Source organism: Desmodus rotundus, chromosome 10, assembly GCF_022682495.2.
Source record: "Desmodus rotundus isolate HL8 chromosome 10, HLdesRot8A.1, whole genome shotgun sequence".
Taxonomy (NCBI): Eukaryota; Metazoa; Chordata; class Mammalia; order Chiroptera; family Phyllostomidae; genus Desmodus; species Desmodus rotundus.
Window position 1 is genome coordinate 107186681 of NC_071396.1, and position 72089 is coordinate 107258769.

Below are 72089 nucleotides of genomic sequence, written 5' to 3' on the forward strand. Positions count from 1 at the left end.
GGCACTCTACCCTGGTCCACTCGCATGGGGTATTGGGAGATAGTTTAAGCCTTTGAGGTCCCTATTGTCTCTCAGCCTGTGTGACAACTTCTTTAGATGATTGATTTAAGCTCCCTCTCAGCTCCTATCTTCTGTGCAAAGTCTCTGCAGTGGCCGTCACTTAACCTATGGGAAACTCATGCAGCTTTGCCTGTCAAAGGCTAAGGAATTGCACCCTGCCCGTCCGCAGCCCCTTCTCTCCTCCCGACAACTCCGGCCGATCGGTCAACCGGCCATCCTCAGAGATCTAAGAACAGAAGGAAGCAACAAATTCCAACAGGTCCCGGAATCTGCTTTGTGGTTGAGATGCTAGTCTTCCCTCTTCCAGAAAACCTCTCACAATTTCTCACAACAGATAAATGATGGATGGATGGATGGATGGATGAATATGTGATGATAGGTAGACAGACTTAAGTGGAAAAGTAAAATGTCACATATTCCTTTCTTCCACTTATCTCTCGAATTTGTCTCCCAGCCTTTAGTATATTTGATAGTTAATGCTTTTTATATCACATAGAAGAACATGAAGCTTACCTAGTAGGTTTTGTGTGACCCTTTTAGCTTAACGGTGCATGTGTTGCCAAGTCACACACTGAAATGAGAAGCAGACTGTCGTGCATCACTCTGCGTGGGGACTTACTCCTATGAGATTATCAAAGGACCTGTCTGACTGAACAGTGTAGCATTATCACCTTTCAAAGTTCCGAGTACAACATAAATAACTCCGAACAAGTTAAAATGCCAAATGCATAATTTCCAGGAAGATTTAAAAAAATCTTTACCCAAGCACCACCCAGTGCTAATATATATTTTTTAAATACATTAATTTCATATTAATATTCAACAAAAGTTGGTACATAACTGTTACTTGGGATTCATTACTGCATTCACTTACTATGTGCTAGAAACAATTTAAGACAAAAACAAACAAGTCAGACAATCCCTTGCCCACGTAAGGTTTACATTGTAATAATGGATAAAGACAATAAAAGGTGAAATATTTATAGTGTAATAATGCTAGGCAGCTAAGTGCCTGGACGGAAAGCAAGGCAGAGCAAGAGCCACGGGGGGACAGTGGTCACCCTCCTGAAGGAGGTGAGGGACAGAAAAAGAGGAATGTTCGCAGAAGGACGTGGCAGGCCTCGAAGACCAGAGTGGAAGAGTTAAGAGACTGCAGACATAAGCAGAGACAGGATAATGCACGACCGTGTGTGTCGGGTCAGGACACTGATCTGTATTTTACACGTGCTGTGAAGCTGCTGGGATCAATGAGTGGGAGGGGAGAAGGGACCCGCGCGCTCAGACAAAACAAGGTCAGCGAGGTCACGATGCTGGTGTGCACGGAGCCCGCTCATTTGGCGAGGGGTGCCAGGTGCACTGTTTGACCGACTCTTCACAACACTCACGTGAAAGGCGGACACTGGACCTCATTTCTCAGATTACAGACTCCGATCCAGAAAGGTTAGGCAGGTTCACAAAGTGTGTCCAGTTATCCAGATAAAAGTGAACTAATTCAAACTCGCTCTGTGAGGCTCAAGCTCCTGCACTGAGTGGATATCTATTATTGAGAACTTTTTGATCCGTATAAAGGACTGAATATTTTCCCGTTTCAACCATTAGTAATTTAAGATTTATGTCTAATGCTGTGAATTAATGAAGGGAAGTATTGAAGCCCTTTGGGTATTAATCTGAAACTGTGCTATTTTCATAAATATCTGCATTGATGGAGCCTCTATTAAAATGGAAAAGAATGAGATCCTAATGCCATGTCTTTTTTAAAAAATATTTTAATTTATTTTTATTTTTAGGGAGAGGCGAAGGGAGGAAGAAAGAGATGGAGAGAAAAATAAATGTGTGATTGCTTGTTGTGCACCCCCTACTGGGGACCTGGTCTGCACCCCAGGCATGTGCCCTGACTGGGAATCAAACCTGCAACCCTTTGGGTTGCAGGCTGGTGCTCAATCCACTGAGCCACACCAGCAATGCTATGTCTTTAGCTTAGGATACAGCTGTCTGGCAACATCCATGGCGAGGAAAAGGCTAACATAGGTATTCAAATACTGCTAAGTACAATTAATAGGATATTACAGCTTCTTTAATAGAATCAGCATTTTTGATGCAACTGAAAAAAACACTTTTTAGACTAGAAAATAGCTATGCAAACAGGTGTGCTCTTCTATGTATCCTGTGATTGACAATCCTATCGTTAACTAAACCAGAAGTGAACACATCTACTTAAGGCCAATGGACACAAACATAAGACCCAGTCGATGTACACGTGAGATCAGTGTGCCTTTTTAGAAGGTGTTCATCCACATGGAAGAGTGGTTTGTAAGGCTTTCATCTATGACAGAACCTTCTGCATCCCCAGAACTCTGTCTTCTCTTTTTCTATTTTTCCTTAGATTGCTTCATATGTTGTTTATCAGAATTTCCAGTTTTTCAATCATAATTATATTGCATTATTTTTTAAATACAGGGGAAAATGCTTTCAGAACTAATTTATAAAAATTTCCCTAACTAAAATTTTCCTTTCCTCTTTCAATTTTTATGTTAATGTAGTAGCAATATAAATGTCATCTGAACTCAAAAATTTCTATTTTATTTGCAAGTTTTTACTCTTTTAAAATTATTTTAAATACTCTTAATCTTCCCTAAGTACATAATGATATCTACTTTACTTTCGCCTACTTTTAATGTCATCCTAAATTGTTGTATTTCAAGTCTAATTTCCTCAGGCTTTTGTAAAGCGACGATACCCGTGTCACCAACATAACGGCACTTGATTGATATTGATGAAAAAACTTGTATTACATGGTGCGGATGTCGACATTTCAAAGTGCAGAGAAAAAATATTGTAGCCATTCAATTACTCTATCTTTAGCTCAAAATTGTTCGAAAATATTTGATTTAAACATATACACCCAACTTGGTGCAGCTCAAGTTTCACATACTACTCATATAAAATGAGCATATAAATCAATTTTTAGGTCACTGTGCTGCTTGTGAGGCTGGAGTCAGGGGGCTTCCCCTCCTTGGGTCTTGCCTTGCTCACAAGAGGAACTCAGGTGAGAAACAGCTCGCATAGTAGAAATGAGTTAACAAGTTTATTTATAAAATATACTTGAGCATGAAACTACAAGCAGGCACCCAATTATTCTGAATGCCCCATGTATACAGCAATAAAGTCGTTAGTAAGTTTGTTCTATACACTTGAGCCCAAAGGTGCAAGTGGGCACTCAGCTCATCTAAGTGCCCTGGCTATTGGGGTTCAGGAGTTACACACCTTAGTCAGTTTCTAGGTTCCCCTTCCTCCTCCCCGCTCCAGATCTTGGGACTAATACACAGACTCAAAGGCTTTCTTTCCCAGCTGGTGGAGACGATACCAGCAGAAGTTCAAGGGCTCCCCTCGTGCTGAGCATTCAGAACACCTGGCAGTTTTATTTAGCCCAGCTCAGGACTGCTGAGTCAGCAGGTGAGACGTGTCTCCCTTTGCTTCCAGCCTCCTGTGTTAAGTCATTCGTTAGGTTGCACTGGGCAGGGTCCTGCTTTATTTCCCCTCTGGCTGCTCATTCCTAGCTTCTACCTAACAATTATATTCATTACTTTCTTTCTGTATAAAACTACGAGTTTTAAATCCCACCTTGATTTGAATAGACTAATAAGGATCATTCTTAAAAAGATGATTAAAATTAAAATGTTTTATCTTCTTATCTAATATTACCATAAAGCTTTATGTCCAGCCGTTTAGCATTAATCCTTCACAGTGTTACAATAAAAGTTACTACTCTACCTAACTCATTATTCCATAATAAAAAGACAGTGAAGAATAAGTTATAGTGTAAGCTTTTAAGAAAAAAGGGAAGGCTGAGAATTTTACCATGTTTTTTTTTTCTGTGAGTGGTGGCTTCAGTGCAGTTGATCGTAATACTTAGGATGAATGTTAATTCAAGTCTGAGTACATTCCTCCTTCATTTACCTCTATCATTCTAGTAGATAAAATTTCACTTAAAATTTTTCATATTTCCCACCCTTTTTATAATGTTTAAACTTAATGATGAACACATTTTGTCATTGTATTATGGCATGATGAAGATGTTTTGGTCACACATGAACCAGTTTATGAAAAACTCCTAAACATATGTATCCCCCCTTTTTATACAAAGCTGTAATATCAAAAATAATACAAACTCATACTATATCTTTGTGTAATTCACATATACTAATTAGCTGTCTAAATTTGAAATCAGTTTTAAAACGTGGTCTTGACAATGATTTAAAAATGTAAAACTAGAACAAATTATAGAATCCTGGTAATAACTTATTGTTTATGTAAATAAAAGTTTTTTTTCAAGTTTTCTGCGATTATCCAGACCCTCCTAGGTGATTTTTATCTCTGTATGGCACCAGGAATTTAACACACCTATACACTTTCCTCGTATTTGGTAAGATTTAATAAATGCATAAATGAAATCCTGTTAACATACTCTAGGTTCAGTGCCTTTCCCACCTTCAACGTTCGAAAGCGTTGAGAACTCGTACTGGGTGGTACTGAAAACAAGGTAGGAGCGGAAGTTAGCGGCGGGCTAGATGTACCCCGACAGCACATCGCCGGCTTGAAATAACCATGGGTATTTACTCCAGGGAAATCAGAAAACACTATAAATCATGTCTTTTCCCCCCCAAAGAACTGGAGCATACAACTCTTTACCAAGAGACTACCAGTTTGCCCAAAAACATGTCAGCATTTTTAACCTTTTTATTTTAATTGAATGTATTGGGGTGACATTGATTAATGAAACTATACAGGTGTCAAATGTACAACTCTGTAATATATCATCTGCATGCTGCAACGTGCGCTCACCACCCAGAGTCAGTCTCTTCCTGCCAGTATTTATCCCCCCTTTGTCCTCTTCCACCTCCTCCCCCTCACCCCCCTTTCCTTCTGGCAATCACCATAGTGCTGTCTGTGTCTGATTTCTTTTTCTGCCTAATCCCTTCACCTTTTTCACCCAGCCTTCCAACATCCCCACCCCAACCCTAGTTATTTGACTGCGTAGTAGAACCAAACATGCAAGCTAATCTTTTAAAGCGAGGTCCCAATTCATGAAGGTAATCATAATTGTCATCCTGCTCAGAGGCTGCTGACCCTAAAGAGCTCAGTGATTCTGCTAATGACCCCGTCCCCTCAAAGGCGTAGGTCTGGAGGGAGTCAAAAGGAGGGGCGCAGGGGTCGGTGTTAGCTTCTCTGAGCTTTTCCAGAATGAATTCCCTCATGATGGCGTTGTCGGGGCCGACCTGCAGAGACTGCCGGTACAGGCTCCTGAGCTCCCCGGCGGTGGTCTTGCGCGTCTTCTCTTCCCTCAGGATCGTGCCGCTCTTCAGCTCTGCAATGTCAAAGGCCTCTGTATCGTCTTCTCCCCCGCCTTCGTCATCATACCTGAAGATATTCTCTCTGAAATCTTCACCTTTCTCAGGAAATAGAGTCTGTTTTCTTCGTTGTTTTAGACTGAGAATCAAAAGAATAAGCCCTAACAAAGTATACCAAAATATTAATATAATATAATGTAGTATGATATGATATAAGTAATATAATATGAAACAAGATGATATGTTATTTATAATAAACTTTATAATATTTGTCATTGTTACAAGGTCAAGATATAAGCTTAGTTTTTATGATTTTAAGACTAAAATATATTTGCTGTTGAAAACTTCCAAAAGGGGCTTGCAGAATGACATAGGAAATATAACAAACTTCTAGTTGGTGATTTGGAGTAGAAAAATATAAAATTACAATGAGATGTTTTTGATGATGATCAATTTAAAACCTAAAATTTTATTTTTTTTCTTATATATTGGAAATAGAACAAAGCAGAATATGGGAGCATTTTTCAGTTCATAGGCACTTGTCCGTTTAGAATCAAAGATGCAGGTTAATGGAAGTTACGCACAGTGGAACAGTTTGACAGTCCTCAGCGAGGGGAATTCTGTAGCAGCGTTATATTCCAAGTTGATATTCACGGACTACAAAGTAGGCAACAGGCATTTTTCTAAGAGCTTTAAAATGATTCCTTGATCTGTTATTGTTGATTTTCAGCTTGAAGTGCATAGCACTACTTGTTAAATTTACTCCACTTAATTTAAGAATGGAATGTTGTACATTCAGAAGAGGACTTAAAACACACACACACACACAGAGACACACAGACACACAAAGCCACACTATACTGCTATAATGAAATTGTCTATTTTCCATAAGTATCATACTATTTCCAATAAAAGAAGACATGTTCGGTTCAACACTACTTACCAAATATTATCACAACGCATATCAGAATAGCAACTACAATCTCCATCCTGAATCTCGTGGAGAATGTGAAGTCTTTGTCACTGCAGGTCTGTACACTGCCATCGTCACCACAGTCACAGACGTAGATGGTAAGGGTGTTAGTACTTGTAAGTGATGGGAGTCCATTGTCGGCAATTAAGATGGATATGTACAAGACAGGCTCTTCTTGGAGGCTAAAACCAGTTCTATTAGTCAAAATTACAGCTGTGTTATCTAAAACAAAAATCCATGTGCATAATTTTTTCAACAACATATGAGAAATTCATACGGGCATATGTAGTAGAGGCAATATTAGTACGGAGATAACCTAAATAACATTTTCCAGTTTAATTTCTTATGCCTAAGTACTGTTTTCCTTTTTTGTTCTTGTTTTTGGTAGCTCCAACCCCCCAAATATTTCCTGTAGCAAACAGACTAACTGTACAAGGCAAACTATGAAATGCAAACAAATACAAGTGTTTTGAAATGTATGCCTAATTATGGCTTTGCTCACATCGTCTTTTTAAAACCAATTCTCCATCTTGCTCTTGAGTCTATAGAACCCTTTTGATTCTAGTTACTAGACAGATATAACAGGTGAGAGAATTTATATTTTTCCAATGTATAGGTATTTGTAACCATAAATATTTAACACAATCAATTATTTTCTTTGTTTCAATATCTTTATTTTGCCTTAGGACTTTATTTTGTATTAATACAAACAAATCTAAGCTACATCTTATTTCTTATCTTGATATTCAAGGTTTTTATCCTAGGTCTATTTGAGGCCCTTTCATTTTGGGGAATAGGACAAGGAAAAAAGGGAGATAGCATGTCTGTATTTATTCTCCCAACAAAAGACATCCCCCACATTACAGATGAAATTCTGTTGTCCAGAAGGACCGGTGAAGGTATTTGGTTACAGATGCTTGAGTAATAAATCCAATGGTGATTCATATTTTTGGGATATAAAGCAAAATTAAAACAGAAATCCATATGATGATAAAAATATTTCACTGAATTTAAAAAAAAAACAGAATGGCTCTCTGTATAGTTCATCACTTCCATATGGAAGGAAAAGAAATGCTGTATCTCCATATGAAATTTTTAGAACGTTTGTCCTTAGAGTGATACAATCATCTCATTTTGAAGGAAAAAGAATAATATTAAACCAACTCCATAGAGCTATAGACATAATTGTTGACACCAATTATCCTTGAATTAATCAAGCTAACATGACTACAAGTTAAGGATGCTTCACTTTCCTCTCCAGGCATCTGTTGAAGTTTGATTTTCGTGATGATATGAAAGGAACCATTGTGTCAGAACTGCAATTATATTTCAGAGTCATTCAGACTTTACAAGGACTTATAACCACTGATGACTTGAAAAATTGCTTCTAATTTCAAGAAGTCCAGCAGAAAACCTGGGTAGTGTTTTCAGAAGTTCACGCTGGGTTTTGTTTCCCATTTTCATTTCTACTTCTTGCTCTATCTCTCAACATTATCATGTTGCAGTAACAGTAGAAAAAGCAACGCTGGAAGTTCATTTAAAATCAACCACAACGCTAGGAGAGTAGATCAAAAGCCATGATGAGTGAATGGAATTACCTCGGTTATCCAGGAGTATAAAACTAGAGTTCTGTGCATCCTCCACAGATAAATTAAAGGAAAAATAGTGGTCTTCTATGGATTTATCTCTATCCACCGCACTGATGGTCTGAATTATCTAGAAAAAGGTGTGGGTTTTTTTCATTCAGGAAAAAAGATCATTGTTACTGTTGTTATTCGTTTTTTAAAATTGTTTTATAAAAAGTTTTGGACATCACAGAGGATAATTATTAAATCGATAGCAATAGTAACATATTTTCTCAGGTTAAAAATATCTTTACTTGCCCTGTTCAAAAGAGTGTGTTGATATTATATAATAAGTACATTTTTGTTGATGGTCCAGATGGTTTCCATGAGCTAAGTCTGTGAGATGTTCTCAGAGACTCCCTCCCCTCCTTCCTGCCTCACCCCTTCTCTCCTTCTCTGTTCCCTACCCGAATGCCAGCCATCACAACATGTTGAAAACATAGAGCCCCTCCTTATACTGAGCGCATGACTGTGATGAACTTATTGTCTTACTAAAGTATTTGCTAAAGTAATGAGATTTAAAATTGATTTCAGAAAATAGTGTATTTAAAGCAAAGGAGCAATGTACATGATTTCCTCTGACCCATAAAGAATATAATAAATGTGTTCCACATCCAATGATCTCCCATATCTCAGATCATAAAAAAGTGAAGTGATGAGCTATGAACAAACCAATTCTCAATTAATTATTTTCTTTCAAGACACGGATGTGTCAGTCAAGTCGTTCATTATTGTCAAAAAGGAAGAGATATGCTGTCAAGATCATGTAGTGAGACTGTGATTAATTCTGGGAATTAAAATAAGTTGACTATACAAGTCAATAGCATGTTTATATTCCTAAACACATTGTTTTTGAGTTATTACCTTTGGATACTTTCAGAAATTGTTTGAATTATAATGTACATATGATATTGACAGCCTATGTGTAATAATACACATTTGAGTTTATGTGTATATGTAGGTGCTTAATTTTATCTTCTTTTTTTTGCTACGAGTATTCAAAAAGAATGGTACAACTTTTAGTCTACAGTTCCTATCTTATGAGGAATTAGTAAATATAAAACTCTATTAATTAAGTAAATGGGCAGAACTGGCCCTTGTTAGAAGTTATTTTGTTAATATTAACAGTAATAGTTAAGAGTAGGGTCATACATTACAAGTTCATAACACGGGCCTTTGTCCCTTCTTAAGAGATTCTGAATGAGCTGTAAGATGTCTGTGTCTCCTAACAGTGTGGTGATTGTTGTGTGGGGGGGAGGGGAAGCTTGTTGGGGGATGGTTGGGGGTAGAGGGACTGAGCAAATGGGAAAAGGACTCATGGACGTGGACAACAGCTGTGGTATTTGCAGGAGGCTGGTAGGGCATAAGGGGACTGAATGGTAATGGAAAAATATAATAAAGATTATATAAAAACATTGAATAGAAACACGGCTAAAATGTGACGTTATTATTTTTCAAAAGAAATTTAACTTCTACAGCACACGCAGCATAAAAGCATGTGATTAATGTGTCAGGAATTGATTAGTGTCTTACCTGGCCAGAGCCTGCGTTTTCACAAATATACGTCTTGTAGTTGTCAGAGAACTCAGGAGCATTGTCATTGATATCAAGAACTTGCACATATACCGGAACAGAAGAAATCTGTTCAACATTGTCTGCAATACACAGAATAAAAATAAATAATATTAATTCTTTCATTGCGGGAGACATTTATAAAAAAGCACGTTAGAGGTTATGTGGTATAATTCCATTTGAATAAAAGCTATCTGAGGACAGCCTCTCTCTATAATTCGCATATTCATCAACTATACAGGCTGGAAAAGAATGTCCTTAACACATTCAACTCAACCATTTTTTATGAGGTGCCTTGTACCTGCCACATACCTAGGAGCTGATGAGAAACTGTAGTAAAGAAGATAGTTATATGAACATCTTCCTAAAATCCAGGAAATTTTTAACATATATGTGTTCATTAATCTAATGCTGATGAATATATGTGTTCTTATCCTCCCAAGCTTGACTGTTAGGAACATTGAGAAACCGTTTAGTTTCATAAATCACAGTTAAATGACTTGCCTAAGGCCATAGCTGAAGTGTAAAAGGCACTTAAGAAGCCACCAGTAAGTACTCTTAATGACAACATCATCCAGTGTAGTTTTAAAAAACAAAAAAGGGCATGAAATAATTATCTAAATATATGGTAATATAAGATAAAGTGATATCTAAGTAGAGTTTTATATATACATTGAGTCGGGAGGGTGTTCTTAATGAGTCAAGAAATAGAAGTACAGGAAGTATGAAAGAATGGGAAGATGAAGGTAAAAACATTTTTTAAATGGCAAAAAGCAATGTAAAAACACAAACCAAAACCAAACAACAGTGGCCTGGATAAGTGTTTGCATCACAAGATGAAATATTAATAGCTCTCATTTTCAAATCCTGACAAATGATATGAAAAAGACAAAACAGTGGAAATATTCACAAACCACAAATTCCCAGAAGAGAAAAATTCAAGTGATTTCAAACCAGGCTTTCTCGACTTTGTCGCTATTGATACTTTAGACTGGATGAGCCTCAGTTTTGAGGGGTTATCTGTGCATTGTAGGATGCTTAGCTTCATTTTTTGGTCTCTACATTAACCCAGTGCTGGTAGCAATCCCCACATTCATTGTGATATACAAAATTAGCCTCAGACATTGTCAGATGTGCTAGGGGGTCCTAGGGGACAAAATAGCACACAGTCGAGAAATGCTGTTCTATCATAATATTCACAAAGGCTCTTGCTCACCACAAGTGTGGAGAATGATGATTTGGTCCATAGAATTGGTGGTAAATATGAAAAAAAATGGATGGTGGAATGCTGAAAAATGATGAGGAAGAACACCTATTCTAGACTCTTATCTGGCAACAGACAGTGAAAGCTGAACTACACATGTCTTTGACCCAGTAATTCGTGTGGGAAACCTGGGGTTTGCCCCTGCCAGGTCTGAAATGTATGAGTTCTTGACTGAATGCAGGAAAGATTTCACAGTCCAGTCCAGGCGATTTCGAGAGTACCTTTATTAAAGCTGGGGACAATGAAACAAAGGAAGGGCATAAGATAGAAGAAGCAAGACCATAGCAACATGAAGGAGCCTAGGCAGAGCTGCCTTGGCCTTTTGGAAACACGAGGAAGAATCAAACCTAGGTGCCCCTGTGTTGGCCCTTTAGACAGAAAGTCACAGAGGCAGAAGACGTGAGCCGGCTGGGTTGCACGGACTCAGGAAACAAGTTACAGAGGCGAAAGGAGGTCCCTTGGAGACAGGTTCAGGGGTTTGCCCAGGATAAGCTGCCACTGCCCACTGTTCCCCTGGTTAAAAGTCTCCTGGGAACCTTTAGAGCTTAGAAGAAAGAAAGCAAAGGTACATCCCTGAGGAAAGAAGGGGGGTAAGGCACAGGCCTTACCTGTTGAAGAGAGACAAAGAGAACATGCACTGGGTCCTTTGTCTTAAGAATTTTTATCTGTTAAAGGCAGGAATTTTATGGGAGGTCTCAGGGAAGGATCTTAATAGAATATTCATCAGCTTTCCAGGTTATGTCCTTCAATGTGCTGATTTATCAAAATGAGCATATAGAGAGGTCAGGGTCATTCTCCGGTTAGTTTCACCTTCAAAGAATGTCATCGAAGAAGAATCGGGACCCAGGCAGGTGTGCCCCAGCACCATCTAGAATGTATAAACCGTTTGCTCCTGAGTGTCCTTGGTTAGGGGAGTTAAGGTGTGGTTTATTATTTGGCTGTAAGTTGCTTGGCTATTTAACTATCTATCTCCATTTCCCCATTCCACTTGTCAAGGAACTTCCCTAGCTTCTTGCTATCCTGCCTCAGCACCAGCAGTATATAGGAGTATAAGATTCCTTATATTTATTCCAGAATTTTTTGCATCACAAATAACTGGAAGTTACCCAACTGTATATCAAAAGGGAATTGGCAAAATAAATTACAACCATCCTATGAAATTCTGTGTGCTTATTAAAAATGAATGAGTCAATGTAATAAATGTATTAATATCATGAGTTTTAAAAATGAATTTTAATCTGAGTCCTCATTTTGAGAAAATTAATTAGCTACTGTTTATTTCAGTTGATTCTCTGCAAAATGGAAATGATACTAGTATCTACTTCCAGAACTGTTATAAAGATTAAATAAATTAATACTCATAAAGCATTTAGAATATTTCTTAACATATAAAGGAGCAATAAATGTCAAATACTATTTTATCTACTAACCAGAAGTAATATACATATTTTGTGAGCTGATAAAAAACAAGGTGTGGTGTAATGTATTCTATATATGTATAACATTATTTTTAATACTTCTCTTTCATTTAAACGCGCTATGGGAAAGGTGCGTACAATTAAAGAGTAGGAAGAGGGAGGTTACTTCATTTCTCTTAATGTTTTTATCAATAGGCTCTTTTGCTCCTGTAAAAGCATTACATAGGCAACTGTAATTTTTAATGTAAAGGCTTTTTTAAAGAGACAGTTCTCTCTGTTAAAGGGAAAAGACTGTCTTTCCTTCCTCTTAGAACATTTGATACGTATGTAAGCCTTTTCATAACTAAAAGTCCTCTTGCCAACTTTCCAATCCAGCTCTGTCTTTCTCAAGTATTGGGAGCTGACCCTTTGAAATGTATCACCAAGTAGGAAGCAGCCTTCCTTCCGGTTTTTGTGAGAGGCTGGTAGCCAATTTTTAGCAAAGGCCTTGACCCAATTTGCAAAATTACCTCTTGTCATAAAGGAATGAAAAGTTTAGTTTTCATTTGGAGAAAGTCAATTAGCAAACTCAGATGGGCACTTCAACTACCTAGTGAATTTAAAAGGAACTGTGTGGGACAAGTGATGTGAAATCCTCCTACTCGAAGGCTGGTAATTGCTTCTCTCAAGAACAGCTCGAGATGGGCCATGCCTGGCTGGGTGTATAAGGAGAGATTTCTCTCTGTCTTGGCAGTCTCTTAGCAGATTTCCTTGAAAGCACATCATGTTCTAGTTTAATGCTTTTCAGTGATAAAACTGTTTCTTTTCCATTGTCATAGAGAAGGTTTCTGGGCTGGGATGAAATTTTGTTTGTAACTATCTTTCCCAATTAATAAGTTACAATTATGATAGAAATTGCAATTTTCATTTATTTAAAAATTAAAAATTGCAAGTTTAATATATACCACAAATCCATGGCTTTTAGGAAATGCATAAGCCATTAAGAATTATTTTGAGACTCTTCTCTATCATGTTATATTTAGGAAAATAGATAAATATAACATTAAAATATAAAAAGTGTTCCTAGAGATTTTGAGATGGAATGATTCCAAATTTAAGGTGCATCTTTGAATGGTTTAAACATATAAAATATCACCATAGAAAATTTTTGTGTTTAAGTAAGTAAACTGGAAAAAGAGTTCCAGGTACAAATAAATTTAAGAAAAATTAGTAAGAAATTCATTTAAGCTTTCTATTCTTTGTGTCTGAAAATTCTGTTTAAAATTTTGTTCAAATTAAACTTTTGACATGAGTATTTAAAACATACATATATTGATATCTTCACAGCTTTATTTTAAGATAGTGGTTTTACTCACTTAGCTGACCTGCTGATAAATAGCTGGTTGCTCATTTTGGGAAGTTTTCCAGGGAAGAGACTAAGCACCGTGAACTTCATTTGCTGATAAGACAAATGTCACAAGACAACATCTCTTTCCCTCAATCCACTAACTGTTGTGCCACATGCTTCCAGGTAGTTACCACATGCAGCGGGTGTTTTATTACGACACTTTTTTTTGCGACCCTCTGTTTTCTACGATTCAGGTGGTTTGTTTATTACTACTACTGAAATGTAAATGGTGAAGCAATTTATAAGCACAACAGCAATAAGTAGACACTGTTAATTTAAAAGAACGAGATAAATACAGATGTATGAATTGACATATCAAATATCATTTAACTCTAATCCCAATAACATTGTAAGCGAGCATTTGCCCCTGCGCCTGGGCATCACTGATTTGCGGTGCCCAAAGGAGGACTTACACTTTTCCACGGCTTTAATGCTCAGGTTGTGCCAAGCACTCATCTCTCGGTCGAGAGGGCTGACTGTGGAGATGGTACCATTGTCATCAATGCAGAACACGCTGCTTCCAGTGATGTGTATAGAATACCTGCACCAAAAAAGAGTGTCCCTTCGTTTTACTTTTTCCTGTATAACAGTGATACAAACACACTTTCAAAGCAATAAGATGAATTGTTAAATGCATGCTCCACATAGCTAATTAAATTCTGAACAGTTTTCAGAAAGAGATATATACACATACATTCTATGTATACATACATATATATGTATTTCAATTCAGTAAAGATAGGGAAAGAAGAAACTAAAGTGGCTTCAGGTTTAAACTCATGTTTGCTCAATCTAAACTCATATTCATTCCCAAGAGAGAATGTTAATAAGTGAGTAACTTGTTTAAAAATGAAATGGCAAAATGCCATTTACAAAATAAAGAGAAATGCAAATAAATGAGGATAAAAATGAATGTGTGTGAACCTTTTCTTTTTAACATGAAGCAACATAAAACAAATGATTAGCCTAGATTGCTCTGAATCTCATTCCAATACCACATAGCTGCTTTCTAAATCTACATATCATACTATAATTACTTGATAGCCGAGCTATGAGAAATTGGTTTTGTTTGCTGAAGGAAAACAATGTGATAATAGTTAATAAATTATGTATATAAAGGCAAAGGCAGGTTGACAGTTGTTTGTATGGAAATAATACAATAATTTACATAAGATATAATGTATATAATATATAATTTATAAATAATAATACAAGAATAAAATGTGTTTTGCATACTGAAAAGTCTGGGAAATGATTTCAACTCCACAAGGAAAGGAGCCTTTGAAGTACTCAGCATGTCTTATCTGGCTGCAAATGATTAGTAATAAAAATTAAAGAAGAGTAATAACTAGGGTTCGGGGAGGATTTCTCATTGCAAGAATATTCCGGAAGACTTTGATGAGACATCAGTGAGGTTTGCCATAATTGGATGGTAAAAGATGGGACAATTTTAATCTTCAATTGACAGGTTTCTAAAAATATCACTATTTTGTAGCTTGGTATTCCAGGGAGAGTTAAAATAGAAATTACAGAGAATAAAGCTTTAGAGGAATTCAGTTTGAACTTTACTCACTTTTAAACCTTTATAAGTGATTTACTGACATGCCCACAAGTGGTCAAATTTTCCACTTAAGATATTTGTTGACAAATGCAACAGCATTTTACCAGTTAATATTTTATACTGAATATCTAGAATATCCAGTTTCTGTAATACACCAGTCAAAATAAAACCAGTCAAAAGTTACAGATTATTTCCAGGTAAAAGTTTTAAAAATGATGATCCTGAATGAGCAGTAACATTTTAAGTAATAGTCAATAAACACATTTAGGATAGGAAACATGTCTGAAATACATTTTAAAGAGTCTGAGCTAAAAAGCTTAAAATGTAAACTTTTGATGCTTAAAAGATAAATCTTTGGTTCACTCTGAATTTCCTTTTATGGACTCTTCATTTCTTTAAAAATATATTCAATGGAACACTACTCGGCCATAAGAAAGATGAAATACTGCCATTGCAACAACATAAGTGGATCTTGAGACTATGATGCTAAGCAAAATAAGTCAGGAAAAGTTAAGAACAATGTGATTTTACTCATATGTTATAAAACAACTTAAATGTTGAATTTTGAAACTGAAAGGAACAAATGAACAGAATAAATCTCAGACACAGGCACCATTATGGTGGTTTCCAGAGGGAAGGCGGGTGGGGGAGTAGCAAAGGGTGACAGGGGTGAGAGGTGAATAGTGATGGAAGGAGAGCTGACTCTGGGTGGTGGGTGCCCAGTACAATATGCAGATCATGTGTCATAGAATTGCACACTTGAAACCAAGATAATCTTATCAACCAATGTCGCCCCCAACAAATCAAGTTTTAGAAAAGCTGAATGAGTGAAAGGAGACTGTGCAATGTTTTCTCACTGCTCACGGCCCTTGCAAGAATTATGTAAACAAAAGATCCTTCCGCGATTCCATCTCCAGATGCCTTTACATTTTGTTCTTAATGCTTGTACAGCCACAAAAGTTCTATTCCCATTTCTCAGAAGAAACGGAGGTGCATGCAAGCCAAGTGTGTATAAATTTAATTTTGTTTTCAGAATATGTTTTGAACATTTGCTATATCACATGGAAAAAGAACCTGAAAAGCAATTTTATTTAAAAGACACTTCTAAATGAAAAAATGTCCAGAAAAGGCATTGAAATATACTTTTGTTGACAGATGCTCACAAACTATTTTTAAAAGTAATTAATTTCAGTATAAAAATGAAAACTTAGTAAAAAGTAGTTTTAGGCAGGAACTAAGGTAAGTAACCACCAGAAGTGGTACTATAAAATGCAAGACCTCTGTTAAAATTCATCTCACTTGCCTTGTATATACCTAACATCTTTACTTGTACTAAACATACAACTCTAGTAACTTTGTATTATCTTTTAAAATCATGCCATGTGTTTTAATCAATGTTCATAAACATTGTCGTAAATCATTATTCACTGCCGTATTTACGTCAATAAAATTCAACATTTAAATTTTATTCAACACTTTATTATATCATAAATGATAATATAATGAACAGTGTAATCATTAAAGCATTTTTAAAATATTAGGTAGCCCTGACTGGTGCAGCTTAGTTGGTTGGGCATCACTCCACAATGCGAGGAGTTACAGGTTCGATTCCCGGTCAGAGCACATTCCTTGGCTGTGGGTCCAGTCCCAGGTTGGGGCACATATGAGAAACAACTAATCCCTGTTTCTCTCTCGCCTCAGTGTTTCTCTCCCTCTGTTTCTCCCTCCCTTCCCCTTTCTCTAAAAATAAGTAAATAAAATCTTTAAAATACATGAAAGAAAAATATGTGGCATTCTAAGAAGAACAACAAGTTAATATATATACTACAAAAATCTAAACAATTGATTTACTGGGTTATAATGATACATATATATCATATACACACTTAAAGTTTTTCCTGAAATTACTATAACTAAGTATATCAGGAAGCAGTTTTTATGATTAGTAATTAGAGTGGAAAAGTGGGAGCATCCCTCTGTCTCAAAGATTTAAAGAAGCTCCTTCTTTGTATCTGTAGCCTCTGGAAAGCTCACAGCAGAGTCGGCATCTACATGGGAGGTTGTGGTAAACACCAGATTAAAGGAACATATAACAGGCTTTGTTCTTATGTCCAACCAGACCTGTAATTCACACACTAAAAAAGAAGAAGAAGAAAATAGAGTACACGAATATAGCAGACTACTGTATGGCAAATGCTGTCGAACAGTAACAGAAATTTATTTCTGATTAGACTTACTCCATTTTTATTCTTTTAAGTGGTATCCTACAAGAAGCTTTCTCAATTTTATTTTAACCCTCACCTGCAAGTATGTTTACTAATTTTTAGAGAGAGAGTAAGGGAGTCAGCAAGAGAGGCAGAGAGAGAGACAGAAAGAAACAGTGATGTGAGAGAGAAACATTGATCGGATTGCCTTCCCTAAGTGCCCCGATGGGGGGAGAAACTCACAACCCAGGCACGTGCCCTGAGTGGGAATCAAACCCACACTCTGTAGGTGTATGGGACGATGCTCCAACCAGCTAAGCCAACTGGCCAAAGCTGAAAAAAGCTTTCTCAATTTTTGAATATCATTTTAATTACATACTATTAAAATTGAACCACATTTGGATCAGCTCTGTCTTCTTTGATTGGGCATAATCAAGGACGCTTTTACCCTCACCTTCTTACCCCTACTCATAGAGTTGGTTGCATCCGATTTTAGATGATGGTTGCTTATTTCTTGCACATTTGCAGTTGCTTATTTCATGGCTTTTTAACCAATAATGAGGCTGTAAGTACTATATAGATAAATATGGGCATACCCTTGTTTCATAGGCATAACATCGCATATTTAAGCCAGTCTGTGTCCGTGCACTCGTTACTGCAAAGTGGCCCTGTGGACATACCAGATAGGAGATTTCCTCTGATCTGGATCTGTGGCAGAGACCGTGCCCACTGACGATCCCCGTGGGCTTCCTTCAGAGACTGCAAATACGTAATGTGGGAGGTGGAAGACCGGGGGCTCATCTTCGTCTCCCACCTGGACTTTAATGATGGTGGTGGAAGTTTCAGCGTGGTATTTCAGGAGCTGCTCATCAACACGTGGGTTTTTAACTTTTGCTTTAATACGATGGTGGTTCTGCTGCTCAAAATCCACTTTCTATAAAGAAATACAGTATACACAGAAGAAGTGGCTTCAGTAACAACAAGGCATTACTTGGAAAAAGAAAGATTTTGTTGTTGTATTACTTCAGTTTCAGTTAGGTTTTACTTTTTTTTCCCTTAAGTCGTTCTGTTTTATTTTTCCCTTTTAATTTAACTTATAGGAGTGACATTGGTTAATAAGATTATATAGGTTTCAGGTGTACATTTCTATAACCCATGATCTGCATATTGGTTTTACTTTTTATCTACCTGGATCCCTCTGATGGAATCACCAAGCAGTTGCACAGAAAATCCCTATGGTATTTTGTTATTTATATCTATTACAAAATGCTTTGGGATAATAACCATATTTTTTAATTTAGTTTTAAAATTATACTTTTCTGGGCATAAATATCTTATGGAATTAAGAATTGTGTTTTTACCATTTAAGATCTTTTCATAAACTTTGTCCTCTACTTAAAATATTTTTTAAATGTCTACATATAATTCAAGAAGTTCTGTAATAACAAAATCACATCTGTAAATTCCTTGTCTCCCTAAACCATAAATCAATCACAGTTTCGCATTTCAAAACTAACTGGCTACACAAAAATAATTGTTTGTACTTCTGATCTGATTTTGCATTATTCTGCAAAGCAAATAATTTTAATATATCTACCTTTTTTAATATAACTATTCCTTCTTGGGTCTCATGATTAGTAATGATATCGAATGTTTGTGAATCATCTTCAATGATGTACTCCATTTCTGCATTATCTCCTATGTCATTATCATAGGCCATGATTTTTCCTATAGAAGTACCAGTGGGTGCAGATTCAGAGACATTCATGCGGTATAAACCTTCAAAAACAAAATTCAAGATATTTCACATAAACAATAAACATAAAATCGCCCAATTATAGCACCCTTTATTTTGGACCATAGGGAAACCCATGCCCACCTTTTCTCTTTCTTTTTAAGTTTTTATTTATTTGTAGAGAGAGAGAAAGGGAGGGAGAAAGAAGGAGAGAAACACTGACTGATCGGGACTGATCCCACAACCCAGTCATGTGCCTTTACTGGGAATTGAACCAGTGACCTCTTGCTGTGCAGTATGATGTCCAACCAACTGATACATATGTATGTACACATATATACACCTCCTTTATTTTTGCCATCTGAACATTTCTTTAAAAATTTATTTGAGCATCTATTATTGTCTCTTAAATGTATCTTAGTAAGTCCTATTACTAGTACATATAATTTCTAAATTTCTATTTATAAAAAAACCTTCTCAATATTCACGGATATATTTTTATTGCACCCTTCAACAATCCAACATTAAATTTGATAAAGTTTTTCAATTTCACTTAAGCATTCTTATACCTAAAATGACCAAAAACATGTAAGTATGAGCTAAAGATGGGAGAGATTACAAGCAATAGTTGAGTTCTAAGTATAATGGTTTGACTGAGATTTTGAGATTGGATTCCATTAGAGATAGTGGAAGTAAAAAAGGAAGTTGGATCCATAAAATTTGGTAAGTGGACATAGTAGAAAAACTATGTTTAAATTAGATGACTATTGTTTAGCCACAATAATATAATGGTAACTGTATTTGAAACACATAGATAATAAATAGAAACAAATCAGTTCTTTTCCTTATTTTTCAGAAGTATCTTGCTTAAAACTGATAAAGACTAGACAGTCTTATATTATTATTTTTTAAATTATGCTAAACTATAGGAAATAATATATTTTATTATTCTAAAGAATACAACTTCTTAGAATTAAAAAAAGAGCCCACATAATATAATTTTCCTTAAAGAGATTCTTGATTTCCTCAGAAGCATTTTTACTTCTTTTACTTCACAGGTTGCCTTGTCAGACTTTCCTTTATTTTTTTAAGTGAAAATGTTACTTAGAAGTTGCTAATCTTTTACTCTTTAAGGAAATAACAGTTTAACTGTGCTGCCGTGTTTATTTCATTGTGGGAAAATAAAAATAATTGTTTATTTGATCACAAAATATAAAATGGCCAACAAAATCATCTGGTGAAATAGACTAGATTTATTCAATGAATTCAGCCACTGTTTTTCTATGTTTTCTATATGCCAATTATTTTATAAAAGTCTGGGCATTTTGGATTTCATTAGACATTGTCTTCTTGCCTATAGGGGTATCTTCATGTTGTGGAGAGAGTCACAAACACTATACCGCTCATAGCATGAAGGTGAAGGTCATACACTGCTACCCCACGGCCCAAATTCCACCCAAAGGGGAGCTCACAAAGGAATGAGGAGATGTCATTCAACAGGTACGAAGCTGCAATTACATAGGGTGACTACATTCTAGAAATCTCGAAACAAGTTCTAGAAATGTAGAGCACGGTGACTAGAGTCAACAGAGCTATAATAAATAATTGAAACTTGCAAGAGCGTGGATCTCAGGTGTACTCACCATGCACACACACACGCACATGCAAGCTGTGCAGAGACGGGCATGTGAGTTAGTTTGACTGCAGTGATGGTCTCACTACATATACGACATCAAAACAGCATGTCGTACACCCCAAATATTCACAATTTCTATTTGAAAGTAACAACAGTGGCTACATTTTCAAACTAATACAATTTAAAATTGGATGGTAGCACAGAAATAAGTATTTGGAATTCTAGTATTTCTCAAAAGTTCAGAAAAATCTGACAACTCTGGGCCCGGCACAAAGTGGCTACGCTGAGTAGAGTCTGCGTCATTTAGGAGTGTGTGTAGTTGTCTGTTTGATCTCTTTCTTTGTTCCATGCTTATCAAATTTCCCTTCCATCATGATAATTGCTTATGATTTCTGGAAATGCTTGCAAATTTATTTCTGTAGCTAAGACAGAATCCCCTGAAAAAGAAACTCCATAGAAAATAAATTCCTCCTAGTAATGTCAACAGAAATTCTTTCTGAACCACACGGCGTAATGTAACTTGTACTTACTACTTAAATTCTCACAGCAGGGGTGACCTATTCTTGCTACAAAAATAAAAAAATAAGATATATTCATCTTAGATCATTACTGGTGGAGGTCAAAGAATGACTCCCAAAGGTATTTGTGTCCTAATAACCTTGAAAACATGCAACAGGGAATTGAAGTTTTAGGTGGAATTAAAGTTGCTAATCAGCTGACCTTGACTGTGGAGATAGGTTTATCCAAGTGGGCCCAATGTAATCACTCGTGTCCTTAAAGTGGAATAAGAGGTGAAACTGAGGGTTAGCGTGATGGCAGAGAGAGAAGGGCTATGCCATGACAGCCTTTGCTGCCTCAGAGATACATGGGTCTGCGCAAAAAACAGAAAGGGTCCACTAGGAGCTGTGCATGGCCTCCAGTTGACAGCCATCAAGGGGACAGAGACCATGAATCCACAAACACAAAAACCTGAATTCTGCCAACACCCAAATCCAAGAAAACGGGTCCTTCCCTGGAGCCCAGAGGAAGGCAGGCAGCCCCACCGTCACACCGTGGCTGGTCTGACTTGACCTGCTCACGCCCGTACCAGACGTCTTCAAGGGCACCAATTTGTGTTAACACATGAAGTTGGTGGTGACTGGTTACAGAAGCAATTGAAAAAGAACATATTACTCTTTCAATTGTATTTGACTTTTCCCACTAATGAAAAGAATCACAATTAGAACCATTAAATGTATTTTATATAATTTTAGTGCTATAGCAGGGCTCTCCGAATGCAAACGAACAGCTGCACATAGACTCAGCGTACTTATAACGACATTGTCATAAAAATTCAAGATGCTTTCTACTTACTTGTTTTAAACATGGGCTTATTGTCATTAACATCAGAAAGTTTAATTAACACGCTCGTTGTTCCAGACAGTGCTCCAGGCAGACCGATCTTGTCTTTGGCTTGAACAATTACCCAATACTCATCTTGCAGTTCTCTATCCATTTTAGAAGATATTCTTATAATGCCTTTCAAAATGTGATAAACTTCAATTATTATTCTATTATTAACCATGGCATCCTCCTAGTTAGTTCCTTACAATTTCAATCATATAATCACTTTCGACACATTTCGTACATTTCACTCCAACGTGCTAGACACTGCTCCAGAGAAAAAGTAATAATAATAATATATTAAACAATTCTGCCTTGATTTTCATGTGTTATCACAACATTAAGGACACTAGTAGATCCTTAATAAAACCCCATTTTATGATAACCCACAGGTACAAGAGAAGACTGTCTTATTTTCACATCAACTATTTTCTGGTATCTTCTCCAGTATAATATTGGTGCACTACAATGAACTTTTCTTCTTAACTTGGCATAAGATAGTTTATTATGGGTAAATGTGTAAATTACAACACCAAATTTATGTAAAAAATATTGTGCACCTGTGATGTCTATTTTGAGTCCTGATGTATAAAGAAAGGTTGGTTTTTGATACATAATTACGATACGTATCATGAAACGACTTTTCAGAGATGTTAGACTATATTATTGCAATCTCATTATCAGCTCTGCCTGACACAACTTGAAATAGAAGATGATTTAAAAATATATGTCTGATATGGATGCTTTCACTTAGACTATGTAAAATCACATATCTGTACCATTTATTTGGTATTTTTAATTCAGAGTTTAACCTGTTATGGTGTTAATGGTTGAAATATCAAGTAAAGTGTGTTTTGCAATGAGTTTGCAAAATAAATTTTGAGTTAACTGTCAACAAGTAATTATTCATGAGCTACCAACAGAGATGAACATAGGCACGAATGTTCAAACTCAAGAAGAACGATGACAAATATGGTAATGCATGGCCACCTTCTAGAAAATCAGTTAGTGAAACAATTATCACGGAATAAAACCTCGGGAAGATTTCAGCGGTTCCTAGGGGAATGCAGTCCTGAAGATTTGGGGAACACTTAACAAAGACACAGGAAAGATAACCCTCAAATGCATCTGGAAAAAGAGCATTCACCAGGAAAAATGTGATATCGGTTATTTTTTAAATAATAAAACAGACCACACTGTGACAGGACTTTAATTGTGGATACGGTATTTCACAATTATAATCTATAATGTGAATCAGTATGAAAACCATTGAATATATTAAACAGATGCTACTAGTCTCTCCCAATGTGTGACTCAAGAGAGAACTGCTTCATATCAGCAAAGGAGAGTAGTATTAGAGCTTCTGGCATACACGCTATATCCAGAGATGTAGAGGCCAGTTCAGCAGTGAGAGGAACGTGGAGCCCTTTGCTCCCTGGGGGGGGGGGCTTCCAGGAACTTTGTCTACTTTATTTTCACCTTCAGACCAAACAAAGGATATACAGGCTCTGGCACAAGTGACACCCTTTTTTATTACAAAATCCTTTATTACAAAATCATAAGCGCGTAATTGGGTAACATAACAATGTCACACTCAAGCACACCATAGGACATTTTAGGTGAAATATTCAAAGTGCCGTCCATCTCGTGTGAGACATTCACGTCCCCTACCAGCCACACTCTAAGGTGTTCCTTCTGCCAGACGTTGTGCATTCCCAGACCCTCTCATACACCCCAAAACTTACAACTTCATCTTTTTGGAGGCTCTCATTTTTCTTGCTGCCCACTCCACCTTGCCTCTCCATTTATGCAATTCATAACTTTAGCTAACTTGCTCACTACGTTTTTTAAAAACAGTGATGGTTGGAGAAAAAAGACAGTAAAAGACAATACTTCAGAACGGTCAAGAAGCTCCAGTGTGACCCAGGCACATGTCTATTGTTCAGACACCTCGCTTTCTACTCTCCTCCTCTGTGCTTTTCCACAGGGGCCTCTAATCTAAGAGGTTCACCACGCTCCCGTTTCACGAACGTCTCACACATTCTTCCCGTGACCTGGAACGCCCTTGGGCTCTCTACCCCTAGGCCACAGGCTCCGCTCTGCATTCCAGTTTCAATGAGCTCTGTGTTGACCACACAGTATAAATTAGTCCTCACTTCCTTTCTCTCATTGGATTGTGTTTGTTTTGCTTAATAATATTCACAAACTGAGTATATGTATTTGGGAATATTCCCATGTTTACTATACCCATATTTTTTTGGACTATAAAACGCACTTCACCCCCCCCCCCGGGCAAATTTGGGAAGAAAAGGGGGTGCATCTTATAGTCCGAATGTAGCTTACCTGGCTCACTGGGTGGGGGGCAGTGGAGGGTTTTTTTTTTCCTATTTTCCTCCTCTAAAACCTAGATACATTTTATGGTCCGAAAAATACAGTACATTTGTAAATTCCAGGAGAGGCCTCCATGTTGTTGGTTTTTTTGGTCACACTGTAATGTTCTAAATCCAGTATGGTGTACAATGCCTGTTACATATTCAACCCTTCTCAGCTGAGATTGTGTGAGGAAATTAAAACATAATGTCTTAAGGAATCCATTGCATGTCCTAACGCAGCTTTTATCATGTACATCCAGAATGATAGAAGCTAGGTACTATGTTTGGTGGAATTATAAATGTAGTCACTCACGTTCTATTTTGCAGAATCTCTCCCAAGAAACCCTGATTGATAAAGGCTGAGACATTTATTATCTGCTAATTGAATGAATCAATAAGAAATGTTTAAAGGTCCACCAAAATGTGTTAATTCTTTTAAGCTTTTCACATCACCAAGATGGAAAAATAATTTGCCTCTTATTAACCAGCATGTTTCCTTCTTTTGCCGCATTCTTGGCAGTTAGTTACATACTTGTGTGGGTTTTCTCTTTCCAGTGTTAGAAACTATAAGCTCTTAAAGGCATGATTTATATGGGTTTAACCTTTGTTTTGGACATGGCAGTCAGTGCCTGTAAAATGAAATAGTGTCATATAATTCTTATGTATTCAATGGACATATTTAAAAAACAAGAAACATGTCCTATTTATTTCATAAAATATTCAATGAATTAATGAAGATTAGAGAAGCAATTTTAGAAATTCAAGTTTTACATCTAAATAAAAAATAGATGAAATGCAAAACAAACATTTTTTGAAAGTGAATGTCTCCTATCAGATGCTACATCCAGTTGCAAATTCATGCTTAACGTTAGTCATTCTGGTTTGGTTTGCAGGTGTATCTCATGGTGGTTTTAGTTCACATTTCCATGATGATTAACAAGGTGAGCATTTTTAATGTGCTTGTAGGCTTTTTGTCAATTGCTTGTCAAGTTCTTTTCCCCATATTTTTAATTGGGTAACCTGTCATTTTCTAACTGATTAGCAATAATCCTTACATATGTCTTATTCCCCATACACGAACCATTTGGGGTATGGAAGTGTGAAATCCAATCTCTACACCTTAGAAAGATGAGCTAAAAGATTAAAAATGATTGTGCTTAAAATACAACCCATTTATTTATTTGCATAACAGTAGGTCTGCTTTATGACATGTTCGTAAGCTGAATGTTTTTGCTGTTATATTTGCTTACTGAGAATTACATAGATTTGCACTTTGTTTCATCGGAAATACCTGTTTTTGCTTCAATGGAGAAATATGGCTGGCCTTGCAGCAAGCTGTACACAAGATGAGCATTATAGTCAGTGAAAGGATCATCAGCATCACTTGCTGTCACCTGGATGACGGATGTCTCTGAAGAGGAAGTAAACAGTTGCAAGAAATTCACTCTGGTGTGATTGAACAACCCATTCAGCTCTGTAAAGCGTTCTTTCTTAGCAAGTACATTGATGATACACAGTCACATGCTAGTAACCTCTCTGTTCTGAGTTTGAGCACTATGTGATACACTGCTGTGTAGACAAGAGAATACAACCTCACGCAGAATGGCTCCAATTCCCACATACCATGTAGAATCTCATGTAGATCTATGACATAATTAAATGTAACCATTGACCAATCCATGACAATGTGTAATTCAGATTTTTCAAAGGTGTGTTATTAGTATAAAAATTTAAAAATAAAATGGGAAAACCTTTCCTTCAAAAATTATGTTGTGATCAGTAACTCAAAAAATTGGAGAATTTTGACAGAACATTAATAAAGGTTATTGAAATGAACGTGAAATAGTATCAAATCAAAGATGGGCGTAACTGTTTTGCCGACTGAATTCCCTTCTACAAACTACATCATTGTTTAAACACTTTTTTTTAAGTACGAAGCAAAATCTACCAGATATTGATAAGCATTTGCATTAAAATCCAGTATCAGTCAATAAAAATATTAAGAAGTAAGTACTTGTACATTTAAAATTAATGCTCAAATTAAATTTCATTAAGAGTATTAAGCTTTTTCATTATCACTATGGAATCTAGCATGATGGCTTTTCTTCAAAATTTGCATTTATTGATTCGTGATGTGCTATATCAATAAGACTGGTAACGCAATAGCACAAAATCGAGTAGCCTATGTGATTTTTTTGTAACTAACACCAGAATTTTTTTCATTACAATCTAATTTTAGAAACCAAGAAACTCTACTAGAAAATCCTTGTATACTTCGGTAATCAAATTGTTGAAACTTTACCACAGACCTTAGTTGTAGGTAATGTCTATGTAATGTTTCCTGGTTTTTAAAATATTTTATTTAGTTAGTTTTAGAGGGGAAGGGAGGGAAAAAGAGCAGGAGAGAAACACCGCAAGCTCCCAGCTGGGGAACCTGCCTGCAACCCAGGCATGTGCCCTCACTGGGAACCAAAGCAGCACCCCTTTGGTTCACGGGCAGGTGCTCATTCCGCTGAGCCACACCAGCCAGGGCTACTGCTTTGTTCAGTATTTTTATGTTAGTTTTTTAACACTTGTTTTATACTGCACAACCACTTAAAATGTACACAAGTTCATTTCAAGTGTTTTAAAATATAGTCCTGCCATTTCTGACAACGTGGATGGACATTAAGAACATTATGATAAATAAGTCAGACACAGCAACACAAAACTCGGTAACATCACAGGTGGAATCTAGAAAAGCTCAACACTTAAAAACCGAGGGTGGATTGCTGGTTACCAGGGGCTGCAAGTAGGGGAATTGGGGAGTTATTGGTCAAAGGGTAGAAACTTGCATTTAGAAGATAAGTTCTGAAGAGCTAATGCACAATATAGCGATTATCATCCAATACACTGTATTACAAACATCAAAGTTGTTGAGAGATGAGATCTTAAAGATCGCACTACAAAAAGAAGTAATGGTTATGTGATGTGATGGAGATGTTAGCCAATGATTTGGTGGTAAGTATACTGCAATATATAAATATATCAAATCAATGCATTGTACACCTTAAACTTATAGAATGTAATATTAAAGTTATATCCAGGTGGATAGATGATAGATAGATAGATAGATAGACAGACAGACAGATAGGTCCTTGTAGTGATTGTGAAGTTATTTCAACAAAAGTCTTCTTAGGAGCCATCGATTTAATCAGTTCGTATTGGGCAAGATGTTCCTTTAACTACTCTTTGTGGACACATCACGTACTTCTCCTACAAGTTCTCATTGTCCCCATTTAACTTCTTTCCATAGTGGTTTCCCATGCCTAGCGTCTAGAACGAGACTACTTATGTGCAGCTTCAGGAATAACAGTCAAAATCATGGATGGTTAGCTGGTGATCCGAAGAAATTCTTAATATTAAAACTTTATATTTCCTAGCACCTTATTTCTTACGCTCTATGGAAGAAGCTGCATGTAAAAAGTAAATATCGACCAAATTTCCTCTAGCTCATTGTAATGCACTACTAATAATATTAAAATTAAAAAAAAACCAGGATTGTGTGTTTACCAGCTGAGGTTCACACACAATACAATACACATATGATGTATCACAGAATCATACATTTGAAACTTATAGAATGCTATTAACCAGTGTCACCCCAATACATGTATTTAAAATGGTGAAAAAGAATTAAAATAAAAAATCAGGGACAAATGTTTCTAGAAAGATTCCAGAAATAAAATAGGAGTAGAGCTGCCCTGGATAAAACTGGACATGGATGGGATCACCCTACCTTAGAACACCTGTGACAATACACATCACCCCCAGGACTGTGTCTGCAGGGGAGTGACTACCCCAGGACAGGTATGTGGATATCGAACTGCCCCACCCTTAACTCCTACTATTCCATCTTAAGACACCTTCCTGTAACTAGAATTGGCAACCCTTAAAATTTTAGCGTGCCTAGATCCTTGACATTGAGTTACAAAGGAAAGCAAACCAGAAGGTGCCGGCAGCCTTCTGAGAGGAGTCACGTTAGCTTGGTCAGACATTATGTGTACGTGCAAACAATTGCATTTCCTGCCTAAAAGTTTTCTTAAATCAATCTTTACCCCTTCTCTTTAGTGCACAGGAGTCTGACTGCACAAACACTGCTCTCCCAGAATCATGCAAATACAACATTCAGTAGAACAATCCTGGGCTCTGGTACCACAAGGATAGTTGATAGTGTCGGCCAAAATCACCCTTAGGAGACTTTTCCAAAACTGCAAATTTAAAATCAGTTTTATCTTCCTAGCTAGCTTCTGAGTCTTGAGAGCTTATTTCATTTTTGAAAATAACCTTACGAAAGTAAATTTAAGATGATATTTGACTTTGCCTATTTTATTAGACACACTGTATTGTTATGTAGGTCACATAAGAAGTAAAATCATGCCAAGTGCTTGGGAGAAAAATCATAGTTTAGCACTCCCAGAATCTTCATTTGCTGACATAATTTTTCATTTGTTATGACATAGATAGAAAATTATAATGAAGTAATGGTATGTTAATATAAAGTATTTATTGTGTATGAAGAATGGAAAATTATGTTTTCTGTAGTAATGTTGATAAGTGCTAAAACTTACAAAACTCCATAAAATTTTTGAAGGTTGCAAGCACTACTGATAGCATCAATTATGTTCTCGACACTTTAGACCTATTTACCCACTGAAAGTAACATCTGATGTAAGAATAGTGTAACTCTCAGTGTTGATTTATATGGGTTTTAGTACAATCCAGAAGAATTACAGGGGACTGAGTGATTCTCACCCAAATGTTGCTTAATATTAGTAACAAAACTGTATTAGATGGCGGTGTCTCATATTTCACACAGAACGCTTTATCTTCTCATTATTTTGGGGAGGCATCCAAACATAAAAATGCAAAAGAGTGATAAATTCTGATGTGCAGGCTAGGTTAAATATCATGTAAGCAACACAGGAGTCAGCAACCTGTGGTAAGGACATTATGTCTGCAAAGTTTGCATTTATTACAGAATACTATATAAACAGCATGCTAAGTTTAATATCACGCTCGGATGCCAAGATTTCAACTGCACATTTCAAAATGACTCATTTGTTTTTGTATGTAATGTTTTTGTTTTAAATCCAGTGCTAAAAATATTAACATGCTTTTCTTAGGATGAAGATACAAATTGTCTAACAGAAGAGCTATTCTTACTCACAGTTTTACGATGAGTACACTTGGATTAATGAGCAACAGATGTATTGAGGCGATGTGGACCTGTCTAATGGTCAAATTCAAACTCACAGTAAATAATATTCTTTGGACCTACAGCCTGAATCTCTGGTTTTGGTAACAAAAGCAGATATAAGCTATTAGATGATCTAGTAAAAATTCAATTTTCAGAAATTAAATGCCTGATGGGAATAATGGCTTAATCCATGCATCTGTACATTCCTTGACACTGAGAACTTATTTTGTTAGTCTGAGGGTTATTAGTTATTTACAAATATCGATTGGCCCATCCATGCTTATATCTGAGATGCAGTTACTTTACGACCTAGGGCCTCCAAGTGAAACTCAAGAAACAATCGGCATTTCCCTCGTCAACGTAAATGTGCAAAGCATTCTTTAAGTAATTTTGTTTTCTCTCCATAATCACCCGAAAATTAGGTCATTCTTATTATTCTTGGGTTGCAGTTTTGACACCTCTATTTTTAATAATATGAGAGAATTTAAGTCAAATAAAGTGGTCTGTATTTAATAAGTAATAATATATTCATAAAGAACACAAAGAACAATCGATCATAATACCCATCACTTTGAATTCATGTGTCCAAAACTATAAGTTTCATGGGACCTAATTTTCATGTTTGATGTGTTTTAAGAAACAAAGATTTTTATGTTTTTGAGAAATCTCTGCTACACATAATGCTTATTACAATTCATGAAAAAATTGAAATCTGGGTAAATTTTACATAAATTTAATTTAATCTGCTTTTCATAATGGCTCTACATTATGACATATTTGTGCCATGTTAATGATAAATATCCTTAAAGTGAAGTTTTTTTGAGCTTTATTGGGATGCAATTGACATGTAATATTAAATAAGTTTAAGATACGTGATGACTGATACACACATATACTGGGAAATGATAATCACAATGAGTTTAGTTAGTATCTCCAACACCTGACATAATTACAACTTTGTCTTCATAGTAAGAACAGTAGCATCTACTGTCTTAGCAACTTCCAAGTACATAACACAGTCCTGTTAACACTGCCATACTATGTATTACATCCCTAGCATCTAATCACCTCATAATTGGAAGTTTGTACCCTCACTGGCTAATGAATCAAATGTTTGGTTGAAACAGTTTTTGAGCATGGAAACAAGATTTTAAATGACCATAATTGGATCACATTTCAGTTCATCACATGTTAGCGAATTATATCAATTATATTTTATTACATATTGTGTTATCAAAATTTTCTGGCTCACTGAGTGAATGGACCAATTTTGCATCACCACTATAATTTCCCCCTATCGTAAAGATATTTCTGATTCCCAAGGTTGTCAATTCTTATATCTCATGAAAAAGTACTCTATTCTACATGGATTACATTTAAAATATTTATAAAAGCGGCATTGGGTTTAAAAGGGAATTTGAAAGTGTGTACAGCTCCACAGAGGTATTAATCCAACTGTTTGGAGTTTAGTCTTCACGTTTCATGATTTTGATGCACAGAGAATTTTTGTCTTATAAACTTACTCCTATTTTTTTCCTGCATACCTGTAAGGTTGACCATTTTTCCAATTTAGGATATAAAAGTATATTTTTCTAGGAAAATAAAGTTTCATGTTGAAGAAACTAGTAAGTGAACATGCTTATATTTTCTCTCAAATAAACGTTTAAACTTTTCTCTCAAAAAAACATGTTTAAACTTTTCCTTATTGCTTTGAAGACTGAGAATATATTTTAACAAGACAAATAATTGATCAATATTCACAAAATTGTAGTAGTTTCATTTTTCAAATATTTAACTCAACATGCTTATAGAAGGAAAGTGCACGTGTAGAATTTTCAAATAATTCACTTCCAAAGCATATGCTCAAAATCTTAAATGGTTTCATTATTAATGTATGCTTGATGTAAGTTAATATGTAATACCTTCAGGAGACATCTCTGGTACAATGGCCTCGTATGGTCCATCTAGGAATTTCGGTTCATTGTCATTGACATCCGTAACTCTGACGGAAAATTCAGACTCAGGTTCCAGAGCCCTTCCCGTAGTGCCATCTATCACCTGGGCTCTCAGAGTGTAGCGGTCCCGTTCCTCTCGATCAAGCTTCTGTACCGCATATAAAACACCTGTTTTTTCATCAATGACAAAAGTACTTCCAGCGCTGTCTCCAAAAAGCTTGTACTGATAATTGCTGTTTTCATTGTCTATCCCATATTTCAGCTGCAAGTGAAAAGACAGCTTCTTTGGTTTTCAGACATGTCGAAAGGGACAATTCTATTGTAATGATTTTATTTTCTTGCCTGTCTATTCTTCCTGAAGTTAATAATTCCATATGATCCCTCTATTGTGTTAAATAAGGTATACATTAATTCTAAGATTAAATTCTACCACCAGGCATATTCTACTCAACTCTCAAATATACCTATTCTTCTTACTCTCATTACTTAATTTTTTTAAAAGCAAAGTGAATCTGTTTACCACTCATAGCGTTAATGTAATTTTAATTTTATATAGAAAAACAAAGGTTATTATGACATAGGTAACATTGTTTGTTTTATTCACATATCTAAATTATTTTGACATAAAGAGGAAAGCCTGCCATAAGCTCCTAATTATTGTGAATCTCTGGGTTTCGTGTCTCGTCACTTATGAACACACCCTTCTTCAAAATGACAGCTTCTCTGAAATTTTACATTAACCAAGAAATACAATCTTAAATCCCTAACTTTTCTGATAGCTCAAGGTACAATGCACTACTCTGTACTAAGTAATACATTTTTCTATGTATTGGGGAGAATACCTGAAGATATCTCAAACTACTAATTTTAATAATTTTAACAACAGGTTGAATATCACTGCCATGCACTAAAAGAATCAAACTGTTACTACTAATAAAAAGAGAATTAAAAAGTTCTGTCTCTTTTAATTGGATAATCCTTAATTATCATAAAATAAAAAGGAAGGCTCATGACCTAATAAGAAATTAAGGAAAGTGAATGTCCTCTCAAATAAATATACCAAATGAAGGTAAAGCATGGCCCATGACTTTCAAATATCATTCTGAAGTATTTTGAAAATTTGATTCAATATTAGAATGAAAATAAGTCAAACTTAGTAATAAATACATGCATTTCAAGTATATTTGGAAGGCAATTTCCATAGATCAGTGGGCTTGATCTTTTTAAAGACACAGATTTAAATTTTAATAAAAGCAAAAAATTAAATTTTGAACACCTGCCTCTTAATGTCACAAGATGTGTAAGTTAAACACATTTCAATTCCATGGATTCTAGTATTATAAAGTTCTGATATTCTCACTCAAAACAGATCTTCATAATGAAGCAGTTGTCATCAATTCGGCAAATCAACATCACTTGAAATGTTTGCTTAATTATGCTTTCCAAACTTTCTCGCTTTTAACAAATAGATCAAAACGAAAGTTCTCTTGGACAAGTCAGCCAAATTTTATTCTTACCAGCTCCTTAATTACAAGCACCTAACCATGCATTATTATTCTCTTTTCAACTAGTTATCTATGTGTAATTTAAGCCTAATGAGTTTTTTTTAGAGGAAACCTATCTGGTTGACTATTTTTATAACTACATTTACAGAATGAAAAAAATAGGCAAAATCAATTGCTATGGGAAGGGGAAAAAAAAGCCTGGGGGGGGGGAGATTTGTGTAGGGAGCAGAAGAATAAAAACTAGAACCTGCGACAGTTAGCTAGGGAGGCAGCCCCTGCTTCCAGGGCACTGATGCGCGCCCTGCTGAGCTGTGCTCACTGCCAGCCAGTGTTCGTCAGCCCGCCACGGCTGTCAGTGACTGCAGAGCACACGGAGCTCCGTGGAGCCCACTGTAAATGTAGTTAGGGAGCCCCAGTTACATAGCAGACACTTCATTATGGACCTCATTCGTGGCTCTCTGCCTGTGATTTACCTGCAGTCATCTTAGAAAATAAAAAGGGATGAGATATACTACTTGCAGGCACACACAGTTTGAAATCGGTCTATTTGCCTAAAATCCTAAGCTAAGCCTTAGGTTGAATGTGCATTTGGATGATGGGATAGATGAGCTCCTATGGCTTCTGGACATCAGGCTAACTGTGCAGCTCTCCTGAAAGGGCTAGAAAAAAGGAGTTAATGAATTTTGAGTGCTTCACCCTTTGGGCCCAATTAAATTTTAGTGCCAGTTAATTAGCGGTTAAACTTACTTCTGTCCATTCATCTAGAGAAAGAGCTTTACAGAAAAAGACAGGATATTGGAATTACCTCTGTTTAAAGAAAATCAAAGAATAATAAAAACCAAAAACATAAATAGGAAATGTTCTTTCTCATAAAGAAATTCTTTTAAAATATATTCTGAGAAAGTGAAAAGAATTATTCTTTATACTTCAACTTCACTCATCAAAAAAAAAAAAAAAATACCATAGGCTCTTGAAGCTACTTAACTGTAACAGGATTTGGTATTAATCTGCCTCATTAAAAATTAATGAGGGGTTGATCAATCCCTACTTTGCATAATAGAAAATCAGGCTAAATACTGTTGGTAATATTATTGTTCTCAGTGCAGTTGCTCAGATCCACACCAAACAATAACACCACTAAGGTTGCAGATGTCGGTGATGGAGGCTGCACTTGTATATGGGGGTGTACAGTGAAATTGGAAAACCAGCGCTTCCCCTCTCCCTCAGTCATTGGTGGACACTGTAGCTGCTAACAAATCTGAAACAATTCATTATGTGGCTATTCCAAGTTTTCTAATGGTTCTATTTAGTATAATTAACATTCATTAAACACCAAAACTGTCTCGACTCATTTGCTGAGGTTTGCACAATGGTATTTCTTGTACCGCTCTCAGAAAACCAGTACCTGGCCAATGGCATGATTAGTCCTATTCATTTCTTCTTGTACAAAAAACTGGTTCCACACCCAGTCACGCTTCACTCTCCAGTGAGACCCCCCTGGGTGCTTAACTTCCTCGGTGTTAGAGTTTCCGGTGGCAGTAAGGTATGGCCATAGGAGAGGAATTCCCAGCATAAAAGGCAGCAATAACCAACAACTCATTCTGCTCCTTTGGCTGCGGGTGATACTCTTCAGAAGAAACAATATGTTGCAAACAAAAATGTGAGGATTCTGTACAATCTTTGTAAACTCTTAGGTAACTTTGATATCCTAAAGAACAAGATATAAAACAAAATTTGACATTTTAAAAATACCTTTTTGTCACATAATTGTTAAAGAAAGGATACAACTTTTGCATCCGTAAAAATGGAACAAAGGTACACATTTAATGTATGATTCAATTAAGCCAGTTAATTATATCTTGTAGCTCAGCAATAACATGAACGGAATAATTATACACTTCTGTTCAGGCACTGTCAGTTTAAGCTGTAGCCAAATCTGCCTGAAGTTTGGAAAGTTGCTCTGGCACTCGCCTTGGTTGACAGCTGATACATAGGTAGACTTTTAAAAAAAAGAAGTTTAATTCTTCCATTTTATCTCAGTTAAATAAAAACAAACAAATAAACAAACTATCCCACTATAGCAACAGTGAGCCCAGCAGACGGAAATACAGTATGTCTCCTATATTTCAATGGAAATATGTTCCTTCACACAATTTTCCAAACTATCATTTATGTAGTATTACATAAACAAAAGGCCGATTCACCTTAAAACCCAGGGGGCTTGATAATCACTCATCCTGATGTTATAAAACACTGTGAATAGAAAGTCGGTCCATAATAGTTACCATTTTATGCTATGAAAGATAGGAAATGAAATTGTTTTTATCTTAACAAAGAGATGACTCAATTTTCAGAAAGTAAATACAAAATTATAGTGCCTGGATAAACATGGCTGAATACTTTTAATATGTAAGACAAAAGATGAAAGGGATCTTCTAGTATATACTATTAAAATGAAAACCTCAAACTATGAAATATTCCATTTAAAACTCTCCATTTACCTGGGAATGGTCATAACGACTCTCTCTGAAATGACTTATATGCAAATGAAAAGCTTCATATTTTCCACATCTACAGAGCACATCCATATAACCAAATTGGATTTGTTTGTTTGGGATTCATGAAGGAAGAAGAAAAATTTTGTCCCATCTAGAATGGAGTTTAATGTCACAATCAACAGTGACAGCAAAAAGCCATAGAGTTCCTATTTCTGTTAGGAGTGTCCTGCATGATCCTGTTTGGGATGTCCATGTATTTTGGGACAACCCCTGAGAGATGTTTCAGGTCTTTGGCTCCTGTTAGGAAGAGCTGAAAAGCACCTAATTAAGAACGAACACATGGTGGAGATGCTGTGGTCTCCCTGGAGTTCCCTGTGGACAACGTGTTCCTTGGTATCAGTTTATTTCATGAAGGTCATGAAGAAATGCAGCTGAGGTGAAGCTTAAAGATAAATTTCGTCCTTACATGGCTATTTGAGATCCATATAAAGTCTGTTGTTTAGAAATTGTTAAATATGTATGTTTAGTAGATAGTGAATAATGAAAACATTTGGCACGTATTGGAAGATATGTTGCATAAATTTAAGAAATTATCACTAACAGTAGCATTAAGTAAACTTATAATGTGGGGCAAATAACATTTTTGTTAACTTTATATTAAGATATTTTCATGTCTTATAGAAAGCGTATCTTATTTTCATATACATATAGAAATAGAGAAAATAGTATAATAAAAGCCTAGACACCATTACTCAATTTCAAAATTACCAAGGCTAGCACAGTCTTATTTCATCTGTGTACATGTCCATTTCCTGATATTAACCCAAATTTCATATATCTTAGCATATTAACCATTTATTACACAGAGACATGCACACACACTCTGGCAAAAGTGCTGTACGTCTGGGTGTATTTATCCACTTACAAATTAAGAATAAGTCTTTAATGCAATCCAATATTCAACTAGTGTTCAAATTAAAATATTTAAGTATCTTTGATTCAGGATTCAACTATGTCCACCCAATGTGGCTTATTGATATATTCCTTTTGTCTCATGTAGTCCATAGGTTTTGTCACTCTAAAATTTAATTTTTTTTTAAATTTATGAGTTGGACAAACAATGTGACTTGTCCTGTAGAGTTTCCCTCGGTAAGGATTTTGCTAACTATGCCCCAAGGTGTGATTTAATATGTCTGTTCACTTTAAATTAGCAGAGGCTTGAATAGACGCAATTTTAAGTACTTGTCAGAAATACTCGTTGCTGATGCTCTGTACTACCTACTGCATGACGTCTGCAGGCATAAAACACCTGGGTTTTTTTTTTCACATTTTGTTTTTAGTGTTGAAGTTGTTGTTGTTTCAAGATTGGATGGTAGATTCATGTACCATCAATTGGTTCATTTATTATGAGTTTCCTAGTCACCCTTTGTTTTAAAGTTTTACCAGTTATTGATGATCATTGCCTAAACTGACTGCTTCAGTGACCACCTGGTGAAACGCAACAGAGATACAAACTCGAGAAGCACCAAAAGGAACCCCTGCAATTGAAAACATAATATCTGAAATGAAGATAAAATTCACTGGATGGTTTCATCAAAAGCTTGAACACAGCAGAAGCAAATATATTGGTTTTGAAGATTGTGTAATAGAAATTACTCAAACTAAAATACAGAGACACAGTATAATAGCAAAAATCACTTTCATAATACATTTTAGTAACTGTGGAATGATCTGCAGTGATAAAACAAATACATAATTTGAATCCCCAAAAAGAAGAAAGAGAAATTGGTATAAAATAATAAGAATGGTCAATGGATTCTCAGATTTGCAAAACAATATCACACCCAAGAAAGAATCTCAATGCACATGAAGCAAGAGGAAAAAAAAGCAAAAAAAAAAAATATATATATATGGCACACTATTTTTAAATTACTAAAATAAAATGTAAATAGTAAATAATAAAAACTCACCAGAAAAACAAACAGTAATAAAATCTAATAAATATTCATTACAAATAATGCAAGACTGATAGAATGATATACATAAAGTTCTGAGAGAAAACCTTTTAACCTGTAACTATACAGCCTTCAAAACAAGGGCAATATAAGGCACAGTAGAAAAAATAATCAACAGCATAACTGATCTCTGAAAATATTAAGAAAAAATTTTCAGAATTAAGGGCATATGAAGCTACATAATGTAATATAATGAGATAGAAATATAAAATATACAGGTAAATATAAAAAGTTATTTTGTTTTATTAATATTTTAAAAGTAATTTTACTGTTTATGCATTAATAACAATGTACTATAAGATATATAACATAGTAGAAGTAAAATCTACAATGATGATGGCACAAACAGTAAGATGTGGAAGAAAAGACATCACATAACAGCGATTCGGCAACTCTGACACGTGACCGATGCACATCCAAATGAGCTATTGGTGCACACAAAACATCTCAAAGTAATCACGCTGGGTGAAAGAAGCTTGACAAAAAGCTCGCATATGGTTCCATTCATATGTCCTCCCAGAAAATGTAAACTTATCACAGCGACAGAAAGCGGGTTAGTGGTTGAGAGAGAATGGAGATGAGGAAGGATAGGAAGGATGGATGACTGGGGTCATGAGGAGACCTTGAGGGTTAATGACTGTACCTCTCATCCTGATTGAGATGATGGTCTCACAGAAGTTGAAATATATTCATCTATAAACTAACAGTTTTTATCCCTTTATACATGGTGAAGCTTTCACGTTTCTTGGGAGGCAAGTATATATCAGATTAATTAGGAAAGCATATATAAAAAAAGAAAGTTCAAATTAGGGTACTATATAATACCAATTATAGAAGTGTTTCAAAAAAAATTAGATGATGCTGCCCTATGAGACTATGGCCATAAATAGATTTTGTAAAATAAGTCTAAGAAAAATGACATGCAAAATGTATCATGATAATCACCAAGACAGTAGGGAAAGTGGTTAAAAGTTTGAAGTCTAGAATTATCTGTCACATTCTTCTCCCTCTCAAACAATCTAAAGCGTATGTATCAAAGAGTGATACTCATTAAATCGGGGTGACTTTTCTACCATATGTTATATTTTCCAGGTTATGTGTATGATTGAAATATTTCACAAGCAATTTTAAAATTACAAGTCAAATGTAATTTTATAACTGTAGAATATAATAAAACAGATAGGTGTATCCTTTTGCTTGAACTTTTCTGTATAAAAATACAAAAATGAAATGTAGCAACAACAATATCTGAATGAAGAAATAATGTGGCTTTGTTTATACTTTTCCACAGTCTAAATTTTCTATAATGGTCAGAAAAAAATACTCTTCTATTTCAGGGGAAGAGAAAACATTTCAAATAGTCCACTTGTGATTGAAGAGTGTTGGCAGCTGTCAACAGTGCCAGACTGAGAAATACTCAGGGCTGAGTCCAGGCTAATAAGGAAAAATGCTCTCAATTAGTATTCTGAAATGGTCCCCAGAGAAACGAGCAGTGACATTTTTGCCCTACATCTGCAATTCTGGTTATATTTTCCAATCAGATGAATACTTAAAGAAAAACCTACATATTATTCTAATATTGAAAAAAGAAGATCATGCTAATACTCTCTCAAGTTAGTGTATTTAGATTTAATCTCATTGCCAGAATCTAGGCACAATTACTTATATTTAATAAAGAAAATGTAGAGTGCAGTATACTTCAAAATATACAATGTATACTATAAAAATGACATTGATATTAACATATTACCTAAAATTTTACTAACATTTAAATAACATTATTTTCATAAGCATTAAATATTAAGTCCAAGTAGAATCATATGGCTTTATTATTGAAAAATATATTTCACCTATATTGTATTTCATCATAAATGAAGGGATTTACATCTAGAAATTTTAAGTGACCTTCCCAGTACTAAGTAGTTATTTAACACTAAAGGTAGGACCAGAAACCTAAGCTTAAGGGCATAGAGTGAACAGTATACACTATGCTTTCCTGAACAGAAGGAAGGAAATTCATGGATATCTCACATCATGCCTGATATCTGTCACTATCAGTTCACCTTTAGAATTTGAACAAAGATCTATAATTCACATTATAGTGTTTGGACAAGTCTTGAAACCAGACACTAAAAAATGTTTTCTATTATCCTCTTTTAGGACACCTCCATCTCAGTTATTCTCAAGATTCATGAGATCAATTTAAAAAATAAAAAGGAAGAATAAGTCGGAATGATGGATTTGGTGGTTGTGAGGGGGAAGAGAAAAGTTGAAGCTGGGGAAATGTGGGTGGGATACATATAGAAACTTAATCCTATTTGCCATCTCTTAAAAATCAAAGGAAACTTAGCAGCCCCATAGAGCGACACTCCCCCTGAGGACTTTTAAATGGCTTTCTCAGAACTGCTATTAGGAAACACGGAAAGAAAGGAGAATGGATGCAGGCTGCCTGCCTAAGTGAGAAGGAAGCGCCACTTCCGAACACCAAATTGGGATGGTCCCTGTGCCAACTCCCTTTCCCCGAACCTGGAATATAAAAGATCGTTCTTTGTCCCATGTATGAACTCTCATCAAACTGCGCGCAGTTACTGTCACAAATAAAAGCTGTGCGCTACAGATAAAGCACCGTAAAGTCAGAGTGCCTGTCTACGGACATCTGGAGCCTTCTCGGACAGCACAGCCTTCTCCAGTCACTGTCCGTGTGATGTCCTAAGACAGGGACCAGAAAGTGCCATTCCCTGCCTGGACTGGCCATTGCGAGCTCGGTTTTTGAGCAGCAAGGAGGGCTGTCTTTTAATGAACACCACCTTTGGAGTGCTCGGCACTGACAGATTGAGCCCAAGTGTGCAGAATATTCTAGAACGATAAGAGACAGAGTCCAGTTGATGAAATACACACTGGCGAAATCTCATTTAAAAAAAAACAAAACAAAGCACATCCCACTCTCTCCCCTCTTCCACTAACTACCAAAACATGGTTTCTCCTTATTATTTCAAGGTTAAATCTTTGCATGCCTCTGTACTGAAGATTTGTCTAAAAAACTCCTTTTGGACCCTATTTCTAATTATATGTTGTGAATGTAATTAATCTATATAAAACTCAATTATGTCTTTGCCATTTTGTAATCTAACATTAATTTACCCATTACATGACCATAGGCTATTTCTTACACTTCTTTTCCTGCGCAATTGCAGTCAAACCTGGAAAATATTTTCTTTTATAGAATCCCTTTCCCCCTTAATGTTCTTTTAAAAATACGTAATCAGGATAAATAAAGCAATGCCTTATTTCTAATATCCAAAACATTATTCGAATGTGACATATTATTTAAGGAGGTAAACCCATGTATATGTGGCTATATGTTTATTTTCATTGTATAATTTAAAAACACTGGAAATTCCCTATCTTAAACCTATTCATTTGGAGAAGGTACATAAAATTGGTCTCACAGTTGACAAGGACACAAGTGAATAAAAACAAATTTCAAAATTCATGTTCACCTAACATTATTCAGCCATTGAATATGGTGCTGTAAAGTTGCTTTAAAGGGGAACCCTTCCGCATTGTTGGTGGGAATGCAGGCTGGTGTAGCCACTGTGGGAAGCAGTAAGAAGATACCTCAAAAAAAAGTAAAAATGGATCTGCCTTTTGACCCAGCAATCCCATTTCTGGGAACATATCTGAAGGAACCCAAAACACTAATTCGAAAGAACATAAGCACTCCTATGTTCATTGCAGGATCATTTGCAATCGCCAAGATATGGAAGCAGCCCAAGTGTCCATCAGTAGGTGAGTGGATAAAACAACTACGGGGCATTTACATAATGGAATTTTACTCAGCCATAAAAAAATAAAAAGGAAATTTTACCCTTTGCAACAGTATTGATGGACCAGGAGAACATTATGTTAAGTGAAATAAGCCAGACAGAGAAAGGCAAATTCCATCTAATTTCACTCATATGTGGAATCTAATGAACAAACTAAACTAATAAGCCAAATGGAGACAGACTATAGATGGAGAATAGATGACAGCTAGTCGGGTGGGGGATGAGGGGGAGGAGGGATTGAGCAAACGGAAAAAGGACTCATGGACACAGACAACAGGGTGGTAATTGCTGGGGTATAAGGGGACTAAATGGTAACAGAAAAAATATAAGAAAGATTAAATAAAAATATTGCTGTAACACTATCTTAGGTTAAAAAATATATACATATAAAACGGTACCACTTACTTAAGGAAAAATCGTAGACAAATACAGAGAAGAAGGTGTGGAAGATTATGCCCTCGTATGCAGACGGAAATCATCTCTGAACCCAGGAATCATACATGGATTTAAATTTCCCTCATGTGTATTTGTTTCAGTATTTATTTGATTAATATATACATGCATAATTTTCTAATAAATTATAAAAGTTTTACATAAATATCGGTTTCTAACACCACGGTGAAGATTGAGTGATGACTATTTATTGATTCTGGGGTTACCCTCCCAAATGTGCTGAGCCGAAAGGTTCTAAAGGCAGCTCGGTGAGCTCAGGGGCACCAGCTGCACAGCAGGATGACAGTGATGGGAGCAGTCGCCCCCACTGACCCCGTTACTTTGGACAATTGGCCCAACCACTGCATGCCTCAGGGGTCCCCTGGGAGACGGCAGGGTAATAACAGTGCCGATGCCATAGAGTTATCTTGATTAAATGAGAGGATGCATCCGATATACTGCCTGACACCTACTAAGTGTTCTGTGTTTTAACCTAAGTAGACAAACACCTTCCTAGAAGTGGGTGGTAAAGATCAGATCCCTTCTGTTCTTCTAAACTTTGAAATACTCAGCTGCTGCTATTTCTGCAAACAATGTAAAACAATGCACACATGCAAAACTTTATAAATGACTACTGCAAAAATAGGGTAGGATCCATTATGCCTGATGCATGTGTTCTACACGGATTTTCAAATGATTCGAATGTCATTATATTTTTGTCTGAGCATGGCTAAATGACTATGACAAATAAAAATTGTCATGCTTGAAGCAATATGTGATATTGCATGGGCCTATATAGGCTGCAAATGATCCCAGTGTGACTCAGAACAATTATGTTTTCAAAGAAGACTAATTATGACTTAACGGATGAAAATATTATAATCTATGCACTTATACCATTTGTAACTGGATCTAATTAGAAATTGTCTTTCCTATGACCTCTTCTTGGTTACATAAAGATAATTATTCCATCTGTGAAAACTTATAAAAATATAATGTATTCTGGAAGCCTTGTGGAAAGCTGAACTCAGCTCAGCTACATTCGCTTCTCATAAAGAAACATCGGTGGTGATTAATATAATGTCTCCGTCTTCAGGATACCACTGAGTAGGCCTGACCAAAAGAACATTTCAGGAGGCTTATCCTGGGTGATGCTTGGAAAGTTCCAAAGCTTAAATTGAAAAAGAGAGAAAGAAAGTGAGAAGGAAAGAAAAAAAAAAACTTTTAAAATTATAGTTTCTAAAATGGTCCTTAAAAAAAAGAGAAAAATTTTTCTTCCTCAATTTAAAGAAGCATGTCTAACTTCTCATATTGGAGTCTGATGCAAGAAAGGCAGTGTGAATCATACAGTAAAATGTGGCCTGTGGGGCTGTAAGTGGCAATATTATTACAGGGAAAGTAGTCTTGTCCTTTCTTTCTTTTAATTTGAAGGATTATTTATACAATGAAAAACTGAAGGCCTTACAACATCTATTAACAATCCCCATTTATTCCTTATGCATCTTTATAATTTCTTATAGAGGAATAGCATGGATGGTTGGTGGCTGGGTGTAGACTATACCTTGAAGTCTAATTTTTTTTTTATGTTATAGACACAACCTCAATATTCATTTCAAAGAAGGTACTCTGTATTGTGTGAATCTATTTAAAATCTTGACTACTTAAGGCCCTGGCTGGTGTGGCTCAGTGGATTGAACAACGGCCTACGAAACCAAAGAGTTGCTGATTCTATTCCCATTCAGAGCACATGCCTGGATTGTGGGCCAGGTCCCCAGTAGGGGGCACACCAGAGGCAACCACACATTGATGTTTCTCCCTCTCTTTCTCCCTCCCTTCCCCCCTCTCTAAAAATATAAATAAATAAATAAACAAACAAACAAATAAATATCTTGTCCACTTAAGCCCAGAAGCAGGGATATTTTAATGGAAGCATATTTAGTTGTTTCAAATGAAATGGTCGATGTTTTAGCTGAAATATCTTGGGGAGTCCGTATTGTCTGTTGTCTCAGTTCCCTCTCAATGTCTACCTTTATATTTAATTTATATTTCTTTTTATTTTAATCATTAGTTCCAATACAGTATTAGTCATCAATGAAAGAATTTGAGTCCTCTACTCTGTGCTTAAAAGCATCAGTGATTCCAGGACATTGAAATGGTTACTTTGCTGTGCTGTCCCTGCCACTCTGGATAGTTTATTGCCATTCTGAAGGCGCCGATGCTTCCCAGCACTCAGGCTAATCGTGGTCCCCAGAAAGGGGGATGGGAGAAAGAGGAAAATGAATAACTGGAAACAGAATTCACAAAACCTGATGACCAACTGGATTTCAAGAAACATTGCCCCTGTAGGGAGTGTCCACGGTTGGTTTGGAAATACTGAGGTTAAGGTACCTGGGAAAATCACGCTCAAAGTTTCTAAACTGGAGCATGGTGATTCCAGACTCAGAGAGAACTGTAACTTCTATCCTCATACCTTCCCTTCCACCCAACTGCTCTAAGAAAATGTTGGCTTCAATTCTGTAAGATTTCATAAACTATCCCTAAATGCTGGATAATTAGTAAACCGAAATAGATGTGACTAGAATATGAAATATGAATAAAAAAGGAACTAAAATATTTAGTCCCTGTGGAAGACATACTATTGTTGACCAATATCCCTCTCTCAATCAGGCAGATTGGCCTGAGCAGTTTTGCTAATGAAACATAAATAAACACAATATCTATCAGTTCAGAACTAAAGCTAGGGAAGGCCTGTGAATAATTGTCTTCTGTCTCTCTTCTTTGGCAAGCAAGAGCTGTAGTTAGGAGAAGGGGGAGCCTCAGTCAAGCTTGGACCACTGAGTGAGGGTGGGGAGTCGGGGGCTAAACCCCTACTGACTCCCATTAAATACTTGTGGTACGAGCTTGCTGGGGTTGCACAGTTCCTTGGTTACTTAGCCTAGCACTCCAATGAAATCACCAACTGTATTCCAGGCACCTTCATAGATACCTCATGTGTTCTCCTGTTAGTCTTCCTTGAAATTCAATGAGATATTAATTATTAACCTCCTTTTAAAGAGAAGAAAAAAAGATCAGAGTGAGCTTACATAAACTAAGGAGAGAAAGGAAGTCCCCAAGGCCAGCTGTAGGCAAAAGCTGGAATAGACTGGACAGAGGAGAGAAAAACGCCTAACCTGAATGAGTACAAGAAGTTGAATAGGGTCAGCATTGGGAAGAAATAGGATGTGTTCAGGGACAAGTTCATTTGCATATTAATTTCAAAACATTATTTCAAAAAGCAGGCCAGGTTAAAGTATTTCTAAATGAAGATATTAAGGCTACAAATCTCCACAGCCTGTGGAATTCAGCTAGTCCCTTCTTGTGTCTATGTCTAATGTTAGGTACTAACTTAGTCTTCTGCCATTTCTTCATAATTTTTAAAGCAAATGCTTAAAGTATTTTTTCCTGAGATTTCATGATTTGTCTGGCCTTGCATTTCCTATGTATTTACTACCAGGATATCATGCATGCAATATAGGTGAGATATTGAAATCAGTTTTGGTTATGCCATTAAAAAGTAAAGCTAAAGATATTCTTCTTATGTTCAGAGTTAAAATGAAAAATGTTTAAAATTAAAATTACATATAAAGGCATTTAATTGCCTAGAAAGTAACCAATTTTAATTTTTTTTCTTTGAGGTACATAGCATATTTTTTTCTTTCTTAGGTAATTAGTTGAAGTATTGAGTTTTATTTTATTTTGGAGTTACAGAGAGACAGAGAGGGACATACATTTGTCCTGTGGCATTTCCAGGAGGTGGCGAGGAGAAAATAATTTGTTGTTAGCTGTTTCTCATGTGTAATGTTAATTAACACCTAAAATAGCAGCACTTAATAGTTGGAAATAAGAAAAACAGATGCTAAATTTTTACAGTAAATAATGTTTTTTAAATTTTATGAGTAATTATCAAGATAAAAGGAAGTTAGTAGTAAATAAAGAATATGCAGCCGACGATGAGGCTACAGTTACACACTCAGAAGACAGTAGCTGCAGGTCTAATGGTCTCAAAAAGTATTTTAACAAATATAGAAAAAAATCAAATCCCCTTAACATGAGTGGCAGGCTTTTATAGTAAATAAATTCCTAGTCTCTATGTCCCAAGATAAAATTTTGGTACAATACTTTAATTCCAAATAAAATGTACATAAAAATAAGAGATGTTTTTAAACCTAGAAAACAGCAAAAGTATATACCTCCAGGAGACACAATGGGTTAAAAAAATATATAAATTTATGGAAGGAAAACTATCATAAATATAGTTAATCTAAGATAAAAATAAACTTAAAATGTAAGTAAGAATATCTTTTTAGTTTTCTGATTCCTTTGTAACGAATGCTAGAGAAGATAAACATGTTTTTTTTTTTAAGTGCTTAAATGTAGAAGCGATCACTATGATATGGATGAATGACTGAATTATTGAGTAAGTAAATTTTTCCTTTATCTTAAAAATTTGGGTTATATGGACTATGAGCCACTTCAATTTGTCAGTGGGTAGGGAGTTTAATGCATTCTGTGGAAAGGAATGATATTTTTACATGAAATAATTCCTCACCTAATTTGTTTTAAAATCTGGCATCCCTAACACCATTTTTCATTATATATAGAAGTCACCTAATTAATATCTTACTAAGATTTGTAATAGTTAACTCACACGGATACAGCTTGAACATGCCTTCCTTGTTTCTTTATTCTCTGCCAAACAAAAACTCAAAAGATGTCTTTATAATACAATTTCACACAATCTCATACAAATTATACCTATGAGTTAAGAACTGTGTGTTTTAAACTGTTAAAACTTATATATATATATATATATATATATATATATATATATATACACACACACACATATAACACATATATAAGTGACTTTATTAAATATAAATTTTATAAAGTGACATAGTATTTTTATGTCATCATAATTCATCAAATATGTAAATTTGAAGTGTGTGTCATTTGACAAATATATAGAAGCACATGTGTATATGTGTGTATGTATGTATGTAAATGAATACGCTTATTGATTACCAACCAAGATGTTTGGAATCGGATCCTGATGTGCCTACAGAACTGGCACATTCAATGGACATTAGATAAAAGAGAGAAGATCAAGAGCCAGAGGAAAAACAATGTCTTACTTAGAAGCAGGGTCCACATCCAGCTGCAAAGTGGTGTCACGGCCCCTGCATATTTCATCTGTCGCTTTGGGAAAAGGGTTCTATTTTGCTTGGCTGGATCAAGAGCATTTCAATCACAATCAAGAAGTATTTGTTTAATAACAAACAATACTTTTAAAATTCAAACAAAAGATGCATCTCTGTTCTTTTCTCTTTATTGTTTTTCATGTTCCGGAGATAGTCCATGTTTGTCTTTGAATTTTTGTAGTATTATCTTTTTTATCAAAGGGTGTCAGATTCTCCACTAGAGATTTTTAAATAGATGGCAAACTCTTGGAAACAATCCAGTTGTAATTCAACTTAAAAGCAGAAAAACAGTGGCATTTTTCTGTCCTATGATTTATGTATAACTTACTCATTTTCATAGGAATGACATTTCTAAGTTTTGCACTTAGAGAAAATTACTTAGGTTATTTTAAGCCATAACTGATATGCCAAAATTATTTCCACTTTAACATAGTATTCTGCACATGTATGATGATCCTTTATTATGTAAGTTCATGGGATGAAGGGACATAAAAATATAGATGTACTAATCCTGAATGTTTATACGTCACTGTCCCATAACAACATTTTAAACTTTTACTTTATTGAGGCCACATTAGTTTATAACATTATATAAGTTTCAGATGTGCTCCAGGTGCTCACCACCAAAAGTCTAGTTCCCAGCTGTCACCATACAGTTGACCCCTTTTCCCATTCAGTCCTCCCTCCACCCGCTTCCCTCCTGGTAACCACTCATCTGTCGCCTGCTTCTCTGGATTTGGTTTTCTGTAGACTTGGTGTGCCAAAGCAGAGTCTCTGAAGAGTATGTTTTGCTTTAACATTATGGCATTCTTTGATGATTGTGAATGTCTTTTATTGAGTAATTAATGCAACACATTTCTGACAACACCACTTCTGCTTTTCCAGAGCTAGAACTGTATTTGGAGGGAGATAAGAATTCTCTTAGTGAATCATATCAGAATCTTCCAGAGGGCCTGCAGCATTGCAAAAGAAATCGATTTGTTGTAAGTTGTGAAAAGGCAGGTTTTAGAATATTTTGCTGGACTCTCAAATGAGTGGTGATGTGAGTTGGTGATAAATGCTTTAAAAGTATGGATTGTTTTTTAAAAGTATCACACTTCTTTCTGGTCATTTTGGTAAAAGTCACTTGTTTCTCAAATCTGCGAGCTTTCAGAAGCATTCCCAGAAAGAAGGATTCATATGGGCTCACTAAATTCCATATTTGTGTTTCATCCTCAATGTCATATGCCTTAGCAAAGGTCAGGTCTTCAAAGGTCACCATACTAAAGGAAATTGCCATGGCAATGAAATGTAAATGTTCCATTTCCTCATACTCATCAGCATGGTTCTCAAACACGAGGTTGGTGGCAATAAAACCCAATCTGAACATTTCTGCTCTTGTAGGTGAAGAGAACAATGTGTCCCTTTAAACTGTATAAGATGTTAAATATTCTTTAACACCTGAAATGTAACATAACATTGGGAGATGTCTTCGGAGTGTGAGTGGGAGAAAATTCAGTATCAATCTATATTTTTATATAGATTTATTGTAAAAGAATAGTAACAATTCCTAGGAATGCATAGGAGACATATAAAAAATAAGATATCAGATGATTTCTAGATTTTATAAGCTGGCTATTTACTTAAAAATGAATACTTCTAGACTTAATTTTATAATGATTATTTCTTTCTGAAAAATACTTTTATTGGCTGAAAAATGTGATAAGCAGAGATAGTCACATTACACTGAAATTTAAATATTTCAAAAACTTTTGTAAACTATAGTTGACATACAATGTTACATTAGTAAGTTACTATGATTTTATTGACTATATTCCCTATACTCTGTAATATATCCCAGTGATTTATTTTATAACTGAAAGTTCATAGTTTTTAATCCCCTTCAGCTTTTTCAAACAAAAAATTATAAGCATGTATATTGCATACTTGTCATACTTAAACAACTAAAGTATTTAGATTTTAACAAATATTTTATATGAACTTATATTGTTATTATATTAATTGATATTGCAAATTACCAAGAATGTATATTTAGTATATATTACTAAATTTGTAAATATTTAATTTAATCTATTTTTTTTAGATTTTTATTTATTTATTTTTAGAGAGAGGGGAAGGGAGAGAGAAAGAAAGGGAAACATCAGTGTGTGGTTGCCTCTCACAAGCCCCCTACTGGGGACCTGGCCTACAACCCAGGCGTGTGCCTTGACTGGGAATCAAACCATTAATGCTTTGGTTCACAGGCCAGCACTCAATCCACTGGGCCACACTAGTCAGGGCTGCAAATATTTTATATAAATAATGCCTTCTGTACAGATATAGAAATTCAAAAAATGAATTCATAGACTAAAGTATAAATTTATATACTCTAAAGAAAAACTTTACTATTCTATTTAGATATTTTTGTTATCTCTGCATATTCCAGATCTACTAAATTCCTTTGTTACAGATTCACTAAATCCCTCTGACAAAATTTCATTGAAATATCTTATTAATATTAGTAACCTAATTAAAATCATTTTCAACAAATTAGAAACAATTTTAATTATCTTTCAAATTCAGCACTTTCTTAATATATAATTTTATATCTTTCATATTTGATAAAATAGCCTTTTATTATATGTAATGAATATAATGCTTGCTCATTACATGTATAGATGTTTCAATATGTATGTGTTATAGTCATAATAAACTCAGTAGTTTACTTTTATTCGTATTATTAATATGACATTCTTAATTCACCATTTTGTTTTTAAATTTTCAAATGTCTATAAAGAGTTTAAAGGCAAAAGAAGAAAACTAAATACTTGTATGTCAGATGTGAAAATAGATTGTTCATCAAAGAAACATTTAGTTTTATTCAGATATGCAGAAAATACCATATATATCACTTCTTAAATATAAATAATTTTTGTATTAAATATTTACTCTGTAAATAAATATTTGTTCTCATAATTTCAATGTTGACAGTTTTACTGTAAATGTCATCTGGGAGTGTGGAAGTAAAATACATGATAGATTAAAAACCAAAATTCTAGAGAAAGGAAAAGATCCAGTAGTGATACATATCTCCCAGAAATAATGTTTTAAATTTTCTAGATATAAGCAACTTTTTTTCTCAACCTGAATGATAATGATGGCTAATTGCTCTCGCATATATTTGTCTTAAAGAAAGTTCAATATACACGTCACAGTTTTAAAACATTAGAATTTTTTCTTTCCTGCGAAGCGCAATAGGCAAAGAGCTTTCCAAAGTACCTTTTGGCCCTATGCTCATTACAAGATCATTCATATAGTTCAAAGCATGCCCGATTATCCCATTCTTACCTATGTCTTCAAGTTCTAGCAGTTCCCAGGAAATGGAAGTTCGGAATTCCTGGGACACACATGAGGAACAGGAGAAGAGACTCTTCTTTTGCTTCCCTCGCTTCTCATCAAACCTGACTGAGTCACTTTGCTCTGGGCTGCGGCTTTAAGCACCAGGACATGCGGTTGTTCCTGCTCACTGGATGCTATTTTGGGTTCTCCAAGTAGAGCCTTGAACACTGCGCCCTTTGTGTGAAATAATCGGAAGGGCGCTCTGGTGTCCGCTCCCAGTCTGGGATTAAAATGCAGGCAGCTCCAGCAAGTAGTATGAACGGATCGTATTCTTTCCCTTTCCCTAACAATGAGTAAAACTAAAGTAGAAATGTAGTACTTATCGCCTTGAGGTGATAAAGAGGGAATTCAACTTATGTAAGAGGATTCTGCAAGTGGAAAGGACATGCCCTCTGCTTGGGAACCAGCTGATGAAACAAATGATCGATTTAAAGTAAGCACAATGGTTAACCAAAAGGAGAAGAGCTTTTCCACTGGGTCTCTGCCTCCTGGCTGCTGCTTAATTCAGTCTCTCTGCTCAGGAATCAAGTAGAGTACAGAAAGAGAAGGCAATGTCTAAATTGTAATCCCCCTGTTTTCCTGAGTTTATTGACTACCTACATATACCGATTGCAGGAAATTTATATTTTGATTCTGTCATAAACATTATTTTTTAAATATATACTGTTAAGTGTTATGCTGTTTGCTCAAACTGTTTTTAGTTAAAAACAATTTTCAGTCCAAATCAGAGAGAGGCTAAAACTATGAATGTCTATATAACAGTATCATCAAGGTTTATATATGCAGTTCTTGAAAGGAGACAGCCTCAAATGTCAGAAATACACTTGGGTCCTGCAGTATTGGGATGGTAGGCATGCTCGTTACTTTTTTATGATAGTAGGTAAAGGATTACAACTAATGCTGTGAGAACTGAACAGACTGTGTGTTCCGATTTATGCTTACTTCCCTTTTGAATTCAGACATTTTATTAGTTACAATATAGTAACTACTAGATACCTCTGTAACTGTTGCATACCAAATAGAAATAAGGTTTATCTTGTAAACTTCAAAAAAAAATTGTGGTAAGAACACAACATGAGATCTAGCCTCTTAACAGAAATTTTAAAGTGCAAAATGCTAGCATGGTAAACTGTAGTCACAGTGATACACAGTGCATCGCTGGAACTTACCCATCCTGCAGAACTTCATACCCACTGAACGATCTCCTGTTCCCCTCGCCCCCAAGCCCTGGCAACCAGCATTCCACTCCCTGCTTCCATGAGTTTAGCTAACTTACATTGTTCCTAATAGTGGAATCGTTCAGTATATGTCCTTGTCACTGGGTTGTTTGACTTACATTATGTCCTCAGGATGCATCCACATTCTAGTGTTTATGGAAGAATGTGACATTTTATGGGACGTTGCTTCCTGCTTTGATACAATTTCCAGACCTACTTTGGAGGGCAGTTACCCTTTCCCAACCTGAGAGCTCCTGTTCAAGGTGATGTCCTGGGGCTTCTCTTACCCCACAAGAGGGGGCAAGTGTGGCTCCGCAGTTGCTGCGCTGACTGTGACGATGCCACTGAAAGGCCAATCAGAACGGCGGACTACAGGGAAGTGGGGTTAGGTTTTCTGAAGCACGTGCAGCTGGGATTGCAGTGTTTTGTGTAGATTCTACCCAATCAGGGTGGTTGACGCTAGTGGTCAGCTGACAGTGTTCACCACAGACAAGCATAAAGTCGCTTTTCTAAAATCTGGTGATAAAAATAATTTTCTCTATGGATAATCGTTAGATGTCATTCTTTCCTATCAGGTCCCAAGTACGGTATTTTATTTTATTTTTTAAGAGGGATCATGCATCGCACTGATAAATAGGAGAAAATGAAATGCATTCTGAGAACAAAAACAATAAACCAAACACTAGCTAATCCATATGCTTCAAACAATGGTAAGTCCTTTTTTGTCAGACTCAGTAAAACTTGGCTCCTAGTTTAAAAAAATGTATTAAATATGGCAATATTTTGTATAGCCTTAGAAGATTTATCTTTTAAATTCTAGTTGTACCAGTGCTGGTCTGATATAATTAAAATTTATCTGTTCATAAATATACACATTTCATCTTTTATTTCTGTTTTATTTTGTTACTGTGAGCATACCTTCTCTGGAGCTCTGCCTCCAAGGAATAGTTTTGTTTGATTAAACTGTAACCTAATGATAAAGGAAATTGGCAATAAATAACTACATAAATAACAAAAATGCCCACTTTATAAAAGACATACTATAGCAATTGGCAATACAAAAACAAACAATTTAAAATACCGGAATTCAGAAACAGGAGTCTAGAAATGCAGAATTATCACCTTTGATTGCCCTTTCAATATATCTGTCACTATCATCTTTACTTTTGCAAGATTTTATCAGAGGTTAGAGTGACACAACCTAGAGTGACACAGTGACATAAGACTGACCAACTGCTTCTTGAAAATGAAAGGCACAAGTAATTTCTAAGCATCACAAAGGAGTAAAAACAAAATGAAAATCCAATAGAATCATTGGGGAAAAGAGGAATGTCAGCCGCCACCACACATGTGATGACATGTGAAACACGTGTGGTCGAATCAACGCGGAGCGTGGCAGGACTGTGGAACAGAACAGCTGGTCTGCAGACTGAGCCGAACCGTACACACTGAGGTCCTGTGCGTTGCCTAAGTTTCCTGAAACGCAATAGTCCCTCTAAAACTCGGCTATATTTTCTAAAAAATGTGCACATACTTGTGAAAAGGAAAACCCTGCTTAACTGTATATATTTAAACTCATGAAAACTAGCCATTGGAAATTAGTCATGTTTGAACATTAGTTAAATGGCAATCTTTCTTTACATCACAACCTGCAAGTTAAGACGCCCATGTGCCAAATCCACCTGGCCTTCTATTGGCATAAACAAGGTATGTTGGAACTCAGCCGGCCGCATTTGTTATGCACGGTCTCAGCAGTCTGGAGCTGCTTCCGTACTACTATGGCAGTGATGAGTCCTTGCCACAGAGTCCTAACCTAAAAAACCTAAAATAGTTACTGTCTCGGCACTTAACAGGAAAAGTTGACCAACTTCTGCTTTGTTTTATGCAATGTAGTGGCTTTTAATATTTATAGTACAGTAAACTTGAACATTAAATTATATATGTGATCAATAAATATATGTATACTTGCACATATAAATATATAAATATAGAAAAATTTATATAGAAATATAAATATAAATATACTTGCACACATATAGAAAAATCTACTCAGCAGAAATTATCTTATTCTACAGTGTATTTTCTGACAGTGGATCGATTAATTCATATGGTTAAGTAAAACATTAGTGTTTCTTAAAGATAGCTTTAATATTTTATTTTATTATTATATATACATGTAGTTTAATTTAGTATATATTATATGTAAATTGTACTATATATGTATGTGTGTGTGTATATATATATATGTATATATATATACATACAGATGTGTGTATCTATACAGTTGCAGGTAGCAAGGCAGTTTCTCTGAGATATTATCCTCAGAATGGGTCTCTGCATATTTTCTTTCATAAAGCACATTCGTCATGTGTCTAGGTTTTCCTATTTGTATCTTAAGAGTGAAGAAAAATTTAAAGAAACATGAAGACCTATCAGTCAAAATTTAATTCACGTTTTTAGAGCTGTGTTTTAGGTTAAAGCAACACTGAGCGTGAAGACCGCTGGGTCCCTGTGCCCCGGCCCCTGCTCACCCCAGCCTGCCCTGCTGTCGGATCCCACACCAGACTGGTGTGTACATTCATTATAACTGATGAAGCTACACAGCACATCAACCACTCTCTCCCAAAGTCCAGAGTTCACACTAGGGTTCACGCTTCATGTTGCTCATTCTATGCGTTTGGGCAAATGTATAGCAACCTGTATCCACCATTATAACATTGTACAAGATGGGTTCACCTTCACAGAGGAAAGGTCCTCTGTGCTCTGCCCCTCCATCCCTCCCTCCCTCCCTCCCACATAACCCCTGGCCCCCACTGATCTTTAAACTGCCTCTGTAGTTCTGCCTTTGCCAGATGTCGTGTAGTTGGGATCCTAAGTATGCAGTGTTTTCAGAATGGCTTTTTTCACTTAGCAATACAGATTTTAGGTTTCTCCAGGTACGTTCGCGGCACGATGGAGCATTTCTTTTCATTCCGGAATAATATTCCATTGTCCGGATGCAGCACAGTTTATCTATTCTCCTACTGATGGACATCTTGGTTGCTTGCAAGTTTTAACAATTATGAGTAGAACTGTACAGGTTTTTGTGTGGACACAAACTGATACTATTCAGTGTTAATGATTTTTTAATAACTATTTTTAAAGTGTTTTGATTCACACCCTTTAACAGCATTTTAACATCTTGATTTTAGTAAGCATCTCTAAAAAATTCATCTTAATTTTAACAAAAAATGATTTGTGCTTTCAGTCACATATCCTCAGTTATATTTTGTAAATCCATATGTTGAATAATAAGAAAGCCTGGCATGGACCCTTTCGCAAGCAAACGTAGCCAGACCTTCGGAGGCACACAACGGCATGGTGGAAAGCCAAAGCGTGCTCAGGAACTAGAGCACTGCGGCAGGGTCAGAGTGCTCTGCATGCAGAGGAGATGGAAAGCTTCATTTCTCCACTTCTCAGTACACACGGAAGGGCTGTACTCTGATAGAAGTTATACATAGGCAACATTGTTACATATGTAACAATACATATGTAATAATACATGTGTAATCCTCACCACATTTCTTCCAGGCAGCCGTTGGCCCTCTTACATTGGTGTAAATGTGACAAGCAGCAGAGCAGTTTCTGAATAGTTTTTTTAATGTCAAAACCTCTGTTGTTCTCACTATACAACATTTCTTCTTTCCTGAAGAAAACATACAATTTTTAAAAGAAACACTTCTTTAAAAAATAGGGTCATGCATGTAAGTTATTTTGCTACTCCATCTCCCGTACTGTTCTTAACACCCCCTGTCTATTTTGTGCCTACCATTTTGTACTTCTTCATCCCTGCACCTTTTCCCCCATTCTGCTTTCTCCCTCCCAAATGATAACCCTCCAAATGATCTTCGTATCTATGATTCTGTTCCTGTTCTGCTTGTTTGCTTAGTTTGGTTTTTAGATTCAGTTGTTGATAGTTGTTAATTTATTGCCATTTTAATGTTCATAGTTTTGATCTTCTTCCTTTTCTTATATACTTCCCTTTATTTCATATAATAATGGTTTTGTGATGGTGAACTTCTTTAGCTCTATGTCATCTGGGAAGCACTTTATTTGCCCTTCCATTCTAAATGATAGCTTTGCTGGATAGAGTAATCTAGGTTGTAGTCCTTGCTTTTCATGACTTTGAATACTTCTTGCCAGTCCAGTCTAGCCTGCAAAGTTTCTTTTGAGAAATCAGCTGACAACCTTATGGGAACTCCTTTGCAGGTGACTATCTGCCTTTCTCTTGCTGCTTTTAAGGTTCTTTCTTTATCTTTAACCTCTGGCATTTTAATGATGATGTGTCTTGGTGTGGTTGCCAGAGGGAATGGGGTTACCTGGTGGCGAGGGGCAAAGGGGGAAGTCATCCAGGTGCCTGTCTTAGTGTTGGAGACACACTCATGAAAACTGCAGACAAAAGCCCCCACGTGGGGCCCATGTTCTAGTAAAGGGACACAGTGAGTGGACAAGATCAATTAGTAAAATATCTAGGACACTAGCTAAGCAAAAGTGCTGATTAGAAACATAAGTCAGATGAGAGGATTAGTCGGTATTGTCCTGGAGCAGGAAGCACAGCATTTAATACAGACGCATCAGGAAAGGTCCAAATGGGAGGGCCACAGTAGGCAGAAAACATTCATGAGATAGGGGAGTGTGCTCTGAAGTTATCTTGCCAAAGAAGAGCTTAGATCCAAGAACCTGTTAGCCTAAAATGTTCAAGGAACATCAAGGGTCTGTCATGACCGGAGTGCAGAGAGGTAGAAAGTAGAAGATGGGGGGCGGTGCACACCTGTGTTCACGTGTGCACATGGGGGCAGATTTTAGAGGGCCTCACCGGCAGTTTTTAGGTTATTTAGCTTTGGCACAGAGTGAGATGGTAAGCGATTAGAGAGTTGTAAATAAAGGGAATATGATTTAATGTACACTTTTTTAAATCTAATGTACATTTTAAAGGACCAATCTAGTTTGTGCCTTGAGGTTAGAATGCCATGTCCATGTCGGAAAAAGCGGTAAAACATTTTAGGGGCTATTGTACATTCAGCATCCAGCTTCCTGACCTCAGCAACCTCATGAAGCAGGTATCGATTGGTCAGGCAATTTGAGTTGCCAGGATTTTTTGTTTGTTAGTTATGCTCCAGAAGAGTTGCATGGAAGTACAGGAAGAACTAGGCCAGGGTCATAGCAGACCTCATGACGTCCATGGTGGGAATTCATACGTGCCCTTTAGGTCTCCGAAACTGATTTAGTTACTACTCTCTCTCTGTCTGTTCCTCTCTCACTTAACACTGAATTGTGTCATTATCTTCTTCTTTCTGAGTAAGGCTTTTCTCTTCCTCGGTTTTTGCTTATGTATCATTTATCTTATTCATGGCTGATTGTTACACCTGTAAGTTCTTAGTGACAGATTTTAAACTTAGTAAATGCTTATTCTCTTATTACAGGCCTATCTGAACTAACAAGGAAAAAAAAAACAAAGTAAACAACCTATAATTATACTTAAAGGACTAGAAAAAGAAAATAAAAGCAGCCCAAAGTCAACAGAAGAAAGGAAATAAAAATTAGAGCAGAATTAAATAAAATAAAGAACAAAAAGACTAAAAAACTAAGAAAAAACTAACAAAAAGACTAAAATACAAAAAACTAAGGCAACAAAGAGTTGGTTCTTTGATAAGTTAATAAAATTAACAAACCTCCAGCTAGATTCACTAAGGCAAAGAGTGAAAAGATGCAAACGAAACCAGAAATTAAAGAGAAGCTGCCACAGACTGCGGAAACACAAAGGATCATACAAGAACACTGTGAAAGACTATATGCCACCAACTTCAATAATCCAGAAGAAACAAATATGTTCCTAAAAATTGTGAACTTCTTAGACTGAAACATGAACTAGAAACTTAGTAGACCAACCAACAGTGAAGAAATTGAAACAACCATCAAAAACCTTCCCAAAATTCTAGAACCAGAAAGCTTCACTAGTGAATTCTACCAAACATTCAAAGTAAATGTAATACCTACTCTTCTCAAGGTCTTCCAAACAATTGAAGAAGAGGGAATATTTTTCTATTAAAATTTGTAAGAGCTATGAGTAGTCTACGTACATTAGCAATGGTCCTATACTTGCCTATTTTTGTTTCTATTGAATTTTAGAAAGAGAGAGGAAGGGAGAGAGAGAGAAACACTGATTCGTTGTTCCACTTATTTATGCATTCATTGACCAGGGATCAAACCCACCAGCTTGGTGCTTCCAGATGGTGCTCTACCCAACTGAGCTATCTGGCCAGGAGCTATTTTATCTTTTGGAGCCATACCTCTAGTCCAGCTTTCAATGGCAAAGGGAGTCATACCCAAATGATGCTAATTCTCCTGGGCATCACTTCCAGCAGCAAGAGAAAAGGATGCTGTGGTGCTTCTAAGTGACATGGAGCTTCAGGCATTGTGATATATGTTGGTTGCTATTATTTTCATTCTCATACCAGGCATAAGGAAACAAACTCAGAGAATGTCACTCAGTTGGAATGTTTTGCAGCCAGATTTCAACTTTCTGTCCATCTGATGCCAGAAGTGATCCAGTTTCCACTCCATCACGCTATCTTATATTTAGGATGCCATTGAATGTCTTTACAACATTCATTTATTCAAGGAATGTTGAGTGTTACTCTGTGTGAGGCACTGTGGTAGAAGTAGATAAAAACAAACAAATCAAAAAAATCCCACTACACTCTTCCTCTACAAGAATCAAGCCATCTATTAGTGAAAGGGCCCTGCATTTTTTAGAATCTCATAAACGCTATGACATGTTTTTCACAAGGTACTACAGGAGTACAGGAGGGTGCAGCTTAATCTACCGATGCTTTGCGGATGGAAGAGCAGAGGCACTTGGGAAAGTCCCAAAACGAGATGGTGCTTATGTTGGGCTCTGTGGACAAGCATGTCTACTTACCTTAAGAAAGGTAGCCTAAGCCCTGGCTGGTATCGAGTGCTGGCCTGAGAGCCACAGGGTCACTGGTTTGATCCCAGTCAGGGCACGTGCCTGGTTTGAGGGCCAGGTCCCCAGCAGGGGGCACGCTCGAGAGGCAACCACACATTGATGTTTCTCTCCATCTTTTTCTCCTTCCCTTCTCTTCTGTCTAAAAATAAAATAAATAAAATGGTAAAAAAAAAAAGGTAGCCTATGTGCAATACCCCTAAGAATGACATCTTAATGGAATGCCGAAAAAACTGGCATACTTAGATTTCGAGGTGGATGTTGAAAAATGTTAGGAGTTAAGCATGAACATATAAGCAGAACAAGAACATGAAGGTGTTTGACTTTGTTGTGAATACACTAATGTCTTTTGGGAAAGGACAGTCTGGCTAAATCTGAATTTTGGGAAAGTGATTTTGGCAGCAGTAAGGAGTGCTGTTTAACAGCCACGGCAGGGTATTCGATTATGAGTCTATTTTCGTAATTCTCATACAAATGGATAAAACACAAAGCCATGGACTAAGACAGTGGTAAAGACATGAAAATGACTTCTCTGGATATTTATCATTTAGGCCCTTGAAGATGTGCTAATTGTAGGCAAATAAGAGGGAGAAGTACAGTGTTTTTTTCTACAGGTTTCTAGATTGGCCAGCTGTGAGAAGAGTGATAAAAGGAAAAGGAATGAAGTGAAACAGTTGGGGATAATATGTTTTGGGTATGAACAGAGAATAAAATACAATAGAAGAGACAGGAAGAAAAGGGAATGGTGTTTCTGAGAAATGATGCTGTTGAATTTATATTCATTATGGGAGCTATTGAAAACATAACACCATTGAATCTCCCAATCTGGGGGCTTGGTGCCGTCTGCACTTATTGTACTTCTTTATAATTTACATCAGCAGTGTTTTGCAATTTGGTTTTGACTACACTTTCATAAATTTGTCTAAATGGTTACATAGTTCTGACATTATAACTTGGGACCTTGCTACATTCACTTATTAGGCATAGTTGCTTTTTGTAGATTTCTTAAAATTTCCTATGTAAATGATTAATTTATAACAGACTTTTGCTTTCTCTTTCCAAACCTTTGAATACTTTCTTTTCTTTACATACCTTATCGCACAGGGTCAGACATTCAGTACTATGTGGGTACACATTTTGAGAAGAGATGTTCTCATCACGTTAACTGTTTAAGGGGAAAACATCCACTTTTCATGATTACGTTGAACATATTCCTTTCAATTTTTAGTATACCGAGGGTTTTTATCATGAATAGATAGTGTCATTTGTCAGTTGCTTTTCATATACCTGTTGAAATGATCAAATGTTTACCTTTCTTTATTATTTCAATAGGATGAGTTACACTGATGGATTTTCCAATGTTAAACTACCCTTGCAGGCCTATGAAAAATCTCCCTTGTTCATTAGAGACTAAGACTTTGTTATACTGGGGGATTTGACGTGGTGATATTTTGTTAGGAATTTTTGTCTATGTAAATGCCATGTAGTTTTCTTTTCCCGTGACGTTTTTTCATGTTTTGCTGTCAGAGTAATGCCAATCTCATATAAATCACCAGCATTTGGTTATTCCTTCTCTATTTTCTTAAAATGTTTGTCTATGCACGTGGCATTTATTTCTAAATGTTTGATAAATATCACTGGTTGCTTGGTGACTATATAGTTAAAATGTTCTTTCGGTGGCTGAATTTTGAATTGAGAATTAAATTATGTGAGTGGACATAAGACAATTCATATTTCCTCTTTTTGATTCAGCTTGAATAATGTTTGTATTTGGAAGAATCCATGAAATTCATTTAAGTTGTCAACTTCATTGGCATATGGTTTTTCATAATAAACCCTTATGACCTACTTATTATCTATAGAATCTCTATAGACACCCTTTTTCTCCCCCATTATTAATAAGAAGTGTTTTCCCTCTCCCTTTTTTCTCTTTCTTTTATCATAGAGGTTTATCATCCTGGAGGTTAGAGAGGCCAAACAACTTCCTCAAAGTTGCACAGAGAGAAAATGATACTTTCACCAATCTTAAGCAGCTTTTGTTTCCATTGCTTTTCTCTATTGTTTCTATTTAATTGATTTGCATTCTTATCTTTATTAGTTACTATTCTCTACTTATGTTGTGTTTGGTTTACCAGTTTTAGAGGAGCCTTCTTAAGTGGGCTACTTACATGATTAGTTTTATACTTTCCTTGTTTTTCAATTTGGACATTGAAGCTGTACGAATTTTCCTGTAAGCTCTGCTTTAGCCACTTCCACATATTTGGACATCTTTTTCATTATCCTTTTGTAAAATATTTTCTAATATATTGTACCAAATTTTTTAATGATCTTTAAAGCTTTAAATTAATGCATACGTACATACACTCATATAATTTAGGTCGCTTATGTGTTAACAATAACATACAATGACACACATGTCTAATAAAGTACGCATACACATGTTATAGTTTTATATTCTATATAAATGTATATATAGTCTAATTTTAGAATTTATAATTGTTATTTGTAGGAGATTTTGCCCAAACATTTGATCTTGGATTAAATTACTAAAAGTCTGACATTTGAAACTTCCCTATATCTGTACACTAAATAATATAAGCCTATTAAATAAAGAAAATGTAAACTAATATTGATTTTACCTCAACTACCCTAGTATATTCTTTTTGTATAATTATATATATAAATATATATGTTTCTTCCAAATAATTATTTCAATTAATCCTCACAATAGTCCTATTGGGTAGATACTTTCCCCACATTTGGGTTGAGTCAACTGCAGGTTAAAGAGGCCAAGTAACTTCACAGAGTTTCACAGAGAGAAGATGATAGAATCTGAATTCAAGCTTCAGGAGTATGGTGCTTCGACCTGCAGTCTTCATCTATCACTTTTAAAGATTTTGTAGAAGTGACTACGGGGTTGTGACGATTGTGTGTGAGCAGGAAAGAGTAAATGGGACACAGTTCGTGGGCTTTCCAGTGATCCTCCTCACTAAGTGATCAGATAGAAGAAATCTGGGTGTATACACTACGCACATAGGTAAAGTGTGGGATAACCCTATCAATTAGGGTGACAAACGCCACTGAAACACCATTTACTTGGTTCTGAAACTACTCTGTTACTTTAAATACAGACTCCTCTAATGCACCTACTGTTAGAGCTATGGTTGTACGTTAAAGACTTTGGAGATACTTTCATGCTAACGTCCTGTGAATTGAGCCCCTGGCATGCGGACCACGTGTGCTGTCAAATTTCAATGCCAGCCCTTGTCATAAATATAAAAATATGAGTCAAATTATTTTGAACACTTTCCTGTAAAGAACACTTTCTGCGTGGCTGTTTTGAAAGATTAGATCAGTGAGTAAAGACACTACAGTTACAGTACAAAAAATATTTCCAAAGAGACTCAAGGTCACAGCCTCCTTCCCTGGGCCTGAGATTAAAAGGCGTAGACAGATGGCTCAGGGTGGGCCCTGTGTGACACTGTCCAAGTAGCAACAGCTCAACTCACAACATTTACATGTTCCTTCCTCGAAAGCAATGATCGCATTAAAATAATAAAACGGCATTGGCCAAGTGTTCACGATTGCTCATTTCTTGCCCACTAATTTGTCTTGACCAAACATTCCTAGAAATTCTCTGCTCCCAGAGTCTGACTCTGCTTGCCCTTAACCCCAGAAGTGACAAGCATACCAGCCCCTGGCAATCAGCTGGCCGCAAAGCACGTTTCCTATCAGACTCCACAGGTCGTGCCCCTCGGTTGGCTAACTTCCCCCGAGAAGTATCTGTTACTCTTTGCTTCACCTTTCTTACACCTTTTTCTTTCTCTTTTAAAGGCCTTTCATTTTATTTTGAGACACTGGCATATTTGGTTTTTTATTCATTTTATCGAATTTATTGAGATGACACTGGTTGACAGAATTATACAGTTTCAGGCGCACGGTTCTACAACACGTCCTCTGTGCACTATACTGTGTGTTTGCCACCCCAAGTCAGGTCTCCTTCCATCACCATTTCTCCCCGTTGTACCCTCCTCCACTGGCGCATTTCCGAAATTGGAGAACGCTCCCTGTATTACTGGCTGAGACCGAAATGAAAAATCTCATGAGAACCAATAACAACAAAGAGAAGCGCTCATAACTATATTTTGAATTAAAATGTAAGAAGAAGAAACCATATGTTAACATAAGACTTTTCAATATGGCAATAGCAATGATTAATATATATCATGGTTTTCTCTGCCCAAAACACGCTTCCTTTGAACCGATATGTTCATTTAATAATTCATAGAATCAAGTTTATATTTGTTTTTACGATTGATGGAGGACATATACAGGAACTCTATGTCCACCTTGAGCTATATTTTTAAGTCCTTGCATTATTCACACATAATAAAATTTGGCATAATAATATCAAAAGAAATGAAAATGAATAAAATATTCTCTTGTAAAGCTCACACACCAAATCTCTGACAGATCTATATGTTAACCTTGTAGCACTTTGGTTTCTGGTGGGGGTGAGTTTTGTCTGCTGGGTGACCACCCCACAGAGTCACCCCCATTGGAATAACAGAGGAAACTTTCATCCAAGACACCAGAGGGTTATGTTTAGGGCTTTCATAGACTCACACTAACTCCTCCCAGCCATCCTGACCTGCTGATACATGTTATCGAATTTACTAGAAAACAGTTCAGATCCTCATGGGAAACAGTAGTGAAATGGATGTTAGTATCAGTTAATAAGTCAGTCCGTGTAAAATTCAAATACACTGATGGTACAGGTTCTGTTTTATACCCACGGCATGATTGCACCCCTCACATTGAAGCCATGGATGTCTCCCACCCAGGGAGACCGTGCACGCCTGGAACAGAAGCACGTTTTCCACCAGCAGTAAACATTCATGCTGCGACACTGACTTTCTCACTGATGGCCACCTCTTCATGCCTCGTGGCCCTTTTCAAGGACATTCTTACTAACAAATACTGTCTTTTCTCTGAGAATTGTGTGCTTCCTCAGAGATTCTGAAGCTGGGTACCTAACCAAATCATATCTGGATTTCTGACCCACGGAAATGTGAGACGATCAAGGACACTATTCTAAGCCACCCACTGCTGGTGTGATGCATTCTGAAATAAGGATCACTACGGAGAAACAGTCTAGAAACAGCGTGTCCTGCTTTACCAAGTGACCGCATGAAACCTTACATTTAACACACGAAATTAGCCGTACTGATTCTACGTACAGATGCCTTATCTACACCGCTACCACAGCATATAAGGTAAACCTACAAAGAAAGGCATTTCTTAATTCATTTCAAATATATCCATTCTTTTTATTACTTAAAACTGTAGTTAACCTTATAAATGTCAGTGGCCCTTTATATTACTTTTCTTTTAAATACTTATTAAAGGTACATTTTAATGAGAATTATTTCCCTTCCAGGGGCACTTGGTCCTCAGGCTTCTTACCACAAGGCCCAGTTACCACGCCTGGGTTCGCGGGAGCCAGCGGAACCGAAGGGGCCCGTGGGAGAGGCTGGCCACTGAAGGCAGCAGAGAGTGCTGCTGAGGCCTGGTTGTGCTTTAGGAGTAGTTCATCTTGTCAGATTCCTGTAGTGCTTCTCAAAATAATGTTAGGAAAAAAAAGCATAGAGTGGGATCAGGGTTTAGATTTTAAAGGAAAATGTTGCAAAGTGCAACAAAGGTTATTTTAGTTCAAAATTTTAGGTTTAGTTCTAAAAGTTATAATTCGGAACTTCACATAATAATGTGTAACAAATTTTCAAAGGCAACTGTCCAAGGTAACTTTCCAAAGGACCTTTCTGTCCCCAGGGCACCAATTAATAGTTAACAAAATAGTGCCTTGCAACAAACCCTTCGTGGAAATCATTTTTGGTAATTCGGTGAAAGCTGGAAACATATTAAAGTGTTTCAAGGAGCCTCGTTATGACCCCTTGTCATCTTCTCCTTTTAATAGTTGTGTTGAGGATGTTTTCTTCTTTAAAAAGATGCAAACCATTTATCACTGCCACGCTGGTGAAGGAACAGGGTGATAGTTTTCACACTTGGCCTGCTTCCCATCAGGTAGCTGAAATCGTTAAAGGATCTCCAGAACATTTTTATGCCCTCCCCTTTTTTTTTAAACTATGGAGCTGATAAAACCAGCTTTTTGTCTGTGTAAAAATGATGTCCGTGCACGGAACTACAGCTAAAGAATTGACCGGTGGGAGGTTAACCAGTCTCTGAGATGCAGGCATGGAAAAGCACTGGAATAGATTTCAACTGTGGCTCTTCCGCAATTAAGATATGCAACTAAACTTGTTGTGCAACTTGTTGTTTTTGTTCCATGTAAAAAGGAAAGGATTGTCATGAATATTCAAATACATAATATAAATAAAGTTGTTATAGGCACCCAGCTCATGCTTACAAATTCTCACTTTTCCCTTTGCTAAAAGCAAATATTTTGCTTGCTTGTACTATAAAAGATTAGCTGGTGTTGCAAATTAATTCTAACTAACTAGCTTTAAAACTTTGTGAGGGTATTTTTTCACACATGTCCTTTACTGAGAGAAGGAAGAGGAGATACATGGATAGGACAACTCTTACCCTAGACTCTGCCTCCCATAACAGGAAGTGCAGAACCCCCGGTGTTCTGGGTGAACATCCCTCCCGTCAGCCTCCACAGCACTGCTGTTGGGAGGGGAGATGGTTCTAGATATCTACATGACCTGGAAGGACCTCAATGCTTCTATTTTCTATTCACCATCCTGAGAGCCTTAGCACCACCATCTGCCTGGGGGTCATTGGTGAGATGACCTAACCTAACCCTATTTATGGCATAAGGACTCTTGAGACTCCCAGGTCATCCCATTACCAGACTTCCACTACCATAGAGCTGCACCCATCCGTTGTCCTTCCTGGAACAGTCGGTCATTATCTAAATTCCTCCAAACATTATTTATAAGTATTTTATTCACTTTCTTGCTCTAATCAAACTTAGCTCTCCCTGAGCATACTTCCTCCCAAGCAGCCTTTCAAGCTTCTTTGCCTTCTCACACTCCTAGAAGTGAGAGCCTCGTGGAGACAAGCCACAACCTCAGCTATACCATGCACAGCTCCTCTTGACACAATCAGCTACAGAACCTGGTCTGCTTTTTCTCATATTTTGAAGATTTCAACTTATTATACTGCTATCCTCTCCAATGAGATTTTTCAGTTCTCTCCAAGAAGACTCATCACAATTCTTTACAATATCTACATAGATGATCTTAGTACTTTGAATTTTTCCCCTCCAACAGCCTTCACCACATCACACTAACCTTTTTACCAAAACTTAGACCTTGTCTTACCAATAAATGTTATCTATTTAGCATCTTATTTTCAAACTCCACATTTTATCTTTCCATCTGACAACTCTCCAATGCCCAGTTCCCACAATCTCGGACCACAGAGGGGCATAGGATTCATTTAGACGCACTATTTCCCTTCATCCCCTACACTCCTGTTTGCTCACTCCACCCCAAGTCTACCTTCCTCCTGCTCTTCCTCCGTCCCAAAGGCTGGCATTCTGCTGCTTCAGCACATTTGTACGTGCTGGTTCATCTGCACTGAGGGCCTTTTGCTCTTTCACAGCCACATAACTGAAAAAAAGGTTTTCATGCAAGCAAATTATGGTAATGAAGAAACAGGGAGTACTCCACTGAAATAAGGAAAGATTCCTCCATTGAGTTCATGGGCAGTGGTGGATGGGGCCGAACAGTCTTACAGGCAGGAGGTCGTTCTACGATGGCACTGACTTTCTGGGCTAATAACAATGACGCAAAGACCAATATACCTATATTCTCTGAGCAAAACGAATTTCTGGAATGCCACTCATGTACTTTAACTTCGCCAGGTTAATGAATGAATGCTCTTGTGCAGGGTCTGATAGCTACATCGAAATCACTGTTTGTGGCCACCTCTGGAGTGTGGATCTTGTTTAGAATAATTTAGACACCCACTAAGCATGTCTAAAGCATCAATTTGTAATTGGTATTACAAAACTTAACTAAAAAATATTGGATTATTGATTAAAGAGACTAACATGCACTTAAGTCACACCATGTATGCTGAAGTATTCTGTGGTGAGTAAACCAGTCTTTTAGATGCTAAAAGACTATGCTAGCATTATTTGGAATCAACTATAGTCAATGAAAAGTCAAGAAAAGTGTCACCTTTCAGATGCTTGCTGAGGATTTATATGATGTGTTGGTCTCCACCATCCAAGAAGCAGATGACAAGGTGGGATTAGATGGGCAACAGTTTATTGGGGAGGTGTCCAGGGTTGAGGATGGTGAGAAATCAGAAGTTGCCAGGGAGAACTGTCAGACCACAACGCCTTCCTGATGCCTATGAAGGGAAGTGGGGAGGAAGGAGGATTGGCGAGGAGAGATATAAGACTGCAGCACCCTTCTGGTAAAGTTACGGTGTCTCCCCTGTGGGTCATTCACTCAACACAGCCTGCCAAGGCAGTCCCACAGCAATGGGCCTGTCCTCCTAGCTCTGCCGCCATCAATCACTGGCTGGGAGCAGCATGAGGGGGTGGGTCAGGACTCCAGAGAGGTATTAGTGGGAACTGTCAGTCACCTATGACATCATAGCAACAAATCATGCCGGGAATTCTCACGGCCACCACAAGGACCATTCTCGGAGTTTGCAGGAATGTTTTCTTTTTAATTTTTTTCGTTATAAAAATTATACAGAGACATAAATTAAATATTGAATCTAAAGTATTATCTTGGTAGATATTCATAATACCAAGCCATTTACTTGATCACCATTTGACTTACCTGAGCAGTCTGGACCAAATAAGAGTAATCAGAATGCATTCCATCTTTGTTTGATATCCGCACCTGAAAGCTCCACCAGGAGAGTAAGATGACCCACCCTCCTCGTCTAGGCTCCCTCCTACTGTGGACAGTCACTTCCCATCAAAACTCCAGTGTGTCAACAGGGGTATTACACCTTTTCTGCTGAAGCATGAGGGGAATAGCCAGTCAAGGCTGTTTCCTGTTAAGCTTGCTTTAAGGCCAGAATAAAAGAAGCTATGAATGTGTCTTTATTTAAAGGGAAATTTTACTGTGGGATTAAAATTTAGGAATGGTAAATTTAGAGGATCTTAAAATCTTGGGATTTTTTTGAACCTAGGAAGACACGCACTAAGACTTTCCTAAATCATCCATCCTCTGCTTCTTCCTCTCCTGGTCCAGCTCTTCCCAGTTCTGGCCTGTGCTACCACTGTATATTTATTATAATTTTCTCTGCTAGTTAGAATTGTCAGAGTACTCTCTCTAGAGTCAATGGTGCTTTTATCAGCATAATGTGGATTTCCTACTAAAACGATTACAGCACACTTCACATGGGTACACAAAGTTCCTGTGCAGAAGAATAAATGTCTTCTTTCATCCGTTTGAATGCTTGCATTTGAACTCTCCAACTAAATAAGAGGTGGTTGACTTAGCCTCGTGGCACGAGGCATTAAACTGTCCTCATGGCATCCAGAATATTCAATAAAGTATCAAAAACATGAAAGCAGTTCGGGATGACACGCTATGACACTACTGTTTACAAGGTGGGCAGCGGGTCAGGGAGCCTTCGCCCCGGAAAACAATGCAGGATCAGACAACGTAATGCACCGTGAGGCTTTCGGACACTCTGGGTTTGTCTTCACATATTTTCATGTGAAACTCACACCTGATGTAAACAATCAAGATCAAAAGTAAACTTATCCTTCAGAAATGTAGTTCAATGGTGTGGAGCAAAAGCACTGAGGCACAGTTTTCATTTGTGTTCAACAAAATTGATGTTTATACAAAAACTGAAATTTCAGCTATAATTCCATTCATAAGAATTAATTTATGTAACGCTACTGAATCTCGACCTCATTCACATGTAACCAACTGTTATAGATACTTAGTAAATCAGAGGGCACTTCCAGGGTTTTTAATGCTAAGTATCTGGTCAATTCAAATATTATTTGGCATATGATTTTATTGGAGAAATATATAACACCATTTTAATTAAAAAGCTGTTAGTCTCTTAAACTACATTTAAGTTTACTGCTCAAAATTGTTTTCATCTGTCTTAGTAAACTTTTGCTTTCACTAAATATTATAACTAATGAATTAAGTTCCACAAAGCAAATTACTTATAGAGACTAATTTGTGTTCAAGAACATACATTTTTCCATTCACTACCCTTTCTAAAACATCTCAAGAACATTTTCACATTAAGGAAGTCTGGAGCAAAAAGATTTCTAAACTAAACCAATGGGCGGTGGTTGTTTTCTTCACCAATGAAATGGGCAGCTACCATGAAGCTCTATTTTCTCTTCTGTACTCTCTCGGTAGATATTTTGCAGTTGCTTTACTGACTTTTCTCACTGGGAAACACACGTAAGTGGGAAATGCACTATCTAGGTTTTTGTGTCTAAAAACACTATCATGGGAAAAAACGTATGCAAAATGTATCACTTCAACATTTTGCACAAAATGTGCGACTTCCACAATTTGCACAGCTGTCCTGGCGTGCAGGCGTGCATGGCTGCCTGCTCACACTGAAGCCCACAGGCACTCTGACTTTCTGTAACAGTCTTCCTTCCCTAAGACAGTATTTTCCTTAATACGAACTACAGAAAAGAGGGGTCCCAGGCTAACAGTTTCCTCTACATGCAATGATAATGAAAGAGGCATGTCTGGGTAAAACGTTATTATTAGATTGTGACTAATGCTTTCATAATTAACATGGGAAATAGGGCTGGATAAAAATATGCACTTTCCCCTGCCTTGAGTCATTTCCAATAAATTATATCTACCAGGATAAACTAAATTAGCCTGTAGTTTAAACATATATATAAGGTTATATATATATAAAACCTTACTGGCTAAAAAGCAAATGATTCTTTCTCCTAAAACCACATTTTATGAAGGTTAGCTGGGGTTCTGCTTCGTGCACTTTCTCTGGAACTCGAGATATCTGGGCAGATGCTGTGTGGAATGGATGCCTGTTGTCAGGGGGCGTACGGAAAGACTGATGGGCTGTGTACTGGTTCTCTCCTTTCACAACTGGACCTGACAAATGTCATTTCTACTCACATTTTATGGGTCTTCCATGGAGCAGGGCAGTGAAATCACATTAGTTTCTCAGAAGAAGAGCCAGCAATACTAGCGGGACAGCCCTAGTGATTCTACAGGCTGCCTAGCTGTGCTCCGGATACTAGCTTCCTCTCCGTGCTGTACGCAGACACGCTGTCGCCCATTCCTCTAGGAAACAATGTGAAACTCTAGTGCGGTCATTGTTCCAGCTGAAATTCCAGGAATACTGATATCTACGTTTTTTATTTTTACTTTTATTTTACTGTTTTCTTTTTTTTAAGGTTTTATTTATTTATTTTTAGAGAGAGGGGAAAGGAGGGAGAAAGGGAGAGAATCATCAATGTGTGGTTGCCTCTCATGCACCCCCTACTGGGGACCTGGCCCACACCCCAGGTATGTGCCCTGACTGAGAATCGAACCAGCAACCCTTTGGTTCACAAGCTGGCACTCAATGCACTGAGCCACAGCAGCCAGGGCTTATTTTATTGTTTGTGATCATGATATCCAGGTATAAGCCCTTTCAGTCTAGAGACCTACACATTACAAAGTTTTCTCAAAACTCAAACAAACAACATGTATTAGTAGAATAGGCACAGAACACACAATAAACTCCTGCACGTAGAAAGAAAGAAGACCAAGTGCACAGAGCCATTTTGTAGCAACCCTGCACTCTTCCCTGCAGGCAGGGCCGGCCATGGCCTTGGAGGGGCAGAGTGCTCTGGGGTCAGGCCCTCATTTTGCCCTGAGGAAGAGTTGCCCTCTGAGAGCAGTCAGTTTTCTTCTGTAGGTGTTGGTGTCACATTCTGGCATTTTCTTTTTATCCATTATTCTCCATGATTATGTCTAAAGTGGATGGAAGGCTATACCTTCATGGGAGTTAAGCATCTTTGTCAGCCCATTTCCTGCCTCTAGTCACCTGGACCAGAGGAACATTTTATGTCTAAACAATGACAGTGTGTGTTGGTCTGAGAGTAGTAATGGTGGATATTCTGGCATCTCAACTTCCTAAACATCGAGTTGGCCTCTGCTGTTTGATTCTAGTCACACCCACATGCTAAGAGCTACATTCACCTTCTTTCTAAATCCCACTTCCTGAATTCGCTGTGTATTTTACTTTCTCATTCCCACCCGAACCATAACCAGATGTGTGGTAGACAGAATTCTTAAAAAAAAAAAAATTCAGCAAATGATTAAAATTGAATGCATATAAAAATATCTGCCTTGAGTGACATCAAATCACTTTTTATAAATGGGCAGTTAAGAGTTGACTTTGACTGTTATCAGAAACAGCAAAGAAGGTATAAATTTGCACAAACCAGGAAGGCTGAATTGTTTATCTTGTGTTTTTATTAATATCCTCATAGTTATTGTTTTAGGCTTTATAAGAAAATAAGTTTCCAATATGGAATTTTCTTTAGTTAACTACTTGATTTTAAGCTAGTGACTTACAATTTTGGATGCTGATATTTTATCTTTAACATTATTACTGCCAATTATAATAAAAATTGGAAAGGTAGAGAAAATTTTTCTATGTGGTTTACTCAACAACTATAACTATAAATTCAGCCAGATGCTGAAGGACCATCATTTCACATACATAAATACATGAGAATAGACAGACATGGTGGAAATATTCATTACACAAAACATTTATTTAAATATGTTTTATCACTCATTTAATTTTATTATGTTGTTTAGGTTTGATTACATTGTGAGTTTAAGCTTGGCAGTTAATATTATTTGAGTCGCCAAAAATCTTTCTATCTAAATGCCTTCCAGTGATTAAATAGGAATCACAAATTTATGTAAAAGATTAAGGCTGCTCACTATTTAAAAACAAAATTCAAGAATAAATTTTGAAATGTTAAGAAAATGTCTGAAAATTGTAATTGAATTTAGTACTCGTATAATATCAGAAAAATGAGTAGAGAAGTGTTCTGTACCTCTTCAAAATTTAGCAAACAATTCTATAGTATTATCTTCTGTATTAACTGATTATCAAGATTTGCCTATGAAATTATATGGTACAAGAATCTTCATTTTTATAAGTAAACTAAAAATTAAATGTCTCTAATAGATATAGAACTAGTCCAATTATTCATTTTAGTTG

General features: G+C 36.4%; 1 protein-coding gene across 7 annotated transcripts; it reads right to left on the bottom strand.

The window, feature by feature from the left end:
• Positions 1-3951: 3951 nt before the first annotated feature.
• Positions 3952-50761, bottom strand: CDH19 (cadherin 19). 7 transcript variants are annotated; one of them, XM_045187984.3, is made up of 12 exons: positions 50577-50760; positions 34643-34864; positions 31700-31994; positions 25830-25949; positions 22137-22301; positions 19010-19191; positions 18093-18346; positions 14061-14188; positions 9540-9661; positions 7980-8097; positions 6352-6603; positions 3952-5569 (listed from the first exon to the last, which is right to left on the bottom strand). In XM_045187984.3, the coding sequence occupies exons 2-12, from the start codon at positions 34835-34837 to the stop codon at positions 5079-5081; spliced, it is 2322 nt and encodes a 773-aa protein (XP_045043919.2). In that variant the 5' UTR covers positions 34838-34864; positions 50577-50760; the 3' UTR covers positions 3952-5078. The 7 variants fall into 7 exon arrangements, with proteins under 7 accessions (XP_045043919.2, XP_024436396.2, XP_053769279.1 ...); XM_024580628.4 differs by having other exon boundaries at positions 34643-34945; XM_053913304.2 differs by lacking the exon at positions 22137-22301 and having other exon boundaries at positions 34643-34945.
• Between the last annotated feature and the right edge of the window lie 21328 nt (positions 50762-72089).

Coding starts and splice junctions, on each gene's coding strand:
- CDH19 (XM_045187984.3), bottom strand. CDS start 34,837: ATGAGTTGTTGGTTATTGCTGCCTTTTATGCTGGGAATTCCTCTCCTA. Junction 22,302..25,829: donor CTCCATTGAAGCAAAAACAG/GTATTTCCGATG, acceptor ACATTTTGAAAG/GCATTATAAGAATATCTTCT. Junction 18,347..19,009: donor GAATAGTTATATTAAAAAAG/GTAGATATATTA, acceptor ATTTCTTTATAG/AAAGTGGATTTTGAGCAGCA.